Source organism: Paralichthys olivaceus, chromosome 7 (assembly GCF_024713975.1).
Source record: "Paralichthys olivaceus isolate ysfri-2021 chromosome 7, ASM2471397v2, whole genome shotgun sequence".
NCBI lineage: Eukaryota > Metazoa > Chordata > Actinopteri > Pleuronectiformes > Paralichthyidae > Paralichthys > Paralichthys olivaceus.
Window position 1 is genome coordinate 19,851,043 of NC_091099.1, and position 72,089 is coordinate 19,923,131.

Below are 72,089 nucleotides of genomic sequence, written 5' to 3' on the forward strand. Positions count from 1 at the left end.
AGCCTTTATAATGAGTGATCATTTAAGATCATTTTAGAATATTAGTGAATATTTTACAGTTTCATTAACATCTGTAACACTTCCTAACTATGTTGTTAATTACATTCAGTATTGTTATGTTCAAAACCTCATAACTGGAATAGAGAGAGAAACAGAATGGAGCTGCACCATTACATAATCTTTTAAACAAACAGAAATGTCGAACGATTAAAAAAAACCTTCAAGGCTTTTTCCTGGAAAGTCACTGTGACTGAAAGCTTATATAATATCTAATTGGTGTCAAAGAGATAAAATGGGAATGGGTTATGACATGAGGAGAGGAAAAATCTAGTTGTCTAATTCAAAATGAATAAAAAAAAGTTAATGTCAGTTCACTTATGGTCCCTATTTTATTAAATTATTGACAGCATCATAATTCAACTTCTCATATGAGCTGTTTTACAAAAAACATTTAACTTCAAATACTTGATGGTTATTGATTTTAATGTTTTCCAAGCTCTTGCTTTGTAAAACACATATTTCAATTCCTCCCAGTTAAAAGTCTCTGTTCTTGATCTCAGTTGAACATGGAGCGTTGATGCTGCTGCCTCCTCCGCTGAGCTGTTCTGCTCTGCCGCCCTCCAAGGCAACGACATTTCCTTCCCCGTGTAAATCGTTCTCTGACACAGAGACGAGGGGGGTCCGTGGGATAGACGGGGCAGCATGTTTGTTAAACCCCTCTACCTCGTCCTCTTCACCCTGACAGGGGAAATTATAACACTCGCTAAACAGAGCACCGGTTTGGCTATCAGAGGCACTTATAGATGGAATGAAGAGTCTTTCTTTGAGAGAGGATGCAAGAGACTGTGTGAGAGTATATTTCATGTCCTCACAGATGTTGTATAAAATGCGAACATAATAGACTATCCTGTTAGAACAGATTCTTTCAAGCATTCATCACTTTCTTCAGTATGTCATACCAACATCAAAGTCGCTCCCCCCACATCTCTGAGAGATTAAACCTGAGCAGCACTTGTTACCACAACAGGTGAGGACAAGAAGATACAAGACAGGGCACTTGACAGATGTTTTTCACTACAGATACAGTACAGCGCTTTTTTCCTTCCATCAAAAGAGACCCAACAGCAGCATTGAGGGCAGATCTGTTGATTTTTTAGCAGATGAAAGTGAATATGTAATTAACATGCTATAATTGCCGCCCGTCTCTCATTTTATTTCAAGATGAAATGATACGAGCTCTCTCCATAGCCAAGGTCAGAGGCCCAAGCCTATGCATTACATATTTAATTGAGAAAGACAGAATGTGAACATCATATGTGGCTGGATTTTGGGCTATACTGTTTTTTAAATATCGCCCACAGCTGATGTTGCTCATTTTGGCCTGTGAAATAAATTAGCCAGTCAAATAAATCACTGCATAGAATCTTAACACAGCATTATTTATCATTTTCAATGTCTCGTTAATACGTTTTTTTGTTTTTCTTCATTTCGCAGGGGTTGCTTCCTCCACTTCCAAAACACAATTCAGTAGCCACACCACACAGAACACAGTCTACTTAACGTGAAAGTAAAACGGGCTAACACTGCATGACTTGGTTTTGTGGCTCATGCTTTTCATTTATTTCTAGATCGTTTTCATTAAAGATATTCCGCCTTGCTCTATTAACGCTGCCCTGACGTCCATGACGCTGCCTACAAATGGCATCACAAGCACAAGCTCTTTATATATATATACTTCAAATTTATGAGAATGATTGAGCTTCATGAGCTGCCTCTAAGAATTCCGTAGGCTGAGACAAGACAGCATTGTTGGATGGTGAACACCCCCAAAAATACTGTGGTGAGAGATGGAGCTGGTTATGCGCGTCGCTGCCAATATATCAGATTAAGCAGAGCTTTCAGGGCCCGTCCGGTGCTGGCTACACAGATGACCTCATCCACTGCGGCTGTGGTGGTTTGGCAGTGAGGGACCGTGTATAAGCTGTGGCAGAGGAAGACAGAAAGCACAACCGAGACGTTTTCTGTAAAAAGAAGAAAAAGAGTGTTGGTGTCACCGTTTCAGTTTGATCCTTAGATGTTCAATTTGGTGAAATTAAGTCAACAAACAGAGAAATATGCAACTACTTAGTCACCTAATCACTTCACTATAGCGTGTCAATTATTACATTTTGACTTGTAAAAATTGATTTTGAATGATATATATGTTCCTTTATCTTTTCAGGTAATTTCCTACATTGTAAAATAATATTTATATTTGTCAAAATCAAAACTAATCAGTTATAAAAGGTTTCAAGAAATGTTGCTTTTTTTAATTAAACTCTAAATTGTGATAAATAAATAAAAAACCAAAAAAACTGAAGGCTACAGTGAACTGACTAAATAGGACATTTTTCCTCCAAAGAAGTGACAAAGTAAATGTCACTTAAATGAAAAACAGGAACTACAAGCACAACAAGCATCTGGCGGCTCCCTCAAGACATGACACGCACGTCACTGCACAGAGATGTCCCATCCACAAACATTTAGTGAGTATTTTCTTTCCCCATGTACATAAACAATGTCTCGGACAATTAGCCCCCCCTCCCAAGGGCGGAGGCCTGAATCCTGCTTTTCACCCTCTTCACATAATGAAGAGACAGAGGGTGTCATGTCTGGACTTGGCAATGTGCTACAGACATTAGAGTTAGAGTATTAAATGGACTAACTGCCAGCTTCATCGTCGAGGAACACCGGTGTCTGAGCCCAATGATTACCGCGGCCCCACACAAAAATGACATTTGTCTGACAATAAAATTGGATACTAACCTGTCTGAAAGCTGTCTCCATTTGCCTAGAACAAATGTTGGCGTCGCCGAACAGTTTGACACACTTTCCCCTTGAATACATAGAGAAGGCGAAGCCATCCTTTGGCTCACGGTAATGGCCCCTCATTGTTGGCCGCAAAGGATGTGGCGCTATTCATATTGATGATTGAAAAGAAAATTGAATCCCTTTTGATGTGATAAATGTGTCTATTACTGCATTTGCACACAAACTGTCGGTGGAAATTATAGTGGGGAGGCAGGGCTCAGAGGGGAAAATACATAGGGATGGCATATTTGCTATCCTTGATTTGAGCTGAAATATAAATATACTGTACCGGCAGATGAAATGAGTCCAACCTCCTGGATTTTTCCTCAGGAACTTTACAAATGAAAGGCCTTGAGAGCCCCAATTGTAAGACTATATAAAAAGGTTAAATGTCTGAATAGCTTTTTCTATCTTTTCTCTCCAAAGAGCTGTTTGATAAAGGACACCAGCAACTGTTTGCTTCGTAATAAAAGGGAATTTTCTCCTTTCAGAGACTTAAGTTGAAGATGTGTACAAATTTCTAAACACACTGGCATTTCATCTGCACACATTATTTTTATGTGGGGACAACACAGGTTCATACTTTGACTAATGACATGCACAAAAAGCAACCTTCTCCTTCAATACACACTTCCACTGTATTTTAATAACCATTATTCCATCAGAAAGAGTCTGTTTTGGTGTTAATAAACCTAACCTGCCCTTGAATAAGAGTTCAGATTTGTTAAAAACTTCTCAAGAAGTTTTCTCAAAGAATGTCTCGCAATAATTGACATTCACAACATTTTAATGTGACTGAATATTTACTCACAACTCCCCGACAGGATTACTTTTGTAATTAAAAGATCAAGGTCACCCATGCAAAATGCTTCTTTATAGGACACGACCAACATATTAACCAGTACAAGTCAGGTTCTGTGTGAAAATGTTTTAATCATATAATGCCCCTATTCCCTTTCTGTTTCACAATTCAAATCTTCAATTATATTTTCTATCATTCTAATTATCAGAGGTGCCACTATACATCTTTCCCAGCAGTTTTTAATATTTAGGTTATTTTAAAGATCTAAGTGTGTGGTCAAGACAGGGGTGTTGCAATAGGTAGGCAAAGAAGCCAATTACCTGGGACCCCAAGCTGAGAGGGACCCCAAACAATGGCAGTCCACAGCAACAACAATATTGTGAATTATCAGCTATCGGAGAGTGCAACAACACCATGATTGGAAAACCACCTAGCACAGCCCCACTATAGCTTTCTGAACAAGCTTTACATTTTAGAGATTTGATTGAAGCCTAGAATACACGTTTTCCAGTTAAATGGTGCGTGGGAATGAGTCAGGTGCATGGTGAAGAGTAGTTGTATAGTGTCTTCATTAGTCATGGGCGTGTTTTGTGTGTAACATGCAATAAACCAATCAGAGTGTCATCCCATTGGTGTGCACCTTGGTGGATTTCTGGATTTTTTTTACTTTTTGAACAAATGGTAAAAACCTGAAGACATTTACAGCAGCCTCAGCTCAACTTTGTGTTTAATGTTAGTTAGCAACCTTAGCATGCTAGCACACTGATGGAGGACATGGGGAACTTGTCATTCTTTGTCTCAGCATGTTAGCATTTACTTATTTTAAGCATGCTAACAGTAGCATTTAGCTGGCTCACACTGTTCATCATGAATTGATCTCTATTCAGCCCAAACCTCATAAATTATACTATTATGTAATTCTGCTTGTAGAGATCCTTTGGTGCCCAACCTTAAAAATAAAAACTGAAATAATTGGGTTCTAAACACAAAGACCATCCAGCTTTCACTTGGCTTTGCTTTTTTCCCTCACCTCCAATATGGAATGTCAACAGTTTTATCCTTTAGTAAGTTCAAAGTAAAAAAAACACAACATAAAAGTTTATGAAATTTTCATTTATTGGATCAATCATTTGTTTATCCAGAAATCATGGACAACAGTTTGTTTCCACATTAAGCAAAAGTGGGTGAATATAATATTTTACCAGCACCAACATATAAACTGCAAGTAATACAATCCTATTCTCTTCTCCTTCTAATCGTTTTATTTTTACATTTTGTTGAACAGATAAAGGTCATGATTCTTTTGCCTCATGACCCTTAGTCTAGGAAATGTTAAGAAGTCAGGAGAAAACTCCAGCAACATTAACTCATACTGGTAGCCTACTTTGTTGATCCTTTCATAAATGATTAATTTTCAAGGCCCAAAGGCTCAACGATAATGCCTGCATTCGCCATATTACAATGAGTGAGGAAATAGAAAAAGGAGAGAAGCCTCACATACAGACCACGAATTTGTCAGAGAAGTGTCATAACAGTATATAGCTATATCTGCATGCATGATATATTGTGTGTATGTGTGTTTGTCGTCTTCCTCTTGTTTAGATGTGCTTGAAAGTAAATACTGTAACAAGAACACTGACTCCACTATTTTATTCTGCTGCCTGCCCCTTACATTTTTAATCGAGACACTCATCTCTCTTTCAATACACAACATCTTTGATGATGAGATGCTCTTTGATGGAAAGTGAATTTCATTTGCGTCTAAAAGCTTGCAAAGCATTCAGTTCAAGTCGATCACCACATTCGTGACTTCTAGGCAATTATGCAAAATGGTAAACATTGGCCCAACTTCTAAATAATTGAACAACTGAAAACATGCTGCTCCAATGTTTATGAAATTCGTTTTGTGTTTACAGAGTGATCATGTTGAAATGTTCCATGGCATTGAGCGAGCGTAACAGGCCATGTTTGAATCAACTAATTGTATGATACTGAAATGGGTGCTCTGGATCACACGATGACTCAGGTCAGACAATAGACTCCACCCTGAGTCACTGCTGCTGCACACGAGCCAAATGTAATACATCTGCAAAGTATTTAGAGAAGTAAAAGTCGTTTTGTTGGCCTGATTTTGGCATAAACTGGCTTTTTAGCTTGAATTGAGTTAAATGAAGTAAACTGTAATCTAAATTCTGCATATGGCATGACACGCTGCAGAGATGTTTGCAGCATACTCAGTTTGTATGTCAGAACAGAGCGGTGGGGCTCGGCTAAAGTGACTTTAGAGAGAGTTCAGTTTTAGGAGAGAATATTAAGCTATCACACTTCAAACTGCTACTTGTTTGAATACATAACGAGAATCCAATAAAGAAAAGTTAATTAATTGCAGGTTATTTTGTTTGTGTGTGGCAGTTTAATGAACACTCAAGGATTTTTTTCGACCGATTTAATTTTGTTTTCAATGACTTCTTTACATCTTACAGTAAAATTTGGTCTTTATTTCATGTAGCACTGTGCCTCCATCGTTTCTAGGTTAACTGCACCTTGGAATGGCTTCGATGCAGCATGGTTGAGTAGTTAGGCAGGTAAATAAACGATCATGTTTCAGTGCAGAGCTTCAAACTCAACATTTGTGTCTATCAATTCACGTTGTCTGCTGCAGAGTAACCGGTGGTTAATATGTAAACTGAGCAGCAGTGGGGATGAAGAAGCCCATAGGAACATTGGCCCCTGATAAGCAAGCTGGGCTGCTGCTGGTCACTGGACATTCAAGTGGACAATTTCAGTGACTTGCAGACACAACTGTTGGCACTTGAATAGTTGTGTTGAAGTAGATGTTAGCGCTCTATTGTATATTTTCACTGATGTTTGGCTGATGTTTTGAGGAACTGATTAGACTGGAAATAACTCAGCTGGACATAGAACAGAGAAGGACTTTGGTCTGAAACTCTGCACCTCAAAATGTCTTTTTTGAAAATGGATGCTGGTGCTGGGAAGAGGCTCCTCCATGTGGACATCCGTATTGATGAGCATGAACCTTGGAGAGGAATCCTGGAGCTTCTCAGCAGACTCCGTCCTCGTTGGAAGGCACAGGACATTCAGATGAAGGTAGGTGAATGTTTCTCCAGATGTATGTGTAACCTGGCATTCTTTGAGCCTGTCAACATCAAGTTTGTATGCTTCTGTTTGTAAAATCTTCTCCAGTTGGTAGTTCAATCGTGAAGAACAACAGAACTTTATTCCTTGTGAAATAGTGTTTTATAGTGTTTATGTGTTTTATATTTCGATTTACATTTGCCGTGGGCTGATCGACCTTCACAATCTTACTACAGATATTTGTGTCAGCTTTAAGGGATCAAGTTTTGGGTGTTTTGATCAGATATTGACTCCAAGAACAGGAATGTTAAGGCCTCACTGGTGCTTCTTTCACACAGTGTCGGCAAGACAACTTGGGAGTGTACATACATGATCCCAAATGAACCTAAATGAAGTATTATTTTTTTTACCTCGGCCAAGGATGTTATGTTTTCATTGACTTTTTTCTGTTTGTCTGTCTGTCTGACAGCAGAATTACTCAAAAACTACTCAACTAATATCCATGACATTCTGTGGAGGAGTATGACCCAATAAGAGCCTATAAATGTGTTTTGGGTAAGGCTCTGTTTTTTTTTTTGATGGTTCTGGATAAACAGACGGGTCCTGGAATATTCTGTCATTTTCTATAATTTTCTATAATATAGCTAGATAGAACGTTAGCCTCAGCAGAGGTATGGGTTACGTTGAAGGATTAGTGGAATTGACTACTTTCATATTGATACTTTATCTAAGTGTGAAATAAACGTCAGCAGCCATTCTGCCTATAGTTTGTTGATGTGCATGCTGTTGTTGAGTCAGTCTCAATCACGAAGACACTGAATTAAAATTACAAGTCAAAAAGTCAGAGGCTGATGTGTATGTGTTTTTCTGAATGGGCTACTTATAATTAAAGTTGAAGAAATATGAAACACACCCTAAAACCTCCTAAAAATATTGAGGAGTCCAAATGTTTTTCTGTTTACTTTGTTTTACCTGATATCATAATCAGTGTAAGAATGTCAACTAATAACTTAGCATTTAAAACAGCGGAACACATGACATGACATTCGTCAAATCAATTTGACTGAAAAGATTGTTAGCTTTTGACCGTCCAAATAAGTCTATCTATATTATCTATCTATCTAGATTCAAGATGTTTATTGTCATGTACACAGCAGATAAACACAGTTTAAAGCATGTAATGAAATTCTTACTCTGTTTTTCAATCTCCCGGGATACAGACATCTATCTATCTATCTATCTATCTATCTATCTATCTATCTATCTATCTATAGATCTATCTATCTATCTCGCTCTCCCACTCTCATCCATCTCAATAAGCCACACTGGGTAGAATCTTTGATTGCAGTAAGCATGAACACTGTTAGTTAGTGGCTCATCAGTAAATATAGAGAAATCACCAGCTTTATCATTTACAATTTCAAGCTTTGGCCTTAGACTACAGATTGCTGGAATTGTCTTTAGAAAAAAATAAATAAATTAAAACGAGATAATACTGTAGATTTCTGTGGTGAATACTCCTAACATCTGATGTTTTTTGTTTAAATAAAATAAAATGTATCATTTAGTTTTAGCAATGGAAAACCTCTCTAATGAAATCTAATGTCTCATATCTTGTACAAAGGTTGCACTTAATAAAAAAGAACCTTTGAACACTGTACAAAAGCAGAAAACCCAAGGTAAGTTCTTTTTTCTTTTTTTTTTAAACCCTGGAAACAGATGTGTAGATGTTGTCAGAGCATCTGTTCAGAACAGAATAATCCCATTCTGGTCCCATGTGCAAACACAAGGTCCAATCTTTCAGAGAAATTGGGTTTATGTTTGTTAGGTGACAGAACATTGGACGGATGACCTCTCAATCTACACCAGGTCCAGTAATGTACACAAAGGAGTAGATGTTTCCCTTCAGCCCTCATGTCGCAGCAGCCTCTTTAATGATGTATTGTGTTCATCTGATTGGAATATGCAGGGGGAGGACAGGTCCTCCTGCTGTGTCCATGCTTTTAAATCTTAGTTCTTTCTTTCACATTACACTCTGTAATGGCTTGTATTCATATTTCAGGATCAGAGTCAGAATCAAATCACTTTATTGATCCCCGGGGGGGACATTGTGTGATATTAAGCGATGTTTTTCATGTGTTGCCATAACACACAATATATCAAACTCTAGGCAATGTAACTTTATAAATTTGAGTGTTTCGTACACTTTATTTGGCGACCTATTTAATACGTTCAAACATTTTAGAGAGAGATTAAAATAATATGATTTAAATTTGTGTTTAATTATTTGTAAATGCTAATAAATACAGAAAAATGAAATTACTTTTCATATAAGTATATTCAATATGTATAAATATACAAATCAAAACAAGACAAAAATTATTTTAATAAAATTGTCAAAGCTGGTGGAAAGGATCAAAATTGCCCGGCCTGTTTGTTCACTTCCATCAAGATGAAAACCTTTTGTCTGCAGGTCCCATCTGAGGCTCAGAAAATGCCTCTGAGACTGTGGCAGAGAATGAGAGACTTTGAGAAACCACTGAAAGACAACAAATGTGTGACAAGGCTTCGGCAGGCAAACAGTGGTCAATGTGGGATTGTTGTGTACACACACAGAGCAGTGTGCTGGAAGTGTGATCTTTAAAGACAAAAAACAAGTGGAGGCAGCAGCTGTGTATACATGTGCATATGCTTCTGTTTTTATGTGCGTCAGTTTAATCTGAATTTTATATATAACTGGTTGTTTTTTGCTTCAGGTTGGAGTAGTAGATCCTTTTCAATAATATAGGAGATTTAAATGTGTTTTAACATCTGTGTTATTCTGTGTAATTAATGTTGTTTTGTTCTGAAATTTTATGTAACATCTTAACTGTTCCAAATGAATCTGGGGTTTGGTTGATTTACTTTCTTGTTAAAACCACCTATCACCAATTGTTGTGTTAGAATTTACAGGGCTTATGGGGTTTCAATGAGTAACTAACTTCCCATCAAATACAATGCAAACTGCACAATACAAGCAGCAGCTTTATCATATACCAGTCCAACAGGTATTCTTGTGCTTTATTACACGGTGCAAGTCTGATTTGATGATAATATAATAATACTACCTTAATATTTCTTACACAGCTGCTAATCCCTCCCTCTCTGGTGGACATTGCATGGCACCTTGGTAAAATAGTTTAGGTAATGAGCCATGACAGTGATAAATGAGTGGTCTGTTAAATTATACTGTACAACAAGTTTTTAAATCAGAGTCCTGAAACTAAACATATGCCATTTGTTCACTTATTCATTTAAGATTCCAAGATTGTCATAGATAAACAGTAACTCAAACTGTGTTTTCAGGAAAGTGACTCATTAAACATTACAAAGTAATTACATTAACTGCCTGTCATATAAACTCCTTATTTGAACAATGATAAGATTTTATTGGCCACATGACAGTAATAATGTCAACGCTATCATAGTAAAGATCTCCCCCTGTTTTACAAGAGGTTGTATTTTCACTAAATTGTCATTATCTGTGAAAAAAACACATAAACACTTTACAATGTTTTCAATAAATCTGCATTGTTTTCAGTGTTCTGAATGCTTTGTTACATTTACAGCTTGGTGAATTGATGCCATATTATGACACAAGTGATTTGTTTGTTTTGTTCCAAGATATAAGATTTTCTTTTGTATTCTCTTTGACTTCCTTTAATTCCAGACCTTCACAGGGGGCATCACCAACCAGCTGATCGGCTGCCATGTGGGCTCTCTTCAGGAGCCCGGGTGTGTTCTGGTAAGACTGTATGGCAGAATGACGGAGCTCTATGTGAACCGGGACAAGGAGGTGGAGATGTTTCAGGTCCTCCACTCCCATGGATGTGGTCCGCAGATCTACTGCAGCTTCCAGAACGGCATCTGCTACGAGTTTGTCAGAGGAACGGTCCTGGATGATGAGCTGCTCCGACAACCCTCCATTTACAGGTCTCTGCCAGAACACCCTCAACATTTTATTTTGTTTGCAAAGTTGATTTGGTAAGAAACAACATGCTGAGATTGTATGTGCTCTTACAGGGGAACAGTCCCGCAGCATGTTCATGCAGCAGTATGATGACCATTGTCCAGGTTGATATTGAAAGGGAAAAAAAGGGTGAAATAAAACACTGACATAGAATATATTATTTATCCAGAATTCATTGTTCTCAAAAAGAAATCATTCTTATATTTAAGATTAAAGGTACAGTGTGTAGAACTTAGTCATATCGATACCTTCCAAACATGAAAAAGTTGTTTAGTTTGTCCAGTCTGGACTAATGTAAAAAAACATGGCGGCCTCCATAGAGAGGACCCCCTCAAACAAAATATAAAGGATATAAAGGGCCTTTTCTGGGGTAAAGAAAATTATAATTCATACAATTAAGATGGAATGAACTAGTGAAAACATCATCAGCATTATTCTACATTAAATTTCTGCCAATAGTTCCCTTTCACCTAAATCTTACACACTGGACCTTTAAGGGGAGTGAAAAGAAATGAAAAAAATATTTATCATGACTTTGAGAACAGAAAAGCACTCACATACACTACTACTCAAACTAATTGAATGAAATATACCACTTAAGAGGTTAAGAGGTATATTGGGTAAATAAAATATTGTCATATATTCTAACTTTAGTAGAAGATTATATTGCATCTATTATGTTTGTTGTGACTGACCTTTAGCCAAAAGTACCTAGAAGGAATTGTTATTACACCATTACATGAAACAAATCACTCAGTTCACAATCGAAACAAAAATGTATTTATATATCTAAACAGAGATACTTATTTGATGTTTCAATTTAAATATAATATGGCAGTAAATCACTTTCTCTGCACATAATGCATGTTGCAAACGCTATTATTTTCAGTTCTATTCAGTGGTCAAAGTCTATAATTGGTTTATTGCGAATGATGTGAAACATTGAACATTTGTTTTGTAAGAAAACAGCGAGAGGTTATTGTTGGAGGTATTGTGTGTGTGTGTGTGTGTGTGTGTGTGTGTGTGTGTGTGTGTGTTAGGCATTTCAATTGTGCTGATGCAGGTGTTTGTCTTGACTTATGTTTCATGTTGAGCAATGCTGTTTACCCATGGCCCCTGTTTCATTCATCATTCTGATGATAACAGGCCAGCATCATTATTCTCACCACAGGCCAGTAGGACACAACACAGTCTACCATGGCTGAACAGCCAGGGCCATGACAGACATCAATCACTTTGCGTTGCCTGATACCCTCTGTGGGGAATACCCAGAAAACTTGATGTCACCACTAAGATGCCTAGAGAATGAGCACTCAAGTGGTCAAAAGGTCACAAATTCAGCAAAGCCCATTTTTTGGGGGAAAAGAAGAACAAGATAAGAGTGCTAAATGGAAAGGGAGTTGTGTGTCTACTCTGATAATGATTGTTTGTGCAATAACAGCATCAGCCAGGCTCATCTGAGAAAATGTTTTCTCTCTGCAGATTGATAGCAGCGGAGATGGGGAGAATCCACTCTATCCGGCCAAAATGTGGTGTGTCTGTTGAACCTCTGCTCTGGACAAAAATGTCCCACTTTCTCACACTGGTGCAGAGCAGTATCAACAGCAGCCCAGCAGAGCAGTGCTGCACAAAAAGGTACAGATCATCACAACATTATCTCAATATATTTTTATTTTATAAATATACATTTAAGTCTGGATAATTGATTAGTTGTTAGTGATTTTGTTGGATTATATCAGCAATCTGTTATGATTTAATTGATATAAAATTGAAAATGACTCTGGAATGAACTAGTTTATTTTATCAGAAAGTGTTTATGATTAGCAGTGATGAAGCAAAAACCAAGAAGAGCACAGGCAACTGACCGTTTGCCAAACCTATTGAATGGCTATCACCCGATCTCGCCGTGGCAGCTAGAACCAAGCATGGCAGCTCTATCGGTCTGTCTCAAAACCGATGAATGTACAGAATTAGGCGACACATCTGGTCTCCAATCAGCCTAAGCGATCACATGTTGCTCCTGTAGTCATGAACCTCCACTGGCCCAAATCAAATGTTGCCCAATGAGTTAGCAAATGCTATTGAACAGTGGCGCCCCTCTCTTGAAAACTTTCTAAACACTTCTAATACCCTACCTTACCAAACTAGCACTTCTTAGCCTGGTCTTACACACTTTGTCATATTTAACATATTACGCATTCTGTGTTTGCCTCAAGTTATTTCTACTCTTTTTTGAAACATTCTTTTCTTCCACTTTGAAATGTCTCACTCTCCTCAAATATTAGCTCCAAGGACCACCGAGAAGAGAATCCTTTGCTCATATTGCTGGTGGAGGATTGTAGCTCAAATGACCTACGCACCTGTGCTGAGTTATTCATCTTTTGTCCCCTTCTGAAGAACACGTGTGAGGGGAGCTGTGCAGTAGAATGTTTAAATTCGAAAGCGTTTTTTGAAACAACTGTGTAAAGGTTACCACAGATGGGAAAAGAAAGAGGAAGGGAGGGGAAAGTAGGAGCAGTTGACTCACTTTCAACGGTTTGAGGGTTAAATCTTTCTTTAAAGGTTACAATACGGTTGAGGTCAGGGTTAGGCATTTAGTTGACATGGGTAAGTTTAGGGTAAGGGGCTAGGGAATGCACTTTGCCAGTATGTCTATGCCAGTGTGTGTGATTCTGTGTCCTTGACCTCCACATTGTATTAGGAGTATAAATATGTGAGGAAATTGTCACAAGCTTTTCACATTCTTCAAAGAAATTAAGCCAAGGCAATGAAGTTTCAGGTTGAAAAAGGTATCCTTGTAAAACTGGTTGTATTATTTATTATTTTAGTGCTAAGATACAGGTGAGTTTGGCCTGAGTAGCCTTAGGGTTGAACAAATACCTATTCAGGTAGTGTTGCAAGGCAACCTCAGTGGTATTTTTTAAATCATCACAATGATAGAAACCAGCCACATTTTCCACATTTTTATCTTTTAGGCGGCAGCACTTCTACTGATGAGTTATCATTTTCTCACAGGCTAAAGACACATTTCTCAAACTGGCCGACAGTGCTCCTCTCCACCCATTTATTGTCTTACAAGTAACTGGACAGTCTGTGCTCAAGTTGTTGTGTTGGCACATTCACCTCTCTCCCCATGTGGATGGAGGCTGTCTGCGAGCTGTCATTGGTCAGAGGGACGAGGCGGGGGAGTGGCCTTTGTGGCAATGACATTGCATTATCTCTGACAGGGGTCACGGGGTGAGAGGTGAGAGGGCCCTCCAGACACTACAAAGAAACAGACGCTGGGCCACAAGCTTCCTGCAGAGCTCTGCCTTATCGGTCAAACGTTCAACCTTGTTTATGTTTGCAGAGAAGAGGTCGGAAGTCGACCCAAACTGAAGCAGGAGTATCCGAGTTGCTCTTTTAAAGAACTGGTGTTTCTTCTTTGAATTTTAGCAAGTGGGTAAAGAAATTTGCTTCAGATTGAGTCATTCCTAAAGAGAGCCAATGTGGAGGAAATGACATGTTATGATAAGAAGTTGTTTTAGTTTCCTGGATTCAGAAAGACAAAAGCCCCACAAACATCTAAGAGAACACGAGACAAGAAACAGATATGTTAGCTCCGGCAATAAATTCTGCTGCATCTGCTTTTTCATCTGCCTCATTTTTCAGCACATGTATTTTTTACAAAAAAGCCTACTAAATGAAGAAACAGGAAATTCATTTGATTTACCATGTTTCTAATGTAAGTGCTCCTCAATATTTGTTGCTTATCGCATAGCAAAGGCAACAAGTGTGTTTATTATTCAGAGAAGTAGCGCAGGATAAATACTAAAATATTCATCTCCTGGAGCAAACTGCACCAGATTCATAGGCCCAATAGATGGTGCTATTCTGTGAGACATTTGTGTGACTCAGTGGGTTGACAGAGTCCGCTGCGGCTCAAACAGACGAGCAGAATAACTCAAACGATCTGGAAAATATTATCTATTCGGGTATGAATGATAGTAAAGAGCATTAGACAAGTATGATAAAGAGACGGAGGAATGCTACAGCAAGAGTTCTTTAGATTTTAGATGTCTGTTTATGGTTACAGTTTATATTGTATGTCTAAGATCTGTATATTTGCTTGCATATTTACTGGCCTCTTGAGTCTGCATTTTTTGTTACATGACCACACACACACTGAGGCACATTATAGAGGACATTACAGGAGTCCCTATGCTAACTTTAAGCGTAACTAATTAAACCTAACCCCTACCCCAAGTTACAGAGAGAGAGAGGGGGGGGGGAAAGAAGTACGGACAGAAAAGACCAAGAATGGGGGAAAACAAGCAAAAGGCTTTTTTAAACAGGCATCAGAGAAACTTTTGTACTCGAGCATGTGTGAGTGCTGCTATGAATGTGATCTTCAGAGGAAATGGTAAAAGAAAGGCTGAGAGAGAGCAGGAAGAGGCTGCACCTGCAGAGGAGGTCTTCAGCTCTTAAGCCACCCGCTGTGCTAAAAGAGAGAGACAGATAGAGAGAGGAAGAGAGAGACAGGGGAAAGATGGAACGAAAGAGGCTACAGCAGCTGCGAGGTTCGAAGGGAGAGAGAGAGAGCACAGTAGAAGTCAGAGATGGGAGAGAAAAGAAAGAAAAGCAATGGAAAGCAAGAGTGTAACCTCTTCTTCTTCTTCCAAAGGCCCCCTGCCATGTCTCCCGTTTACACTGCCATGAATCGTGTAAAACCACAAAAAGGAAAGAAAAATCAGCAGAGCTCGGCTGGTGTTTGAAATCATATGTAAATAAGGCACATTGATAATGAAGCGCCAGAGGAGGATATTCCACTAATTACCGTACAGAGACTTGACAGGGAGCAGGAGGCGAATGTACTTGATGCAGTATGCTCCATGAAAAGGACAGAAAAAGAGAGAGGAAAAGATCTGATGGCAAGACGACAGGTTTCCATTTAAAGTCAATGGAAGTCTTTCATTTAGCTTTCGTGGGCTTTTATGATAAAGTCAGATTTTTAAGTTAAAAAAACTGAATGGGTTGAAAAGGAATCAGAGTTATTCACCGTTTGACTGAGTGTTTTAATTCATATCAGAGAGGAGCCTGGTAAATTATGCATGACAGAGCGGGTCGCTTTCAGAATTTCATAGGTGAGTGGGTTTGAGGAAAAAAAAATCTGAAATTTGAAATGAAATCGTGTTATAATCATTCATTGGCTAATAGAGTAAAATAACAGTTACAGTAAATGTAACACAATCATTAAAAAGTGAGCAGGAACCATGATATGCTCGAGGAATATTTTTTAAATATATAAAAATTTACTTCAGTCAAATTTAGATCTCATTGTCTGGATCCCAACCTGATTTCATTTAATTAGTCTCCCCTCAATCTGTCTACCCACAGCAGGAAGAAAGGATGAAGAGGAGGAAGATGATATACATAAATGACTTGTTGCAGTTGTGTAGGAGGAGGAGGCTGCGTAGCCTCGGTGGCACGACTATAAACAAGACTCAGCTCCTCTGCTTTTATTGTGCATTCCTAACAGGCCTCACTAAATTACGTCTGCTAGTGTGTATAATACAGGACTGTCTCTTTGTTCCCATGTGAATAAATAGGTAGTGTTTAAATTACTCTACCCTCTTGTCGTGGCCTGATGACTGGAAAGAAAAACACGAAAATTAATTAGGAGTGGGATGCTTATGCAGTGTTTCTTCCGCATGCATTTTGAACTGACGTCCAAGGACATTAGTGCCTTCTTTGATACATCAAGTAATCAACAGAGTGAAAACAAGGCATAACCTCACAAGGCTCCTTGAACCGCTTCAGTTTACAAATATCTTCTTAGAAGATGCAAACTTACTCGCTCCCTCCACCAACTGTGCCATATGATTTACTTTCATTATACAGGTTATACAAATTTGGCATTTTGTCTGTTAGCCACTGTACTTACACACTTTCCTTGTGAAAAGATTAAATCCTTAACCCAATTTTTTTCCATTTTAAGTCTTTTCCCTCAAATAGATTTATTTTTAGGTTGGAACAGTTCCTACATATGATGAGTATTAGGGCCACTTAAAGGGTAAAAATATCAGAGATTTGGAGAATGAAGACATAATAATATGAGAATTAACGGTATGATAGTATGATAGCCTCACAGTCGACCGCTGCCAAACATTTTCTTCTCCACAAAAGCTGTAATTTCCTCCAGCTCTGTGTGGTTCTATCTTCAGAACAGGCTTAGTGTCTTACACAATCTTTTCATGTTATGATGATATAATATCATGGCTTTATGACATACATTTACATCTTCTTTTCTTGTAAATTTATGATTTTATTCTCAAAATCTCAGATATTGTTTTTCCCTTTTTGTGGCCTTAATGCTCACTTGTACCTAAATACAAGTGAGACACAGCATTTAAGTGGAAATTCTCACTTAGGGGGGAACTTTAAAGTGAAAACATAATAGCAGTAGTTCACAATGAGGCAGATAATTTTCAAAATGTTTTTCTAGTGATTTTTCTCTTTCAACAATTAATTTTTGTTTTGTTCTGTCTTTAGCTTACCTGACAATAAGATTGATAGAGAAGAAAACTATCTATGCCAATACAGAACTGTTTCTGTAAAACATGTAGGAACATGTATATTACTTCAGAGTTTCCATTCCGAGATAATATGTACTTCAGAAAATGTTGCACTTTTATTCAGAAGTATCTGTCAACCACACTTGATTAGTTTACTGATTACACTTTACTTATACCAATCAGCTCATGAAATAGGAAATTGTTACAGGTTAAATGATCCAACAGTACACAGTATAATGTTGACAAAATTAAAACAACACTGTAACACTGTAATATTCCTACTTAATATTACATTTTGATACTTACAATCGCCTACATTCCATTGGTAACACAATTTTGTAGTTTTACTTAATTTAACAATTTGGATCCAGGATTCTTACATGTTAAATTCTTTATTTGAAAGGGGACAGTGTGCATCAATCAAAATTCATACAAATGTGAATGTGAGTTAGCAAAAGGCTCTTTTTCATAAAATGTTGGGAGGCATCCCGATGTTCAGTAAAATATTTTCTTTTACCGCTATCCACAGTAAAATAAAGCACCAGAGTTGCAGAGACAAAAAGCTAGATACATAATTATGCAGGGATACATTTTTAGTTGTATATTTTTTTGCTTTATTTTTTTTTCCTTTATTGTAATGTTTCAAGAAAATCTAACAATACAGCTGCGTTTTGTTTTAGAAGTGAAGAATACTGACTGATTGTATTGGATACACTGTCTCAAATATGATATGAGATGAATAATATGGACAGATATTCCACTTAAACTACCTCTTTATTTAGTATCTGGTAATCATGAATGTGCTGTGTTCACTTCAGTGACTTTCAGGTGTTGAACCTGGGTGGCCAATCTTGCCCACTGCCTTTTACAGCTATGAATCAAAGACTCTCCTCTTTCATGAAACATTCTTCCACATGTTGTGGTGACAATCTTGTCTTCTCCATCATGCAAAAAAAAGAATTTCAGTGGTTTGACCTCTTACAGTTCTTTGGCTCCAGGAGAGATGCCCAGCTTTGAGACATTGTCAGCGGAGATGGAGTCATTGAAGAGACATCTCTTGCAGATCGACTCGCCAACTGTCCTCTGCCACAACGACCTTCTGACAAAAAACATAATATACAACAACAAAGAGGGTGAGGAACAGCTCCGCACATCAGCGACCGCGGAGAGGGTGGTGGATAGAATCCTGAAATGAAGTGCTTTGTGATGATATTTTGTGGACATGCAGCAGATATTCATCAATCAGAATCAAATTAGGTGAATACAGTCAAGAGTAAAAGACAGATATTAAAGTAAGTGAATGTATCTCTTTTCATTCCCTTTATTTTACACACAGAAGAAAAACCTTTGCACCACTGAAAATGTGCTCCCACTTTATCACCTCCCCCCATTTGTAGTTCCTATTTATTATGTTTTTATTTTCCTCTTTCATTTTCTCAAGAATGTCCATGGTGACTCCTTATTCCTTTGACTCCTGTACTTCCAATAAAAGGAGTCAGCTCTCTTGAGATGTGTTTGTCATGATGTCGTGGTAACAGCTGCTGATTTCCCTCTCCTCCTCCATCAGGAATGGTGAAATTCATCGACTACGAGTACGCAGATTACAACTACCAGGCCTTCGATATTGGCAATCACTTCAACGAATTTGCCGGTAGGTGTGTGTTGTGGTCGAGCAGTTCAATTTGCCTGGAATCATTTATCAGGGAACAGAACTTATAAGATTGGCTGATGTCCTGGATGCTGTGTATTCTGTATGATAATCATCGGTTAAACCATTATATCATTTTATCTTTATTTGTAGCATGAATCCTGTGCTACAAATATTCTTTTATTCTGTATGTATACCTGGTGATAATAAGGACTGAGACTGGTGTATAATGAAATTTTAGTTTTCATGCCAACGCTTGCCATCTTCAAACGATTGAATCTGAAGTCATATCTGAAAATAAGCCGTGCAGTAGGAACTTGGTGCAGCCTCTGAGAATGATGCATGATACTGACTGAGTTAACCCTCGTGTAAAAACATCTGTGGGTTTCGATAACTCCTGTGTCACAGTGAAGGAGAGTGTGCCTTGTAATTGAGAAAATATTATGAAACTGAACAGAAACATTTCTTTTGTTCAGGAACCGATATATAAACACATATTGTGAATGAATGTTGTTTGATTTTCAGCATATTTTAATCGTTATCCTTTGTCACATGCATTAGAAAATGATCGACATATTATCTCTGGAATATGAGTAATGTCATGAACACAAATATTCATAAGAGAAGACAAATATCTATTTTTAATTTCACTTTTTCCTAACGAAGGGAAAAAGCAGCTATAATTGTTTTACTACTAACGATTTCTTAAAATCTTATTGGTCTCACTAAGATTTCAACTGAAAGTGCACATGAGTCTTTATTCAAGGTAAAGTAGCAATAACAAATTGCAAAATTACTTTGTCCTGCATCATAACACTTTACAAAGTATTTATATTCAGTGCATGAACATTGTGTGAGTGTAATACATGATCAGTGTAATTGCTGTTGCAGTTGGTCAATGTTGAACTAATGTTGAACTAATTCAACCATAACACATACTGTTGAGTAGTTCTATCACAATGCATATTATATAAGCCTCATGTAAACTCTTAATTTTAAAGTAAATTGTTACTGTAGGAGAATAAAAAAAAAACTTACTGTAATAACAACACTAAATTACATTCAGCTTATTTTTCTAACATCAAAATTGGGAAAGTAATTTTTTACTATGTTCTAATATTTTCTTATAGAAGTCACTCATATGACAAAAGTATTGTGAAGGTATGATCAATAACTGTTAGTTCTTTGTACCAGAATGCACTGCGTCAATCTCTAGATTTACACTGTGTTATATAAATATTATAATGTAATATATTATATAAATCTATATTAACATAGACCATTTACCATGTGTTAGATATGCTCAGTTGATTTTTTTGTGTTTAGCAATGTGTGTGTTTAAAATAAAAGAATTGTTCTCTGAAAAGAGCACTTTTTCTGTTTTGTGTTGTTATTTTTTTTTTTTACATTGGCAAAAGTTATTTTATAATGTGCATGTGTGTTTGTTGAAGGTGTGAATGACGTTAACTACAGCCTGTACCCGAGATGGGAGCTGCAGAGGGACTGGCTGATGACCTATCTGGAGAGTTACAAGCACAGCACAGGGTGTGAGGTCACTGTTACCAAGGCAGAAGTCACAAAGCTTTACATTCATGTCTGCAAATTCTCATTGGTAAGTGTCTGCTCCCTCCGACTTTGTAGAAATGCTAATATGTGTCATCATGCAGCACCTCGGCAGTTTGTAAAAGACTTTGAATAATGACAAATCTCTAAACAGTTATTTCCTTTTTTTAAATTAATCTCTCGGAGGGCCTCAAATATCTCTGTATTATGAGATTGGAGTGCACATTTCAAAGATATCCATATGTGTGCAGACCTCTGTAATGGCCGAGCGGCAACATCTCGCCATCACATTTCAACAATTTACTTTTCCAGCAAAAAAAAGAAGGTTCCTCAAAGAAACCGATCCACAGCTGACACACCACTGCTCAAAGTCTGATGGGCTCCATCTGACGTGATTAGAAACTGCCGAAGGGAAAAGTGAAAGACAGCAGCCAAAACAATTTTTTCTCATTACCACAATTTTCATTCTTTGGTGGCTCAAGTGGTGCCAGGCTATCCGTCTAAAACGTGCTTCCATAACTCAACACAATATGTAGAATTGTCCGATCAATTTGGGGCTGGTGTGAATGTCTCTTGAAATAGCCCAGAAATGATGAGGAAGCATTTTACTTTTTAAAATAACTCGTGCCTCAGTCAAACAGAGAGGGAGAAGTGAGCGACGGAGGGGAAAGAAATATGGCCTGGAATGAAGTGAGAGAAGCGATAACATCACGCTGATTGAAGTCAGATTTTCTATGACAAACCGAGGAAGACCCAAGGGATGTTGGAGAAATTGATCACTGACGCTTTACAAGCCAAGTTTCCAGCTCCACTCGTTTTGAAGGGCCGTGTGTCAAAATGAGGGAAACTGAGCCTGTTAATTGAGAAAATCACAGGGTGTATTTTTTATGGTTTCAATGTGGAAATTTTCGGTTTAAAAAAAAATCATGTATAACTTCATTTTGCCCAATAAATTTGGTTTCTGTAAAATTGTATGTCCAGAGACAAAAGAAACAAAATATCCAAGGTCCCTTTTATTATTTCTCTTCTCATCTTAGGATAATGTGAAACATTATAATGACTTGAAAACAGTTTTTATAATCAATTAAATGTTTCTCTTTTTTAGATAAAATGCCAAAAATTCACTGGCTCCAGCCTCTCAAACTAAATATTTGGTTTTCTATGACGGTTAATTAAATGCCTGTAGGTTTTCAACAGTTTTCCCTATAAAAATAAAGCAATGTGAAGACGGCTCTTGGGAACTGATGAACATTTTTCACTCTTTTCTGACATTGACAAAGATCAAACAATGAATCAAGAGGATTTTCTGATTAATTTATTCTGAAAATAATTGTTATTGCAGCCCATATTCATTTTACACAGTGAAAGACATGTCCATGCAGTAATTGACAGTTAATTTTCTCCACATACAGATCTCACTAGATTTTTACATTTTTCTCATCACATTTTCTAAGAGCAGATTTAGTTCATTATGTTTATCCAGCTTTGATCATTTTTAAAACAGCCGTAATTATTAATTTCATCTGTTTCTTTTTTATGTTTTTATGTGTTTTTTCTGATCATTCTTTTAAGAATTTGATTAAATGTAATTTTATCCTTTTATATCACTTTGGTGTCACTTTGTAATTGCTCATAATAATCAAACTACATTGAATTCACGCGATAGTTGAGTCTCGGTAGATGATAACACACATGAATAGTAAAAACTGAGGAGCCATGAAACCAGTGAGCTCTGAGGGAAGCTGTGTGGCTCCGCTGTGCAGCATTGACAAAGCCTGGCCAGATGCCAAAACCTAAATCCTGGGCAAACTGTGCCAAGACACCGAGGGGTCTTTACCACTCATCCTGTCTTCCGCAGGGATCCCCTGTGATGTGGAAGCTATGGCCTAGGGCTCTGTGATGTCACACTCCCCACATGTCTCTCTTTCTCATTTTTCTCAATGGCTCCCTGTCACTGATGGCCTCTGCACAGTGTTAGACTAATGCTCTCTTAATGGAGAGCAGTTATTAATCATAATGGAAACAAGCTCAATCTCTCTCTCTAGCTAAAGACAGAGATTAGAGATGAAAATCTGCCAGGGAGGGGAAGAAAGCCAAGGGGAAACCACACATCGTTCTTCAAATATTTCATTCCACCCTTTATTTGATTATCAAATAAAAATGTGATTATATCACTGGGCCGCAGAACAGAGGCCTGTCTGGATCTTATTAGGACTTGCTATTAGTGGTCCTACCATGAAGATTTACAATAAGGGTGGAGAACAACAAAAATTTATGGAGGCATGGAAGTCCGCAAGCCTAAGTGAGCAAAGCCATTAAGGAGGGAACCATTCAATGCGGAGGTTTGTCATTCTGACGGAGAAGTACGCACTGAAGTGTAGCTTTACAGTTCTGGTCTACAGCACAGAGAAATGTACCAAAACATGACAGATATCAGTGAGCCCACACAGCACCTGTGATATTTACCCAAAAGAAAATGATGTACCACAAGCTTAATTTAAAAAAAGTGTGTGCCACAGCGTATACCACCAACGTAACCCAGATGTTACCACTTTAAACACATTCCAGTCCCATATTGCATGTACTTAATAATTCTGTCGTTTAATTAGATGGCTCCTGTTTAGTTTGTGTAAGCGAACACCTGCCCTGCTGAAGTGTTCTTGAGCAAGATGCAGACATGTGACCCTGCTGTGACCTCCCACAGGGGGTCAAGAAGAAGTGTGTTTTTTAAGCTTTTATCAGATGACAATTTCAACATCATTACGTTGTGAGGTTTTATGCAGTGGTGGGATGTTACAAAACGCAGTTCCTAAATCACTGTACTTTCCTCCATTTTCATCTGAACTAGTAGATTATTATTTTATTTTTTGATTTATTATATATATATATATATATATATATATATATCAGCAAATAGCTGTACATTCTACTCCACTACATTTTTACAATGCCATGTGTTACATGATTATATTGTTTTGTGACATTTTCAAAAGTAATTAATAACAAGCGGGAACCAGAGTGGGCAGGTAACATTAGACCTGCATGCTACAACAACTGCAATGTGTGCCTGCAGCAGCGGAGGCGACGGCACCAAGACTCAGCCATAATCATTGACATTGCATTAGGGAATACGATTCACTTCGAATACTATAAGTTAATTTAAATGCAACTACTTTATTACTTTTACTCTAGTCGAAAAGTTAATTTGGTACTTTCACTTTGAGTCAAGCAAAAACTGATAAAAACATAATAATCTTTTAATGGTGTGTAAATCAACACTATATTGCTAAATGCAACTTGTGTTAGGTAATGTGGCAGTTTCTGTAGTACTCTATGTAATTCTTTTCTTTCAAATCAAGTACCTTCATGTATTTTTCTGCAACTTTGACAGTGACAAAAGCAGACGAGAGGTTCGTCTGCTGCGGATTAAAGCAAGCACGTTTAGTTTATTCAAGAATTGTCTTTTTTATTGTCTAAGTGTTCGACACCAGCCACCTTGACAACATGCTGTCAGAGCCAGTCAGCAGTACTCATGTTTTCTATCTCCTCCTTCAGGCATCCAACTTCTTCTGGGGTCTCTGGGCCATCCTGCAGTCACACCACTCCTCTATTGACTTTGACTTCCAGAGGTTTGTACTCCTATCAACTGCTGGTCACAAACTGTCACTATACAAATCAAGATCCTCCGGACATGAAGCACCACCTTCACATGAACACCACCTCAACAACAGTTAAATGTAGGAACACATAAAACCACCATGAAAGTTAAAACCTCATAATCTCACTGGAAAAACTTATTGGAGAATACCTTTATCATACAGTACGTACTAACAAATAGAAATATGTGTGCTGCAGATGCTCTCAGGATTTGAATACAATGTTTAAGCAAACAGGAGCTTCTTTAGGATTGCCTGAAAAAGAATTTGTTGGCAGAGAAATTCCAATAACAGATTGAGAACTTGAGTCCAACTGAACTTAAGTGTGGATATATTTTTTTCCAGCCGTGTTTAAAGAATGTGTGTATCCAGAATTTGGCGTAAAACAGGCAGATTACACAGACGTCTTCTACACATCTTGTCACTACTACATGCAGACAAAATATTTACTCATGAAATTACCTCACTCTTAAACCACACATCATGGAAAGATTGAAGGCCAAGCTTTCACAAAAACTTTCAGAAAAAGGCAACTTCTTTTATTTCTAGTGTATCATGATGGTTATCTTTAAACAAGTCCAGGAGACATTCCTCACTACCAGCAACCAGACAATAAAGTTCAGGAGGGCAAAAAGTTTCCCCTCCACCCCTTCTTTTTCTCCCTTTCTCCCTTCTCTGTGCGCCCCACACCCGCCACAGTTGTGATGGTGATCATAATCACTATTGACATACGGCACCCTCCCCTCTGTGTGGCTTTCTCTGCCCACTTGTTAGATCAGCGACAGGGCCCCCGCCTCATTTCGATCTGGACCTCAGAGGAAATGTGATCCAGAGGGGTGCCGAGGCACAGAGGCACTATTGTTCCTGTGCCGCCGGTCCTCACTTACATATACGTCTCTCATCCCTGGCTGAGGCCACATTTGCTGCTAGACGTCTGCTCCCCTAAGCTGCTGGCTGAGGTTGTCCTAAAGTGCACGGTGAGGGTCAGGTTACGCTTCTTTAACTGGAGGGTTAAACTATGAAATGAGCTCTTAGAGCACCAGTACCGATGGGGAAACAGACCTAACTTTTGAAGGTAAAGCTAACCTTCCAACCTCCTTAATACAACACTCGTGCTTTGTGCCATTTAAACAACCCACCATCAAAGCAAAAAAAAACTGTTTCCATCTGCATCATTCTTTGCAGCATGTACGATCAGAAATCTGTTTCTTGATTGTTCACGTTGCAAATGATGACTTACCATAGCCGACAGATTCCAAAACATCTTGCTATTCTCGTTTAACTTCCTAAATGAAGAAATGTCTTTTGGTCAGCTGATTGTTGCTGGTGAGTTACTGAACATCGAATGCACAACTTTAAAGCCCCCTTACTGCCTGCTGCTGCTGCTGCGGCTGGAAATTACGTTGAGAGCATTAGGATTGAACTGTAAGACCAAAACAACAAGCTGAAGGTGGCTAAAAGGTTTGTGCAGAGTCAGGTAACAAGTATCTGTTGAAAGATCACTGCAGGAGGCCTCCTTCATTCATTTAATGTAATAAAAAAATAATGGCTTTCACCGCAGTTACTTGTGAGGACTACAAGCTCTAGCTGGGCTTATCCGTGTACTATTATTTCCCTTATCTGCTGGGGGGAAAAAAACACAACGCTGCTGCCTTATGCTTTTGTGATAAACAAGTTCTGTTGAGGAAAGAGATAAAAAGTTAGAGTCTGTTTGTGTGTGCATGTGTGTGTGTGTGTTTCTTCCCACTGTTATCCCCCTGAGCCAAATCTCCGCCGACTTCCCAACAAGTGACAGGCGTCGCCCAGACCTTGTGCTTTAACCAGGGCCAGATGTAGATGTGACAATAGGGAGCCACAAGGGGAATGCACAATCCGCCCTCCACCGTCTGTATTTACTTTCCTTGTATGATTTTATTCATGTGTTGAAAGTGTCTGCGAGTCAGCGGTTTAGATTTGTGGACGTGTTGGCAAGGCGAGCCGTTATTTGACAAAGACATTATTATGAGGAAATGAACGAGGAGGAGGCCCACTGTTTGGAATAGCCTGACTGCAAAATTGGGGGAAATCGTGCACAAAAGCACATTGTGAAACGGAGTACCTGTATCGGAGGGAGTTCATTTTCCCCTACTTCTGCTAAATAGAAAAACATCTCAGTTTCATCACTGATGATGATAAACGTTAAGCACGCCAGTTTTAGGTGTCGACCTCAATAAAAACACAGATGAATGGGATTGTATGTGAAGGCTGCTGTCCTTTTAAATGGGTATACTCAAGAATAGTTTCACTTAAGCAGGGTGTAGGTGTGACAGGTAATTAAATTAACAGAACAAAAGGCTATGACCAATGCGTTTTTACTTTTCTAGATAAGCTGACAACTCTTTTCACTTTACCCAAGTGAATGTCCATTTAATTTATTTTATATTTATCACGTGGCGTTTCATTGTTTTTCATCCTGCTAGTGTAAAAATGATTAGTCATTATGATTAATGTGAGAGAGGGCATGTGATTTTGTGTTTTGTTCAAAAGTAAAATATTTTTAACGCATTTCTTACAGAGGAGAGACAGAAACAGTTCATCACTTATTTTAAACATAAAAGCAAATTGTTAAGTTAAAGTGAATAGAATAATAGTGAATAGTGAATTTGTTTCACATCAGATTTCTCAATGAGACTCTGTATTTTGATGTCTCTCTGTAAACCAACATCTCAATAGAAAATAAATGTTCTGTCTGTTCTATATAGTATCTGCCACAAATCTAACACAGATTTTAATCCCATGTTTAAATCGGAAGAATTTACTGAGAAATCAAGTTTGAGAAAGTACAGAGATGAATTCCGGGACAAACCAGGCCATCTCTCAAAAATCCAAAACCTCAATGAGTGGTTTTGGCTCTTTTAACATTATGTTCATCCTAAATCTGATCCAATATTTATTTAAACGTTGATTCAATGTGTCTTGAACAATCAAATAAAAAAATGAACCCTACCAATTTGAAAAAAATCGTATCTATTCCCAAGTTTTTTTATCAAATTAGAGAATGCCCTGGTTTAAATTTTGATTGTGTTTAAATTATTAATAATGAATGAAAAAAGATATACTGGCCACTGGCTGAATATTTCGGAAACTGCTCTTTGATAATAAGAAAGAATTAGATACTGAGTCACTCACTGTTGTGATCAAATCATTTTCCACATTCACACACAAACTGCAGCAATCTGCTGTTGTAGAGGAGATCGCACTACAACAGCGGGAGGCTGATGTGGACCGAACACACACACACAGACAGGATCAGCATTTGATTGAGTTTATTTTAGTAGATACTGAGTCTTCCAGTCTTTTGACTAATATTCAAGAGACTGAAGATGGTCGTGGAGAAATGTGATGTTCTCAGCTGAACATCTGCCATGCACCCTCCTCAGCGACGGCCCAACAGGTGCTGCTTTTGTCCAGTCAGGACTCAGCTGTCAATCATCCACTGCTGCACAAGGTTTACTTAGAATCACGACTGTCCAGAGAAAACACGTATTTCAGTTTGCCAAGCCACAATGAGCGAGGTGAAAATTGCGTGCTGGTTCTGCACGGCTACCACCAGGGATTTTTACCCCTCTAGAATTTTCTCAACATGTGTAACTGAATAAAAACAAACTATTTCTTTGGGACTGGTTTGAAGAGAGTCACATACTGTATAGCATATATCTATAAACACGCTCGTGTGTATTCTACAACTAAACATGACACCGCAAGTGAAGAAAAGAAAGTACAAGAAAGAAACGACTCCTCAGAGAAACTGCATACAGCAGATAAGAGAAGCCAGACTCTGACACAATAATTAGAGAGCAGTTTTACCCAGAGACACAGGTGAGGAACAGAGTGATGGAATACAAGTAACTAAATGGCATGTGTTTGAATTATATTTTTGTCTCACTGCGCAATAAGTGAGAGAAAATGGATTCTGCATTGAGGAGTTCAATGAAAGCAATGATTAAAGGACAAACTCCTCTCTGTACCTCCATTTTCTGTGCTTTTGAAACTTCACTTAATTTCAAAGGGTAGAGTATAATAGCCAAGGGCAACAGCATCCTCAGACATCAGATTTATTGAAGCATTAATAATATGGTTAGGAAAAAAAATACAAAATCACTTTTTTTGCATTTAAGCTCTGAAATGCGCTTTGGCAGAGCTGTCAGACACACGCGTTTTATTTAAGAGGGAGTTGGTGCTGTTTTTTTTCAGGTTTTTGCAAACAACAAATACACTGGCACCTTGTGATGCATTTAATTCAATTCTTGAATGTTATTGCAATATTGTGTGGATTGCGTTTGATAATGGGCATTATTTTATATTCTGTATAAAATGTAACATAAAGGAATGTTTCTTGATACACATAATTCATACTTGCCATTTGGTACTCATATTTTGTTGTATAAAGTACAAGCTAGAAATTACTATAAGAGTGTAAAGTATATTAAATAATACACAAAATGGTGCCTTCTTTAAGATCAATTACTTCTGTGGATGTCACAATATTTACAAAGTGCAAATGTAGAGTATCATCATGTTCTCTCATCATGTTCTTCTGTCCTCTGCTGTCCTGCCAGATATGCCACGGCACGACTCAACTTCTACTTTGAGAAGAAAGAGGAATATTTTGGACTGACAACGAGCTAGGAACAGAAACCAGAGGCACCAGCATATATCAGCATTACCTTTTCTGTTAGTCCAAGAGGAGATTTCATTGATGCGAACCATGTCAATCTTTGATTCATTGTACAACCTCCAGTGCACAATGAAAGGCCCAGACTGAGTTTATAAAAGTGCTTCCCATTGTTTGTTGTTTCAGGCTGCAGCGTGACTTAATATGTTTTGCTATCATTGTGATTTTTAAAATATTTGTTTTACCACAGTCGGTATACCAATAAGGCTATTTGGCAAATTGAGATGAAGCTCACGCCAGAAACACATTAATTGTTCCCACATTTAGTTGGGTCGCACAAAGCCACACATACTGAGCCTGATCATAAAACCAGTGACAGGGATATTTCCTGCCTTGTTTCGTGCCTATAACAGTTCTGATAGAAAGCATGTTTCTATTGAATTAAATTTCTATTTTAGGTCCTTCTTTGTCCTAACAAATTGTTATGAAGCTGCTTTGTTGGTACCTCATGAGATGTTCATCAAGCACACAATAAATTGTACATTTTAAAATCTTTTACAAAGGTATCGACCATTATTCAAAAGGGTGTTTAAAAACAGTATTGGAATAGTTTAAGCTGGTGTGTATATAAATCATCTTCGCAGAATGTTCTAAATTTAATAAGGTGACTGGAGGCAGCCTAGCATGTCGTGTTTGTTATCTGTGGACTGTTAGTGGCTCCAACAGCAGCAACAGCTGGAGACACTTTGAGCCAAACTAAAAACTAACTGTTAAAACAATACAACAGCAGCCAAATCTATCTTTAACGTTTCTGTCTGACTGAACAGTTATTGATTCACGTTAGCTTGAGTTTATTGAGCTGGTTTTTTCCAAGTTAAATTAATTTACTAACTTTGATAAGAATACCTTGAATTAATTATTTCAGTTGAGTTAATTGAGAAACCAGATATAGAGGATTTACAGCACAGGAAGCCTTTTATGTGACAAATATTTGGACTTGGGGTTAGTACAGGATAGTACAGGTATCTTTTATAACATTAGGGATGGCAACATTTAGGTTAATTGAGGTTTTTTAAGAAGCAGCCATGTATACCTGGCCCCCAAACATCCAGCTCAGTGTTTAACTGAAAGGCATATACTAATAATTGAGTCATGTATATATAATGGCTGGAAAGGTTTAGCATGTTTAGATTCATGGCAGAGGAGGATCTCACATGTCAAAGCTCTGTTACACTCATTCATCTATTTACATTTCTCTTATCTGTGCAGTGTGCTAACATAGCATGAAAAATTAAAGAAAACGTCAGCTGCTCCAGGCAGTATATGGCTGACAGTAACTTCTGCGAAGTGAAAGCTGGAACAATATGTGTAGACTACACGAGACATCAACTCCATGTTACGACCTTAGACTTGAATACTGGTGGACTCAAATGCACGACTCAGAGCAAGTGATGAAATGAAACAAAAAGGTTTATTTCAGGACAAAAAAGTGTACAAACAAAAAGCGCTCTCGTGGAGGATCAAAAAAGTAACACAACAAAACACTGAGTCAAACAAAAGATCACAAACTTGAAAAGGCAAATAAACTTGAATTAGAAGCAACACTCTCATAACTCACATGGAATGACCAAGACAAACTGGCACCGGACAAAGGGAGACGAGGACTATTTATACAAGAGGAAGGGGAAAACAGGTGAAACCAATCAGGGGAAGACGATCACTAAGGGGGGAAAAACACACAAAGGGAGGAAGTCAGGGTCTGAAACGAGAAGGAAAAGGTGAGTACAAAATAAAACAGGAAGTGCACGACAAGACTAGACATGAGTGAAGTTTAACTTGACACATAGTGCTCAAAACACACAAGACTAGACATGAACTAAACACAAGCATGACATAACTTAAAACATGAACATAATTAAATTGAACATATTTGACGAGACATAACACTCCAAGGGGAAGTGTGAATGTGTTGATATTTGACTCAAGTATTAAACTAAGTGTGGTAAATAAACTGACGACTTAAATAGTGTCACAATAAATGCTTCTTATTTTTCGAATATAGAATTACAAAATATGACTTTTATGAATTCAAGTGCTCATGTGTAGATACAATGACAAAATGGACACTGCAGCAAACTTTCTTCTCTTCCTCAAACCTACATAAAAGCTTAATAAAAGGACATTAAAAGACAGAAATGAGCAGTGTAATTAATAAGTTTCACATATGTCAAATTTAACTTTTGACTTTGTGATCTAAAGCTATAATGTTCCTTACTCCTGTGTTTGGAAGGGGTTTACAACGATCAAAGGTGTTACAGTCATTTTCTCATGTGGTTAATGTGGCCTCTGCAACCTGTAATCTATAAGTTTTAATAATTTCATATGAGGCAGACATGCAGGGGACAGAAGCACAGGCAAAACATAAAATACAGGCAAAACATTAAATAACATTAAATTCTAATATGCTTTTTATATAGGTGCTTTGTGTATATTAAAAGTGACAGTTCCTCTCCCCATTAGAAAACACTAGTTCTGAAGCTCCTGAAACAATATGAAATAATATCAGCATCATCACAATGTCTTGTGACATCACAATCCCCTACATTTGCACATATAACAATTAGGAGCTAGTCTGACACCCCCCCTAACAAAGCCAGGTAAAGTGAGAGCGGAGGCAGACATTTCCTACATGCAGTGGAACAGGTTGACCAATCACAGCAGAGTGGGCAAAGCTGGCCAATCAGAGCAGACTGGGCTTCTACAGGAGGGGGGGTCTTAAAGAAACAGGAGCTAAAACAAAGCATTTCAGACAGAGGCTGAAAAGAGGAGCTCCAGCACGAGAGAGTATGAGGACAGTGATGTGTTTTCTGAACATTAGAGCCTGTAGACCTTTTCAAGTAATAACCCTAATTAAATTATGCATCCTAATACCATTTAAACGTTACAATTTTATCTAAAGCTCATATTCATAAATCAGGGCTTAACAATCTGGACATGGTGTGATAACCTCTCTGTTTAAACCTTGACAAGGGTGGGGAAAATCTACCGAAAAGAATAAACCCTTTACCGGAAAAAACACAGAAATCTCAAACAAGGGAGAGATCCCTCTCCCAGGATGGACAGAAGTGGAATAGTGTGCTTTTAACAGAGTAAATCAACAAAATATGAGCAATTTATGTTCTTTAACATAGTTGTCAAACCTGCTGTGCTGTATGGAGTTGGCATTAAAATCCTGTCAATGATGAATTATACTCGCACTTTTTTTCAGAATACATTTAGGGGGAAATGTAATGGCACCTGGATTATGTTGACTGATGATGGTTTTGCTCTTGTGCAGAGTGATGTTATGCTGTAGCGAAACTTTGTGGGGAGGAAGGCAGAGTGGATGCAGACAGTACAAAGCTCATTAGTTCCACAGTCTAATCCTTCAAATCACCGCTGACTTTTTCAATATTCTACCAAGACCATAACCTTTCTCTGCATTCAACAAAGTGCTTTGGTTGTCTAACCTTGTGATATATTTGTCATAACCACAATGTTTCCTGAACCTTAACCAAGTGCTTTCAGTTGCCTAAACATAATCACGAAGCCCTTAATCAGGCTTTAGTTGCCAACAGCGGATACTCTAAGGAAAACAAATGAAAAAGTTAGACAGTAAAACAGCGCATGAAAGTTCACCCTTGTCTTTGGAAAAAGAAGTTGACAAAAACTCACCACACAGTCCAAGGTTTAGTAGCTGTTCTAGAGTTTCTGATCATATCACATGACTTTCTTCAATAGAGGATGGAGTTTGCTTTTAGATGTCGACAACCTTATCACCAGGCATGAACAATAGTACTGAATATCTCGCTACTCAAATGATCATTAAAACCATTTACTTGTGTCTGTGTGCCTTTGGTTCACTGTCTCTTATACTTAGTCAGATCTTTGGGTTATAAAGTTACCTTTCAAAGGAGACTGAGATTCACTGAAAACAAAAAGGTTAAAGAACATTACATGTTTCAATTGATTCAAAGAGTACATTCAAATAGAACACTTTTAAAAATATGCAACTGATGTATCCCATCCTCTCACCCTCTTTTCAAAGTGTTGATTGATCTAGTCTGTGAGCTAGCAGAGCTGCATATTATACACAACCTACCACCACTTAATTTTCATTGTCCTTTTTAAAAACAACTTCTGTCTCAGAACAGCCATCCAAGAAACAAGGTCTCTGGCTTCTCAAGCAGTCAGAGTGCCACCGTTCAACTGCAGGAGTGGGGTCATATCGTGGAATACCCAGGGATGTGAGTAGAGGGTCAGAAAATGTGCCAACACCCAGCATTGACCTCCAGTCTGTTTTCACCATTTTCATTGAGCCTTTCTCACAGTCTGATGTTGCAGCTGCATATGTGTGAGTTGTCCACATGTTCACAATGGCTCAAAAAATTGGTGCCCAAACCTGAAAGGCCCGAAATGTTCTACCCAAATCCAAACCATGGCGACCCATCTAGAACCAAGCCAGGAGACACAGACCTGATTGGCACAGATTTCGAAATTTGCTTATTTTGGACCACGCTATTTGCATTGTCATTGAACTTTTGCATTCCAAGTATAATGCCTCTACATAATTGCTTCAGAAAGTAGCAGTGAAGGTTGAGGGGTTAAAAGCCTTGATATTGGTTAGAGAAAAGGATGAAATGACGCATACAGTTACTATAAACTGAAATTGTATCATGTGTAAATGTTGTTGTTGTCATGGGAGAGAGATTTGGGGTTGATGCATCAAACATAATCCAAGGTTGTTGAGATGTCTACAAACTGGAAGCCTGTAGGGCTTGGTACCATTTAGAATAATGAACAATAAGTTGATGTCTAGTCAATGAAATAAACACATTAGAGCATGCAAAATGAATGCAACATGCTCTGAAATGTCTGAGTTTCCTCCTCTGCATGACTGTGTCTAGTGTCTTCATCTGTGAGGAAAGCACAAAAGGATGACAGCAGGTCAAATGAGGGGTGCACTTGCAACAATGGCGTTCTTTACCTCTTCATGGTCGCACACAGTTCCACTCATCAAGGCTGCAGCCGTGTCTTTGAGTCAAACAATCCAGCTGCTTTCAAAGTGGCATTTTTCGTTAAACATATAATATTTAATTTGCGGACTAATGCACTTAAAATGACAAGGACTTTGCCTCAAAAAGGAAAAAATTGGCCTTTTGTCCGTTACCCATTTTCCTGAATAAGGGCTGTAGGTTTTTTTTTTCATTTCTAACTGCATTAAAAGAAGAACTATAGTCCTTTATGCAATGTTTCAAAGACTGGGAAACACAGACACAGCTAAAGCAACTCCTTTCAAAGAGATTTTTTTGAAAGACTTCTCTTTATTCAGGTGTTTCTTTTAGCTTTTTAGTAATTGTTGAAGGCCTCCCAAGGCTACTGACCCTAGGGATTTTCATAAACCCCCATCCCAATGTACAATCTTTGTCAATTTTCATTAGGTAAAAATGTTCCAAATTGTCCATTCAAGGGGAGGTTTTACATACAGCTAAATTATAGTGTTTCTTAAAATGAAAGTAATATGTTTATCAGTGCAAATATATAAGGAGAAACACTTTCTTTGGTCACACTGTTTAATTTAAGGGATACAATAACACATGTTTTAACCATCCCTTAATTATAACACTTAGCCTTCAGTGCTGCAGCCAGCTGACATTGGACAAGAAGCGTGTTACATCTCATTCAGGTTGCCAGTCGATAACATGGCTTCAGATAACCACCAATCACGACACATAAAGGCAGGTAGGTTTGAACACAGATAGCTACTAATAACTACACCATATTCCTGTAATGTTTTACATTGTTGTGCCATGTGCAATTCTACTACCTATATGAAGCAATACGTTAATGTAAGTATTTATCTTTAGAACTAGGGTTTGTAGTCCTTGAAAAGCAGCAAAAGCAGGCTGTACTCTAAAAATATGCAACTTATACATCCCACCCTCTCCCATCAGCCCTCTTGTCAAAGCTTACCCCCCAAAACACATGAACGTGCACTGACTGACAACTGCTAGAGGCCGACTCAAGGACAGAGTGCAAAGAAAAGCTGAACATCGACTACACAATAATTGTGCAATCCTACCTTTAAAGCGATGTCAATGTGTTTGACTGTCAGTCCGATGTGATCCATATCTCCATACCTATTAGATTTATAGCTGTGTATATATTTATTAAATTAACAGATCTTCATAGTCCCCAGAGGATACAAACTTTAGTGATTACCTGATCTATCCTCGAGCAACACCAGGGGGTGGACATTTACAGTTTTTATTGATAGATTGGCTAGATTACACTGAAGGATATTTTTAATTAATCAAAACTAAACTGTTTTGGATTTAGGATCTTTGCATTCATGTTCCTCCTTAGGTTGAATTGTATACTCACTTTTGTAATCCATTATCTACCGTATAGTCATTTTCCAGTAAAGACCCATTAGAGAACAGATGCTTATTAAGTAGTTGTGTTATGTATAATCATAGGAAAAAAATTGTCCTTGACCTCTACACCCAAACCTTTTTTTAAACTGTTTTGATTCCATGTATTAAAGCTTGCATTGTGTTGAAATCCATTTATCAAACCAATTAACCTAGATTTCAATAAATAAATGCAAACTTCTACTCTTTACCTGTAAAATCACACACAGTCCTCATCATGAAACATGATCAACTCAACGCAAGTGCCAGGGGTCAATTATTCCCTTTTTGAATCAAGAGCATTTGAATGATTAAGCATCGTCAGCTCTCAGCTCAAAGGGGATGACTGTGACCAGTCAGTGCGATTTAATGACTAGTGGAGCCTCCATGATCATAAACAGTGTGGCTTTGATGCCTCATAGATGGAGCCTCCCCAACACGTTTGAAGGGGGCTCCTCCCTTGTAATAGCAAATTTTGATTCTCTTGATCTAAAGGCCTGATGGCTAAGAAGAGAAAAGATTTTGTTCTCTTTACTCTTCAAGATGGTTTTTAGAAATAAAAAAGTTAATTTGCCTGGGGCTTCCATCTGAAACTGGGCTTTCATGAAGAAAGCATGTCATTATGCCTCATCATCTCCACACATGTCAGGAACCTGTGAGAAAAGAAAGGTAAAATCAAAGCCTTTGTAATTACTGCTCAATTGATCATGATTGTCAATGTCTTCCTCACTTGAGAAAAAACAATTAGCATGATAACAAGGCAAACCCTCTCTCTGCACTCAAATATCTAGTTTTAACCTTTTTCTTGTATTTGTTTGTCTGGTCTCAGAAACGATCTGCACAAGGCTGCACTCAAGTTGTTCACAGCCAACACCACATTTACCTTTGGCTGAGCTGCCAAAGGATCCAAGGATACTCGTAGGCAAGTCACTAAACCCTAATTTTCCCTGTGCCGCTAATGCTTGATGTGTGATAGAGAAAGTGAATAATGGTTCCAGCCTCATAAAATGGGTGTTATGCCCATGGTGAGGCTAAATGCAGAACACAGGTACAAGTGATTAATTCAAGATTTATTGAAGAGATGAGAGTTCTGGCAGGCGAAGGCTGAAAGCAAAACAGGAAAAGCGGTTTGCAAGACGGAACTAAAGAAAGCTGAGCTGTGAGTGGGACTGTATGATTGGCCAGACGGCAAGCGAACCAGCAGAGTCGAGACTCGAGCAGACAAACATGAGGTGACCCTCAAGCTGAAGGAAATAAATTTTACCTAAGCCACTTTCAAACACTGGACTCGGCAGATCCTCGGTATTTTCTCCAGAGGAGGTGCATGTGTGAAGGCAAATGTCTGAGTGAGATGCTCCATAGTTTCTGAAGACTTTATCGGCCAGACCTCTTAGTATAATGTCCGTGGGAAATACAGGAGAAGTAGATGTGTGAATCCAGCGGGGGGGATCCCATAGCCAATGGCTCTAGAGAAAGTTAAAAAAAAGCTGTGGACATTGGGTATTAATTCTGATTCTTATAAATAAATTAAAAATGAGACACAACCACAAGGCCTTGAGGCCAATATGTAGTCAAACAATATAAAAATAAAAAACATATTTTACGCCATCTGGCACCTGGAGATGTGGTTGCCCTTTCATCAGGTTAGAGCAACAGCCCCGTTTTAGTTCACCCGAAAATGAAAATTCACCCATAATCTACTCGACACTATGCTGATTGAGGAGTGGCTGAAGTGTGTCCTCAAAAACTTTTGGAGTTTCAGGGGTGAACTGCATTGAGAACTTGTGAGTATCGTGAGAACTTGTGAGTATCGTGAGAACTTGTGAGTATCGTAAGAACTTGTGAGTATTGAACTCCAGAAAGCTGCACAGAAACACTTGGATGACACCACAGAGCAGTATGGAGGCATTTTGTGGGGGTTTTTTCTGTTGTTTGTTAATGTTTGAAGAACAACATTTTGGCTGCATTTTGGGTGAACTATCCCTTAAAGATTTCTGTATAAAATGTCAGTAACTGCAGCTTCCCTATAAGTTTCATGGTTAATAAACAGCTACTGACCCAGTTACATGAAGTCTGATCCAATGATGATAATGACGGGATACCATCTTCTTTAAAGTTCTCAAAATGTTCTTGTTACATAGATGTTTGAACTTGACTGCAGAATTATTTATGTGCAGTTTGATTCATGAAGACATTCATCGGCTGAGGGGGGAATGTTTTTCTGTGCTCAGGTTCGAGTTAAATATGAAACTGACAAAAGAGGGATGTGGGAATTTGAAACCTGTTTATGTTAATTTTTTTAACGTGGGAAAATTGATAAATATTTGTTCCATTTTTTACAAGATAATGCCACTTTTTTTGTGGAAAATCTATGCTACAATTACTTTGATGATGTGTCAAAACAAATCTGAATGGAATGTTAACCAAAATGTGTTGAAGCCACAGTTATGATATTAGGTCAACTTGACCTTTCTGTTGTTCTGATAACTAATCTGCATGTAGCTACCAGAAGCTTAAACTACCGGAAAACTAAATGGATCAGTTTCTTTCAGAGATTAATGAAGTTTGTACATGCAGCACATACTGTATATACATGTATATGACTGTGAGTATCAAGCAATGAAAGCAGTACTGCTCTGCACTGAACTATATCCTTTGTTAAGGTGCTGAAAGCTTTAAATATGCTGACACAACCAAGCACACACAGAAACAATCTGTCAACTTGCAAACAGCTAAATGTTCATCCTGCAGTAAAGGGAAAGGGAAATGTAAATTATGATGACTTATTTAACGAGATTAACATTGCAACAGCACAAATATGATTTCAAACACCCCTCCCAAATAAAAGGAGTGTCTGACAAACTTGCAGGCGCCCCTCACAGGGTGACGCTACAGTTGATTTGGGAATTACAATTAGATTTATGATGTGGCTGCATATGGCTGAGCTCTCTGTTTCTCTCTCTGAAAACGCTGAGATTGGCTGCAGCGAGTGCAGGCGCCATGGCGTATACACCACAGCACAGTCAGAATGTGTGGCCTTACCTCACACACACACACACACACACACACACACACACACACACAATGGAACAATAGGCCACATTTACTGTAATGGGCCACCAAAATATAAAGACCAAATGGAACAGCTCAATTTTAAAAACAGAATCCTTGTGTTGGAAATGATTAGATCCCTGGAAAGTGAGGGCACTATCTAGAGTAATGGAAATAAGAATTCATGCAGAGTTACCTGAAACTTGTGCAAGGCGCTTTCACACAGAAAACACGAGCACTTCTCTGCAAATATTCGGTTTCACGACAAGTTCATTTCTTATCGTTGCACAAAAGTCAAAGAAGCACTTTGTAAGGAAAAATGTCGTCTTAACTTTTTATTTATTTATTATTATTTTTTTGATTGTCTTTCTCACCAAGTTTGTACTGACACTTTTTAGAGCCAAAGCTGGCTAATAAATACAATGAAATGTTAAAACGCACAATTGAATTTCAAATACAATACTCATCACAAAAAAAATAAAAATGTGTGTGTGACCAGAAAACGTGTTCTGCTTCCGCTGGTCACAACTGACAAGAGCATGAGGTTACCTGAAAGAGATCAGAGGTGATGCAACCACTTTAGGCAACAATGTTTGTTTAAATAAATGAAATGCTTCTAGAGAAAATGGCATTTTACTGGTGCCTGGCATATACAAGGCTTCCTCAAGAGAGACTTTTGACTGTTCTAATTTAGCATGTTGAAAATCAAACAACAACTTCACATTAGTCAATACTGGAAAAAAAAGAAAAAGAAAAAAAAACATACTATTTATATCCAGTGCTTAGGATGTGTATGACACTAACTGAAATCTATATGTATGAGACCTTTTCCCCATAATGCAAGCAAAAACCAATGTTTTGTCCCAGCTTGTGAGGCTTTTCCAAGTAAAATTGCCAGATATGGTCACAAAGAGATATGTGGAGTCAGAATACAGCTGAACACAGCACCCAGAAACCACCTGAGGTCACAGGTGTCCAAAATGGAAACGTGTCCAAATTGCAGAGAGCGTGGTGAAAATAGACAAAAGAAAAAAAAAAAGTGACGTTTGAGAGAAAGAATGTGACATCTGAGTAAAATAGAGGAAAAAATGGTGCACACCCAGCATGGTGCTGACCACTGGGCCTCACCAAGACGAAAGAGGAACATATCACTCCAGACTGTGGAAAAACTTGTGTGATCCGACCAAAGGTTGCGACTGAGAAGCTCAGAATAAATGATGCACCTTTTTTTCCTCCATTCTTCTCTTAATAATTTACTTGTCTTCAAAATATACATGCGATGTAGAAAAAGGTACCCTTCTCGAAATAACACACCTATTAGTACCATTTATTTGCAACTATATATAATTTTTTTAAACAATTTGGTGTATCTTTCCCACATGATGCAGAGAAGACATTTAAAAAATATTAACAAACTAATACAAATATTAACATTTTGCACATCTTTGTACCGATTGAAAACACAGTTAATAACTCTTATCCTACAGTATATGTTCTTCGTGGGGCTGCTTCTTCCCCTTCGTTATGTTGCTGAAGGTTCACTTTTAAGACTGAATTATTATTATATAAGTGTATATTAAGGTAGAAATTAAACCATAGCATGACTTGACAAATGATGAAAGTCGGGGTTCAGTACACCATACTGCGCTTCATTTGTTGCAGATCATGGTAAGTGTTTGGCCTCAAGGAACTATGGGCAATGTGGTTCTTGAAAGCACCAATACAATGGAATAGAGGAACAGACTCATACAATGCTACTCTTCTAAAAGCCGGAGGGTCTGCCACTGAGTGACACGAAATGTGTGCATGTGTGTGTTTGTGTGTGAATGACTGAAACAGTGCGATGAAAACAAATCTTCCCTGAGGAGGGAAGCCAGCAGGTACCAAGCAGGAACTCATCTCATCAGATACAGACAGCTGATTGTATAAGACTTTTTTGCAGCATTGGAAGTTAAGACTACGACATCCAGAGTGAATGTGAATGTAGGTTTGGCACATTTGAATTAAATCCATACAATGTCTGGGTACTAATAATAATAATAATAATAATAATAATAATAATGTTATATAAGGGATGTTGCTCCCCATATTTCATTGACAGTCTAAAAAGTCCTACCACTCTTTTTATATGAAAACAAACAAAACAAAAACACATTCACAAGCTGGCACATCATACCTGAGCTGGGATATTTAAAAAAAAAAAATCTAACAGTAATGTAATGTAAGCAGTTTGTCAGAAACAAGATGTCGATGCACTGTAAATGTAAGAAAAAAAAGTAAGACTATAAGATTACAAGAGCTAGGATTTATATTAAAACTTTTGAAATTTCAAGTTCTGACAGTCCAGAGTTTGTACAGGCAGTGACCTGTCAGAAAAAAGTCTATTGAACAAAAACAAAAAGAAACAAAACAGAAAACACAAAGATGTAAATACATAATGATAAAAACTAATTCACTCCTTAAACATTTAAGACCAAATAGCGTTTGAAGACCAATTCCTGATACTTCAGAATCCATGCATGCTCTTTACAAACCACACAGCAATGTGTTTGTCGTCCATTTGTTCTGTGTCCCATTCTCTCTTACTCTCTTTCTCCTAGCTCTTGTTCACTCCTGTTAAGATTGTCGGCGTGTAGGAAACTGAAGTTCGTCGTCAGCTGAAAGTCTGAGTGTCTCTTCGGGTCGTGTTCTCGCGTCACATTCTCCAGCACTCTTCTTCAACTGGACATCCCTCAATAAACTGTCCATAACCTTCTGAGCATGTCCGCTGAGTGTATGTCCTGTCTGGGCACGCTCAGCGCATGATGCAGCATGTCCTTAAAGTTTGTTAGAAGGTCTCTGTAATAAACTATGTTTTTTAAAAAGTGTTTCTGAGTATTACGGGAGTTTTTAATTTTTCTCTTTTTACAACTCACACCCTGAGCACACTCAGTTGGCACTGATGGCCTCCCGCGTCTCATGGTCACTGCTATAGTCTGACTTTGGCTCATCATCAAAGTCTTCGTACATGTCCATGTCGTCGTCTCCGTTGGCAGGATCGCTGGGCAGATCCAAGGCTCTGACTCGGCCGCCATTGCTGCCTCCACCTGGCTCGGACTTTACCCCGTATGTGCTCTGAATGACGGGGATGGCGGGTTCAGGGCTGGCTGAGTTGCTGGAGCAGTCTGAGGTCAGGTGTGGGGATGGCGTGGCTGTCGTCGCCATGGTTATGGCACCTGGGTAAACTCCTACCCCACCCGGGCTGTTGCCAAGAGGAATTGGTGGCTGAGGCCTGGTTAACAAGGGAAGTGAGAAAAGGAAGGATGTAAGAAAAAGATGAAGGTATTAGACAAAAATAATTTTAATTTGATTTAAAAATAAAGATATACACAAATGATATGGTATATTCCCCACACAGGGGAACATGAATTTCTGTATATAATTTCATTTCAATCCATCTGATCCATCAAGTTCTTTCAAATAAATTCAACATTTCTTAAGTTGTAATTTTTCCGGTGCATACAGAAACTGTGAAAATAATAAAAAAACATCAGGTCATAGTAACAGTTAACAGATCAGTTGCTAACGGTGCGACAAAGCTGACAGCTTTTGACTGATCAGGCTGTGATTCATGAGTCTTTTTTAACCTTTGAGCAAATCTCTTTGAACAAAATATTAATTCTGAGACCACTTAAGTTAACAGCGACACTTCTCATCTGGTCGGGCATGTCCTGACACAGAGCTCTTTCTGCCAGCTCACAGCAGCAAGGAGCTAAATAACCTGTTAAGATACGGACGGAATGAGGGAGAACGTACATCACTCAAACAGGCCCTCTGGCTGCTCAAATGAGACACATAAAGCAGGAAGATTGCTGTCACTTTTCTCACCTCACACTTCTCCCTCCTCTGTCTCCTGAAACAATTACCGCCGCACGGCCTGACAGACTCATTTGCACATTAAAACAACACTGCATTACTTGTATGGAATGTGCCAGAAACTTGCTGTGTACTGGCTCCTAGACACTGTGTGATTTAACTTTGATTGAAAGTCCAGGCCTGAAGAATCATAAGCCCAGTTTTTCTTGCATTTACTTGACCACACACAGTAAATGTGGCATTTAGCTTGTGACGTCTGCCTCACTCTTGTTCCCTCTCAAACATCTGCTTACATTTCATATTCCACTATGTCTGTCTGTGTCCAATTTCACTGCCCGCAAGCGCCCGGCATTGTCCTAATTTAATAAATGACAAGCTATTAAAAATCGCTCTTATTCAAAGCCGTGGCCTCTGGTAAATCCATCTGAAACACAGGCCACTGTGATGGCTTTAAACACATCCATGGCTGGTTCCCATTAAGACAATGCCACTGTTATTCCCCTCGCTGTGCTCGCTACACTCGAAAAAATCTAAAGCTCTTCAGAAAACGTTTAAAGGGTTTTGCAGATAGAACCACAGGAGGCTCAGAGAAAACCTTTCATAAAGGCTCCATGAACCCTGATAGTCAGTCCACAAACCTCCAACAAATATATAAGTTAGAAATTGTTAAGAAACAATAAAACAAATAAAAAGAAGCAAAATATCTGAATTATGCATTGTTTACATATTGGTGCTTTATATTTTATCAAAGCAATTATTTCTTTTTTTCTGAATACCCATATTCAGGCCAAGGAGGCTGACAGAAAGGTCTGTTTATTAAAGAGAAGGGCGAACTGAGAGGTCACAGGTGCAGTAAGAGAGTCATGGTCTTCTTGAGCAACACACAAAGCCCGTCTGTGGTCCAAGGCTCGTGTCTGTCAATGCACAATGGTCTGTGAAATGTGCACATTTCTTCTGCATATACTGCAGTAATGGACAACGTGTGTTGGACAAGCCACGTCTGAGAAAATATAGCTTGCATCAAAAACACTGATGTAAAACAGAGAATTCCCTTGTTAACAGGATACTGTGCTTTAATTCTGTTTTATAGTAAAACAAATCAGTCACCAGGAGGGAACAAATATTCTCAATGAGCGGCTACTTATTTCTTGGATTTAAATTAAATTAAATTAAAAGAACAAAAATGATTACACTTAACTGCCATTTAAAGGTCCCAACCATGTAAATTAGCCTCATTTAAAATTACATTTTAAAACCACATAACAGAAAAAAACTGCAGCTTCTTTTCAAACTAGTGTGAGCACTTACATAAAAAGCTACCTGATGTTCAGGGACAGAGTCTCACACTGCTACTCACCCCACAAAGAACTGCCTCATCTCCTGACGTCGTGACCTCATCATCTGCTTGTACTCTCCGATGCGCAGCTTCTTGCCGTCGATGATGCAGGTTCTCTTGGGCCGCGGCTTGTATTTGTAGTTGGGATATTTCTCCAAGTGGATCTTGCTCAGACGGGCCTGCTCCTCATAGTACGGCTGTTTCTCCTGGTTGGTCATGGATTTCCAGCGAGAGCCTGGAGCAAGGGATCGAAATTTTAGTTTTGTGTTTGTTTTAGGTTCTGGTGTTGTTTAACTTTTAATAGCTATGTCATAAAACATGCTATATATGTGTGTTAATACACTTTATGCACATTATGAACAAAAAAATAATCTTGGTGAGTTGAAAGGGACTTAAGGAAGTTATAACTGTATATTATCTGCACATTAGTCACAATTAATTATTGCACTGCTTAATCTATTTTATACAATTCTGGTTTGCTCTACAATTGTACACTGCAGTTCATATCCTATCTACCCTGTGCCTTTTTGACTGCATATTAATTAATTGCATCACATATGTGTTGTATACTTATATGTCTACTAAAATGTTTACACTGGGTGTATCCATGTCCTGTCCATATGGCAAAATTGACAAAAAACTTGACTTTGACTTTTGAGTGTTGAAAAAGGTTTTGACAAGCTTTTGTAAACAGTTTCTATGGATGTGAGTTTGCGGTAAAATAGGTGAAATGGGCCCTGAAACAGTGATCCAGCAGTACTAACATACTGTCATTTCAACTGCCTATTACTTCAATCATTCAACAGAAGCCCTGGTGAAGACACAAAAGGCAGCGTTTCTCCTAGTTTATTAAGGATGAAAATGATCATGTGAACAGACACAACTGACTCTTGAACCAAGGAGGCTGTTTAAAGTCAGGAGTGGATTACACTCTGCTCCCTCTTTGCTCAAGAAGAATGATTCATTGTGTGCTTATTATTTTCCTTGGTGAGAGCACCTTCTGAACAAGTGGACAGGGCCATTACTGCAGGAATGTAGGACATCTGCGAGGCACTCTGGCAACTCATTATACACGCTGCCTCGCTCCTCTGTTTATCAAGGTTTATCAAAAAATGCTCTTGTACTTTTCTGACACAGGAAACAGGGAGGTGTTTTTTTGAAGCCACCCACTCCCGGACATCCAGCTGTGTTATTATGTTGGAAAGACATTGAGCACACACATGCAGCGATGTTCAAGTACACAATTGTGCACTTTGAGTTCTACTTTTTGTTCCGGTGTTGCCACAGAATCTTGATGAATATCTAGAAAATGATCTGTGTTTCATAGCAGCAGGAGCTCCTTGTTCATACTTGACTGTAATCACGGCTATTAAACAAATCATTTCACTAAAGAAGGAGTTGAAATATCCCATTTGAATTTGAATCCTGTCACTGATGTCCTTGGATTTGCAACCTATAAATTAGAAAAAGCATTTTTTTTGCAGAACACAAACCTTCCCTTTATCAGAGCCCATTCGGAGCTGTAAGTCAGTACGACAGCCCCACCTAAGAAAAAGCACTTTGTTAACGTTGCTCAGGAGGAGCATTTACATTCAGCAACCCTCAAGTTCACTGGAGCCCTGCACCGGACAGTGGAAGTCTTAGGAGCGTTTCATGAAGAACCGTTACGCTCAGCACCGTGTGAATGGCTATCTGTGTCGAGGAGGTTAGTATCAACACGGCTGCTTTTTAACTAAATGCATCCATCACACTAGTCAGGCCGACACAGTGGAGCTCTGTGTGTGGAGTGTTCCAGGTCGAAAAACACTGGCGCTTCTTATAGTGCACAGAATATTGGTGAGAAACCCTGTGAACTGTAGGAAATAGTGGCAGCGTGAGCTAATGAGCAGAGAGGTCGACCTTGAAAAAAATTCACAGATTTGAGGGACATCAGCGGCCAGAGGCACTGTCATTGAACAAGATAATGGAAGGATGCAGAAGCACTTCTGTAGCCACGGTGATTTTTTGTTATTAAGGGTTTGTGAGAGTGCATCTGTAAGGTGTGCAGCGGATGAGAACATTGTTCTTGTTTGTATCCCAAAACAGAAGTGTTTGAATTTGTCTGGCATCATTCATTTACATTCGCAAATGGATCTATCTTGATAGTGGATTCGACAGACCTCTCCACATCAGGCTGCCATCTTGGGTGTTAATAAAAAATGCTTCAGCTCCGCTCCCTTTGGAGCAGCACAGAAAATTCATGTTGGAGCAAAAAGGGGAGGATAATAAAATGGGGTGTTGATTTTGTCCCTCTGTTCTTCTTGTAAATAAAAAACTAATTATCAAATTACCGATGTAATTACTTTTATTAACCAAAAGAACACTTTAAGTTCAAAGCAAAAATACTTCACCCAATGTACAAATGAGTTAGATGCTCTGAGAGCACAAACCTCCACCAAGGCTAATCCCCTATCCCGTGTCAAAGCAGTGTTTCCCATTAATTATCTAGACTGTGGCAGCCCACCATGTTCTAATTTGTCCTGCCACAGTTTCATAATGAACCAAAACAATTTTGACACTTCTCATTATAACGTAAGAGATCTCTAACTTGGTGCTTTGCACTGCTGCTACATTGTTAAGCTGTGTGCCTCTTTATTCGCTGTGTGTTCTGTCACGCTATCATCTTAAAAGGTGTGTGTATCACCCAGAATATGTTTTGTGTGAAAGCATTTGCACGTGCACCCCCATAGATTAAAATAATTCCGTGGAACCGCTGCAGAGAAAGTTTCTGATGAAGCTCTTTCTAAGATATGAAATCTCACCGAGGATCTTGCTGATGTTAGAGTTGTGCATGTCGGGGAAAGTCTGCAGGATCTTCCTCCTCTCGTCTTTGGCCCAAACCATGAAGGCGTTCATGGGCCGCTTGATGTGGGGCTCGGTGGTGTTCCTGCCTCGCGCCTCCCTGAATACTCGGGCCTCCGTGACATTATTCCCTGTGTGACACAAAGAAATGTCATTTTCTACATAAGTTTGTCATCGTCACATACATTCACACTTTAAATGTTCAATACAGCAGTGATAAGGAGGAGCTCTTCCTGTTTGTTTCTTGCCTCCTGAGGCCTCTTTCTGCCTCCTTGTAGGAGGATGTATAATAAAAGTCTGATGGGGGTCTTGTCGGAATGCCCTCAACATGTTTGCACAAACAGACGGTATCTCAATGCCTATGCTCCATATTTACTTGTCTGACTCTAAACTAAACCACGATGAGCACTCCTCAACCCTGTAAACAGTGGTGCTTTATGAGAAACAGATGGGTTGAGGAAAAAAGTCAGTGTCCTTACACCACATTCAGTGAAATGACATAGTTCTTATTTGCACTAAACTCTCTTGACCATTAACAGACACGCTGCCTGTCTTCACCTGCTTTTGTTTGCATACTTGTACCGGGTGGGATCTTGTGTCACAAACACTAACTGTGGAGAAAAGGAGGAGAATTCAACCTCTTGTGTACTCGAAGGAATAATAACAGTGTAAAAGAAAATGTCAAGAGCGTAAAATGTTGACATTGAGCACTCTGTTTAGCTGTGGCGGGTGTCCTTCACCCTCCGGTCTCTCCTAGCTTCCTGAGGAGCACAATAAATATTTGTATTTGCAAAATACCTGTATGTTCAAGCTCTTCGACGTCATCAAAGCTCCGAGATACAAAGTCACTAGAAGTAGGGCCTCTTCTCTAAGGGGCCCACTGAGTTAAGGGTCACTGGTATTAATTTAGTCTGAACAGGATGCGACTGCTTCTAACTAGGCTCCCCAATACTCCAGCAACTTGTTTCCCTTGAGGCTTCCATTATCTGTGCTGCTTTTTAGATTTCTAAATTACAGAGATTGTAATGAACAAAAATTCAAGAGACAGACAAATGTCCACACCAAAACAAAACCTTATGAGGATAAAATGGAAGGGCAATAAAAACAGTGATAGGCAGCAGAAGTGCTCACCATCCAGATCTTCTGGTCTCGTCAGGTCGATGACCCGGTGGACCATCTTCCCAGCATCCTCTCCGAGCTTCCCCAGGTGCTGGCTCAGCGTCTCATAGTGCAGCCGCTCCTGCAATGCATGAAGAGGTTTTAGGTGTTACCGCAAGTAAGCTGAGAATCTGAAGTGAGTGGTTGATACATGTCCCCCATAAATACATCATATGAAGTTTTCATTTTCGGTGTCTGGATCAAGATGTCTGGCATCTGTTCATCTGGGTTACTCTGGACGACTTCAATCGTGATGACAATAAAACTAATTGCTGGTTTGAATTGGCATAGAGGACATTTTTTGTTACTGTATCTAAGCTAAATGAGTAATGATGTTGGTTATGCCATTAGCTAATAGAGAAGTCATAGCTGCTTCAAAGCTGTGCTAATCATCAGCGTCTTCCCAAACCTCTCTGTGTCCTCGTCTTCTTGCCTGTCACTTCGCTTCTGAGACAAATAACTTCTACCAGCAGCCTGCCTCAGGGCCTTCCAGCTAAAATTACCCCACCACACTCCCAAACTGTGGTGGAAAACATCGAACCCTCCGCACAGCTACCGCACATCCACGCTCCTCCTCTGTTCTCCTCTCCCCTCGTCTTCTCCTCTGCCCTCCCTCCCTCCCCCTTAGCTCTCCTCCTTTTTCTGGTGACAGAGGCATTTTGTTTGACGCAAGGAATGGTTGCCGGATGAAGTCATGCCACGGTAGCCGCTGGCAGAGTTGGTGGAACTTAAGGGCTGGTGTGTATGTGCATGTGTGTGTGCGCATGTGTGTGTCTGTGTTTATAGATGAGGAGTCGGCGCGGGCCAATGTCAGCACTACGGCAGGGCTGTAATCAGGCCCACCACAGAACATGTGCCTGGGCAGTGCCATGCTCACCGCAGGAAGCAACCGCCTAACAAAGGACTAAAGAAACGAGAGAAAGAGGGAATGACAGAATGAGATGGATAGAGCTGAGCAAAAGAAAAAAGAAAGAGGAGTGGAATGGAAAACTATAGTCCAGAGACAAGAATATGGTTCAGAGTCGAAAAAGAAGTCCCTTAAAAGCTAGTGTTGCTAAACAATAGCTTGGGGAAAGAGATTCTCCTCATGATGATGCTGTAAGACTTCTGTAAATGAGTCTAGCTTTGGTTCTTTCTCTTAAATTCGATTATAAATTAGTTTAGCTGTCAAAAATGATCCTTACCAAAATTGCCAAACTGTGCTATAGTCTCTCTGTAGCATTACAGAACATCTTTTTTTAAACATCATACGTTTTGAGACTGTTGCTGGTAAATGGGAGGAGGCCGATGGAAAACAAATGCAGAGTATAAAGTTAGGATTTTTGGAAAAATGGACCCGGACAGCTTCAATGGAGGTGGACCGATCCAAACTGCAGATTAACAGCAGACCTGGGTCAAAGTTTGTAATTATTCCCTGCGGTTGGTCGACTTTGGTCTATTTGAAAGTCCTTGCGGCAAATGAATAAGGAATTGTCTTTGCTTTGTTCAGGCAAGATTGGAAAAGGTCTGGCTCGTGTTGCCTGCTGGTTTGATACTGGACAGTTGCCTTTTGGACCAACATTACAGAGCACTTTTTTAAACTCCATTTGTATTGTCTGCACTATTGAGTAAGGCTCCAGTTCTTTAACACTGCTTACAGGGGAAACTTTTACCTGGCACCACGTTGGCTTTGGCACAGTTAAACTCATCCATTGCAGGTTTGATATTCCATTATTATTTAAGCCAGGTCTGAATTAGAGATCACTGAAATTGGAAGCTGACTAACCAAGGACATAATTAATTAAACACAATGAAGGACATGAGCAAGAGCAGAGATGAATGAAAAAGGAGAAGACAAATTTAAAAAACATGAAGTTAAATTAAAAAACAAAATTAAAAAGGAGCATTCACTTTAATCAGAACAAACAAGTACTGCAGGAACAAATCACATCTGTGCTACTCGAGTATTTTTAAACACACTATTCCTTTCATTGGGTCCGGAGCTTAATATTGCTGCTGAATGTATATTTCTAAATTTAAGAGACACTCGACTCTTTTTGTTCCGCTTGGTCTCTCCTCGTTTTGGCATTTGCTTCTCTACTGTTGCTAGGGCAACGCTCTAAACTTCACTGTATTTTTTTTAATCCACAACGTATTGAGCTCATTACCACAGTTACAACTTGCCTACCGCCAGCACGGCCTGCCTCCAACTGACCCGCAACCGTTTACTGTCTCCTCCCGGACCAATCAAGTTTGGCAACCTTGTCTGTACCCCCCCTCCCTGCTCCCAGCTTTCCCTCTCTCCTCTCATTTTCTTCATCTTTCTTTCTCTATTTCCTTCTCCAGACTTCGCTGTGTGTCGATAGAGCTGTCAGTCAGCCCCTGCCTGTTTTTCTCCCCTCCTTCTACTTTTCACCATTGCTCTTATTCATAGCCCTTAACACCCCAACACCAACCCTCCACCCTTTGAGGCTCCAGTAGACACTCAACAGTCTATTTGCAGGTGCCAGACTCAGCTTTGTAGTGTACATATATCATTCAGCCCTCAAATACAGCAACATTACGTCGACCTTTAATCAAGACTTGGAACCGTCTGAGCTGTCGGGTTCACAAGCTCGCTTCCTACAAAGACCAAACCTGCCAGCGCAGCCAATATAAACGTCTATACTACCATTTCCTCCCTCCCCTCCTCCTTCCAGACGTCTTCCGCTATTCCAACAGAAACCAAGCGTGCTGACCAACCTCATTCAACAGGCTACGGACAAAAGACACGGGACACAAAGACAAATACATTGTAGAGATCTGGTAAAGCTCAAAACTTAAGAAGAAAATCTTCCTTGTAGTAAACTTATTTGAAGTTACTTAAAAGTTAATTGATGAATAAATAAGTGAATTTTATTAAAAAATAGATACTTAAAGAAGGGTGGGACATATAAGGTTTAATGATAAGATGTTATGTTGTATGTTTTATTTTTTAAATTTCATGTTTCACATTTCAGACTGTCAAACTTCAACCTCATCTCTGCAGCTGATGAAATTTTTGCACATGGATTCTTTGGTCAACGTAAGTTATGAGAACAATGTGTTTGTCCCCATCATACTGTACTTACAATTTACAATCTGTTGAGTGATTGAGTGCAGGACTGGCCACATTGGGGAAAGAACTAAACAAAAAACCTTATCCTTCTGTGGCCTGTAGATTGACCTAAACTCAGTCTGCTATAAGCCCCAATGTTCAACTCATAGAAGCAGGAATACTAGTCCCTCCTGATTCAAAGCAGCATATAATTCTATTGCAATAAACCCTACACTATCACATTATAATCTGAGATAGATTATATTCTATTATTAAGAATTTCCCATGGACACATGGCACATTTTGGTGTTTTTTCCAGACATGAAATGTGAATTTTGTGCCAACCTCTCCAAAACTTAATGTTTTCCTTCAAGTGGTCTTCAGGAGTGTTTTGTGGGTGTTTAGAAAAAAGTCCATGGTCTTTTGCACACACACATGAAGACCAGAACAGACAAAAACATACATGCACACACCCACACAGTTATACACAGTGGCTATTTCAGTGAGCTTTGGCAGCCGCAGGCCAGCTGGAAGCAACGTAAGCGTAAGGTGATACTCAACAATGCCACTAACTGGCCAGGCCTCTTGTGTGTACACCGGCTATAATGACATTAACATGGCCAAGGCCAGTACAGAGCCAGAATGCACACACACCCACACCCACACACAAGGGAGTCCAGGTTCTGTTTCAGCTCTCAGAGAAATGTCTATGTCGTCTATGTCGTCTATGCCTGAAATGAATGCTGTGGGACAAAAATACACAAACAGAAAGCGAAATAAACACATACACACGACACAGCGACGACTCTCTTTGAGTCAAATCAGCGCAGGCAATAAATAGCTCAATGTTCTCAAAGATACTGTTTACAGCAGTTGTCCCATTCCAAAGAACCTGAATATGCTGTGTTAGTACAACTAGAAGACCTGGGCACAGCTTTAAAGTTTCAAAGGGGAAGATGTGAGTAACAAATATATGCAATGAGCAGAAAACAACACACAAATCCAAGGTAAAGAGAAAGCGCTGGTCTCGCTGCCTCCCGAGGTGGAACGGGTGAGTCACACTCTCAGTATCCAGCAAGTTCCATCCATGAATTGTTTAAGACAGAGCAAAGCCTTTGAGAGCTTCAGAAAAAAAAGACACACGTGCAAAAAAGAACTTCTCCATCCCAAAGACAAATTTATGTATTTAGAGCTGAAAGAAAGAGTCTTTGAGCTGCTGTTGTTAGGGAACGAATAACAAACTGACAACAAACACAGAGGCCTGCTGTCATCTTCGAACCGGAAACAATTACTTTGAGACTTTCCAAATGAGCTTTTTATTAGGAGGCATGGAGCTATAAACCAAATTACTGCATTGCTTTGGTTTTGTTCCTATAGTTGGAAAATATAGAGCTTCAGAAGAGTGTCGGGCTCTCCCTGCATACACTCACCTTAATCTGTGATCATTTCAGAATCAACTTTTTGGAAAAAAGCTCTTTTAAGCTCAAACTTGTTTAGAAACATTGCTCTGATTTTTTTGCCGGACCTGCAGCAGACAACTCACATGAAATTTTAATAAACAAATTATTATTATAGGCAGTTGTATAATTTATATTTATGAGCTTCTCAGTATGACTTGTAAAAAATCAACTTGGGACTGAGGATAAGTGCAGCAGAGATATATTTTTCCCATATTTTTGGATGTTTTCCTCCTGAAGATGCAAGGCAAACAAGTCCAAAAAAATTCAAAAACAGCCTATCCTTGGAGTGCACCAGTCATGACCTACTTGGGGTTGGTGGGTTCAAAGACTCCACCCCTAAAATATTCATGAGTTCCTCTCCTCCTCCGTCTACTCATCCTCACAAGTAACGTGGGATCAATTGGGCAGGAAAGCCCGTCTAATCATGTTCCCCGTTTTACTGAAATTCTGATCCCTCGAATGTGTGATTGGCCGATCAGACTGATTGAAGATGTTTTGGAATATGGATTTCCCTCTGGATATGAGATCCTGGTACAAAGGCCCTGTCTCCTTCAGCCCAAGGGGGGAAGATGGGGACGATGAGGTGAATGTGGAGGGGAGAGGTCCTTTCCCTAAGAAAGGCCCTTTAATTGGGCTAAAACCCTGAGGCCGGGATCCCCCCCTTCCAGGACAAGAGAAGAGAGCCGGACTCTATTATACACGCACGCACGCAAACACACACGCAAACACACACACACACCGAAAAAACACCCACTTGGTCTCAGTCAAGGCAGACACACAAACATGCTCACACGCCAAAACCATCACTTGTCATTGGCCCAGCTGCTCCCTCTTCAAAGCTGTTAGCTTCTGGGTGGCCGCAGAGATGAGAGGAGAAAAGAGAAGTTCTCGAAAACTGCAGCTCGAGCCAAACGATACCAAATCTTATCCATGAATATTCTTAAGATTTGTGCAGGAACTGAGAAGAAACATTGAGCAGCCAGCAAATTAAATACTGGACAAAATGTGACACATGCAGGAGCAAGGAGATCTACTGAGGTGTGCGTGTGTGCATGTATGATAGTACATGGACATTTGTGCTATATATGGATAAAAATGCAAGTCCCTCTCTCCACACCACATTGGTCTGCATGCTCTGATGAAGTGTTCAAATGTTTTACTGAGGGAGAAGTTGTTATACCACATTGTAAAAATACTTGTTTACTAGTAGAGGCCATAATCAGTGCAATCAAAAAATAAGTAGAGTGTAAGAGTATAAGCCAAATAGTATTTGGGACTAAATGTGAGTAATATCAACTTCATTAGACAAAATAAACGTTTTGAATGTTAAACCTAAGTGTTCAATTTGGTTCAAGTTGAATAAAGCTTCTATCTCAGCCCTGTCTGAAAAAGTATGACATTAAGAGTTCTTAATCATTATTAGAGATATTAATATGTAAAACAGCATTTTGCAATTGTATCTCATAATGCAAAGATGGTTTACATTACTAGCTCAAGCACTTCACTAGTGGATGTGACTGCATTGCTTTCTGTCCACTGCTGTAATTATTTGTGTCATTGTTTTTTTCTATGTCCTGTGTAGTTCTATTTTATTCTATTCTATTTTTATTCTACTCCAAATTTCACAAAAATGGGCATGAACAATAAACCTGGCAAATTTTACAACTCATCGTTTTCCAAAGGTTAAAGGAAGTAATCTATCATATAAAATGGTAGAATAGATAGATTTTGTGGAGCAGCGCGGCATAAAATCTCTTTTCCAAATGATGGGCTGTATTGTTGTAGTTAGAAGTCTCAACAGTCCCTCCTAATGCGGCAGATTACTTCTAGTTGGTTTGCCTTTTTTCACAAATTTACAAATTGAAGTTTGAGACTTCTTGAGATACTTAAAAAGGATAATCAGCTCACGACTACTTTCAAATGTTTTGTTTTGTCTATTTCACAAAGAAATGGTTGAGAGGCTGAGTCACATTCAAAGAGGACTATGAATATAAACACAATATCTCCCAATAAACATAAAGATTTATTTTTGTTAACAAGAATAGTCAAAGATGAAAAAGCCATTTCTTCCACGCTGTAGGTAAATATATCTTTATCGTATTTATCTTATCTCACAAACGGTCCATATAGAGATACTTTTAAAGGTACAGTGTGTAGAATTTGTGATATCTAGTGTTGAAATTGCATGTTGCAGCTGAATACCCCTCACCTCACCCTCCCCTTCCAAACGTGTAAGAGAACCTGTGAAAGCTTCAGTTGTCATAAAAACTTAAAAGGTTTTTAGTTTGTCCAGTCTGCACTTCTGTAAAAAACATGGCAGCCTCTGTAGAGAGGGTCCCCTTGATGTAAATATAAAGTATTTAAATATAAAGGGCCTTTTCTGGGGTAAAGAAAACTACAATTCATACAATTTAGATTAAACTATATCGTGAAAACATCATAAGGATTATTCTACATTAAATTCCTGCCAATAGTTTAATGCAGCTTATTTTCAAGCGAGTCTACTGTACATTGTGTAAATTATTGGATAGCCTTTATGTTGTGTATGTGTCAGTGAGCATGCAGCAAATTCTTTCCTCTCATAAAGAAAATACACGCCTGTAACAAGTGCATTGAGATCGCGTGATTCTTATATTCTTATCAGTGTGTCCTCTGCCATTGTCACATGTGACCTGACTGTCTGTGTCACTAACCTTGTTGCCGTTGTTGAGGGTCATGCTGCTGAGGGCAGACAGTTTGGCCTCCAGACTCTGGTGTCCTGAATGCTGCTGCTGCTGGTGGAGCTGCTCCCGCTGGATCTGCTCCCTCATGTTCCTCGCCTCTTGGATGGCCTTCATCACTGCGTCCTGGTCCCCAAACAGCGCTGTGGGGTTGAGGCTGGACAGGATGTCTAAGGTAGGGGAGGACAGGATAGGAGAGAGGAGAAACTGTGTGTCAGTTTGTCTGGCATGACAATAAAGTCAGAATATGGTTTTGTCAGGTTTGACTGGCGGCAGAAGCAACGACTTTTTCAATTCTAACCCTCACCCATCACTTGTTTTTTCTGAAAAGAGGAAATCACAAATTGGGGGATCTTGTATGTGACATAATCAAACTTTTTCATGTCTTGGAAGAAAATTCTTTATTCATGTTGGACAATAAAGTTCACAATGCACAGCCCCCTTTCCACTAGTCAAAAAACCCATCAACCCCAACTATCTGGCTTTTGTCTGCAATGTGAATTACACAATCAGCATTGACTCCTGGGCCAAATGACTCTGCAGTAGTTTTATTCAGCTCCGGCTGTGATCGGCAGTGATGGAAACATGACACCTGGGTGAGCGCCTCATTTGACATAATGATTACGACGTCAGACATGATGCTTCAAGGGAAAAAAAGAGGAAACTCCTTCACAGGCAATGAGAAAGGAGTCAATCGCCTTTTTACAGGGGTTATCCACATTTTAAAAAACCTCTGTATACTGTGCATACCTGTTAATGTTTGTTTAAACGAGTACACCTCTTTTTTGGGGGCTTTTCAGGATCTTGACAAAGCAGTTTTAAAAGTGAAGAAAGTCATATTATGTAATGTCTTGTCATTTTGAATATATATGCAGTTTCTAAAAACATGAATCAGAATGTTGTTCTTCAGATTTTACACAATATGGCACAATGATAAAATAGTTTGGTATTTGAATTATGCTTTCATTCTCCAGCATCTTTTTATTTTATTTATCTGCTTCAATAAACCAGGGTTTTTTGACTTTGAACCCAGTTACGTGCATGTCTGGGATTTCATGCCCCTTCATATAGGTTACACAAGCTTTAAAGACAAAGTTCTGAAAACCAAAAGCCTCACCATGGTAATGCACATTTCCTGTTGTACGTCTAAAAGAAATTAATGAAAATGAAAAGGCGCAAATGTTGCTAAAGTTGATTTCCAGTCCACTTGTGTCTAGAATCTCTTCCCTTTGTTTATGTGTTTCACACTTGTTTTTTAAGCTGGTGTACATTTGAAGAAGAAAAAAAAAGAAGAAATAAAAGGATGCAAAGTTTCCGTTGCCCTCCTCGTTTAATTAGCACACAAGTAGGAAGCACTGCATGCTTGGGTGGCCGTTAAAATGGGCAAAAAATAACTTTGCAGGGAACACAAGCGACGCGTCCTCAAAGCCACTCCAGAGGAGCTGGTGAAATTGTTTTCTGGAGGGATATAATGAGAGGGTTTAGATTGGCCTTAATAACAGATAGCAGAGGTAGGGGCATAAAAGGTCTAGCGCAGGCAGACAATGATGTGAGGAAGCTCTTAAAAACCAAATAACGTGTGCTGGGTTTCACTGCTTCCGCTGCTGGGGTTTTCATTGGGGCTAAATACAGGGCTATGGACTCCTGTAAAACACAAACACTCACACACACAAACACTCACACACAGGTCTCCTCATGAAGCTGAGGTGTCTGCAGCCTATCAGCCGCATGCAGTGTTTCTTGGTTTGTCTGTGTGTGGCAGGGAGGAGGGAGGCGTTTGGGTGGCTGATGTTTTTGTTTTTCCGGTTGAGGGGGACGATCACGTTTTACACTGGAGCGAGGACCTATTTTTTCCGAATGCATGTACAGTTCAGACGCGAAACTATACACTGGTGCGTGAAAGTGTAGGAGGGTTTGTTTGTGTGTCAGACATCATGTATGTGTACAGTCTACAGGCAAAGCATCGTCAACACCCTGTGATCTTATTGAACGTGTGCTATTGTACTTCTTCTAGGCAGAGGAGCGATGGTCTGGGTGGCCCATGCCGTCCACCCTAGTGGTAAAGGAAACATTGGTGTTAAAGTGCACATACGTGTCTGTTACCTACCAAGAGAGTTCCTGCCCATGATGGGGGTGGGACTGGGGATGCGGCCCTTGCCCATGCCTGTAGGGCTGGTCTTGTTTCCAGAGAACAGACCTTGTGTTGGGGACGTCGAGGAGCGGAGAGCCTCAGCTGTCTTAGGTCTGGCTGAGAGGTTCAATGGCTGCGTGGATCCTTCCTCCTATTAGTGGAACAGATGCAACAGTCTGATTGGTATAGTGATGAAAATGGGACTCTTGGGTTAATGTATTGATTTCTTCCTTGTCTTCTTTTTTATTATGAAAGTCTACATGTTGCCGCTGCACTTTCTCTGCATGACGTGATGATGCTCATTGAATATGACTGACAAGAGGAAAAACTTCTTTGATTGGCAATGGGAAAGGAGTCAATCGCCTTTTTTTTTTTGAAGATTTACCCAAAATAATATAAAAAAATCTAATTTTGGTGTAAAATAAGTGTTAGTGAAATAAGCCTTTTCAACAACTCAATGCATTTTTCATGGTTGGCATTATTATGTAATGATGTTTACGAGTCACTCAGAACTATACCCTGTAGATTTGGCCCCTGGTGGCGTGGTTTCAAGAATCGTACATACGTGAGCATTGTATGTGAATAATACACAGTCATATTAAGAGTTTGACGCTGCTCATGCAGTGGTAGGGATGTGCCAAGAAATGTAGCGGTGCAGCAACAACTGGGAACACTTTCTGTAAAGATTATCACGGTTGTGATACAGTTATTGTGTACAAATTAATATTTTAACAACACTATGTGTCTGCTGTGAAAATGTGTTACTAGTAAAAGTTTAACTGTCAGAATTCAAGTTGACCACAACCCCTGAATTTAATTATTTTCCAAAAAATGAAGAACTGTCAGTACTTTGTGATCAGTCATCCCTATCGGGTTTCTGCCCTAGGACAAATGAATTACACAGCTTTACTTCTGTGAACTTGACAAGAGAAAAAACACTGTAACCTACCTTCTTCTCTAAACAATGGCACATTTGTTTCTGTGAGACCTCTATTTCTAATCAAAGGTTCATGACCACACTGATGTAAGTACGGAAACCTTGAAAAGAAGTTTACTCCTGCACATCAACACAGCCTGTCTGGGGCTCCTCCGCTGACGGCAAACGCTCAATGAACGTGGAGCTAGTTTGTGCTGAGGGAGGTGTTGAGGAGTTCAGAACGGGCTTGGTAGAAGGAGGCAAGAGGGGTTAGGCTGCGGGTGGCATGCAGAATTGGGGTGGGGGGGCTGAACATGTGTGTGAGGAGGGTTAGCGAAGGGGTGGGGGGGCTGGGGGTTGGAGGGCCCAGCACTACTGTTTGAGTGTGGTGAGCTCTGACGCCGGTCTATTGTGACGCCGGTTGCAGCTGTGCCCCACGCACACATATGGCTTCCATTACTGCCTCATCGTCGAGCAAAGACGAGGCGTGTGCTCTCAGTGAGGGGATCTGGGCTCCTGCCAAACAGCAGCCAGCGCCAGTGTCAGTTTGTGTATTTGCATGTGTGTGTGTGTGTGTGTGTGTGTATCAGTGTTTGACTTTTAAATAAGCAGTTTTCTAATCAACGGTGAGGAGTGCATGGCCATGCACAGATTGATGTTTCAAAGAGAACATTTCCAACCTCTCTCTTCTACTTGCACTAATCATTGTCATCTTCATCATTCTCATGTGTTTTTTTATTATTCTGAACTCTTTCCTTTGTCCTATCATTTTGTCTCATTTCATACACCAGGACGCAATGTGGTGCCATATTGCGTCACTTAACCATTGTAACTTATTACATGCAGAGAAGTAAGGAGAAACCCTGAAAAGCATAACTTGGACACTTTAATTCTGTGACTACACAATAATATTAAACAATAATATGCTTACCTTAATCTGAGTGATAGGACTGGACGCTCGCCTCTCACTCTTCAGTGCAGAGGGGGAGAGGGGACCGGAGGAGTTGGGAGCTTGCGGGAGGGGAGCCATCTTGGCTCCTGGGGAGATCTGCATGCTTGCCAGCTGGGCTGCATACAGCTGCTGCAAAAAGGGAAGAAACCAGCAAAACCGACAGACTATTAACATTGCTCGCCAGCAGCTAGTCAGTGGCTTTCCTCTTTCATTCTCTCTCCTCTTTTCTTCTATGGGTGTGTGTCTGAGCCAAACACACACAGATCTCCTATGGAAACAGATGTGCGTGCGCGCACACACACCTCGATCTGAATTTGACAGGATTGTCCCACACAAATGGAAGATTTGTTTGAGGGGGCGAGGATTTATCAGAGTGGCATTCCAGCAAAACATTTTCATTTTAAATGATCTACAATCCATCTCTGACAGTTATTTTTTCAACAGATGCTGGGAGCAGCTTGTACATCCATTTCCATCTAAGAAATAAATCCAAATAATAGCTCCTGAATACTTTGCTTGTATCTTTTTTAAGTTTGATGTTCACTATTGAAAAAAATCTATGACTCAGGTCTGCACAAATTGGCAATTTAGTAAAGTTTGGCTTTTGAGCAAAGCCGTTATTTTAAATTGTGAAAGCCAAATTAAATTTAGATTTAAAACAATACACAAATGCTTTGTCCTATTTATAACTTAGAAAATGGAGTTTCTTCATTATCCAAAACACAGACAATATGTGCAACCATTTTAAGTAGGTGAAGTCAAATTACAATTACATCTCGGGCACATGAGTCAGTTGAAACACATTTGAAAAGAGTATAAAATAACAAAAAAACTAAACTAAATTAAATGACATGGAAAGTATAAGCCAACAGCCTTCAGGGTTGAGACGAGAACATTAAATGTAGCAAAAAAACTGTAGGCCTACCGATTTTCCATCCAAGGTACTTAACAAAAATCAAAGAGTCAAATACTCGGCCCACAGTCCAGGGTCTTCTAAATCAAAGCTAGCTGGCCAGACAAACCGCTGCCTGAAACCACTGTCAACCCCTGTCTAAATGCATTGGAGTGTGAGTACTGGAGAATCAAAGAGCCTGTCCTCAGGAAAACCACCCAGACGTGGCTGGCCTTCACTTCAGTCTCTCTCTTCTTCTTTTCTGCTTTCCTACTTTCCTAACATTTTTCATTCCTCTCACCTCATCTATACTCTCTCCCTCCTTCTACATTTCTGTCTTTCTTTTGTCCCCTCCTCTTTTGATCTCCCTCTGACTCTCTTCCTCTTTCTCCCGTGCCTCAGTTTTGTTCCAAAACCATTCTTCACATCTTTTCCCTCATCTCCGTTTCCATCTCTGGTTCTTTCTGTCTCTGTTTTTACTCTCTCTGGCCCCTCCACCTAAAAGGCCCCCAGTGTTGTGAGATCTGATTTCCCTGTAGTCAAAACTGCAGGGCCTCCTGGGACTGGAGATCTTACAGCAAAGTGAGTGCAACAGAGAAAAAGAAAGCGAGGGATGGGGAGTGCTGCGCTGCAGACACACAAGACCACCGTCGCTCCACCGCCGAAGCACCAGGCTCAGCGGTCGGGGCCGGAGAAATTGGCTGGCCCTCTTTCCACTTCTCTCGGAGCGATATTAAACACAAACAGAAGGGGCTGCGTCGCTGAAACAAAGCCCTGATGTCACGCCGCTTATTTTCCTTGGAAGGCAGGAGGAGTGCTCGGGCCAACCCCTGGCGATATGAGATCCCTGTAAGAATGTGCCTTGAATGGCTGGTGGTGAGGCCTCTCGCGTCAATCAAGCCGACCGCAGAGTTACTTCTGGTGATGCCTGATATTCTTACGGCTCTAAGGGGAGCAGGAGCTCGGGCAAACACATGGGTCTTTGAGGTAAAACACACGGTTAAGATCTCACACCCGCATGCACACGCACACACACACACACACACACACACACACACACACACATTCAGCTATTGTGCTGTTAGCAGCGATTCTGCTGGCAATTCCAAATAAGAAAAAGGAACTGTTGAACAAACAAAAGGTTGAAAATAAGAGCTCTTACCTATTTTTTTTATCTGTTTCTTGAAGACACCCTGAGATTGATTGGTGACTGGGGAGGCCAATGTGCAGCGTAAACAACCACAACTACAGCTCTCACCATTCAGTCAAACCCCAAGGGAAGACAATGCCGCAATTTCCTAAATTACAAATTGACAAAGAGGGTCTTGAACTGTGCCTCAGCTGTCTGGATTATCTGACTGGCCTCTGGATGTTAGTGCTAATTTGACTAAAATCCAAATGATTAGTCCATCATTTTTTATCCTCCTCATTGCCAGCAGTTTTCTGTTAAATAGCCTTGGCCACTTTAGCGTAATCTTTAAGAAAGCAAAGAGAAGGTGATGTTGTTGTGGTTGGGGTGTGGGCAGCACCTCCTCTGTGCCTGTCCCATTAAGACTGAGTGGAGAAACCCTTCAGCTGGCCTCTATTAGTGTTGAGCTGCTATCGATCTCAAGTACAAAACAAATGAGGTTTTGTCTTTTTCAGCAGGTTTGCAGGGGGAGGAGGACGAGGAAGTGGGTGAAATAGATCGACTGCCCCTGAGCACAGGCGGAGGATGGGGAGTAAATGTTGCTCAGGGAGGGGCAGCTGTGTCCAAGACAGTGAAAAAGACACACAGAAAGAGGCAGGCTGCATAAAAGTCATCTCATTTACAGTTTTCTGTCGTGGAGCAAATCCTTTATTTTCCCATTGTAAAAAAATCTGATTGCAGTCAAAGAAGTCTCTTTTTGTGGCGGAAAATGACGTCCTGGCAATGAGGGCAGAAACACTGACTCCGGGGCACAAAGAATTGCTGCTCACCTTTGTCTCCGGGCCATGGACACAGAAAAAGAAATACTCTGAACATAGTAACAGACAGCGAACGATGTCTTATGATTTCAACAAGAATGTCTGCTAAGCAACTGTATTTCCCTCGCATTAGCTGCGCACAAAGGGGGCCTTTCTTCAGCAGGAATCCACTGTTTGTGAAAGGGTCTATGCCGAGGCTCTGGAAACAATTGGCCTGATCAAGTTCCCACGCCGATAGCACGGCATTTGTTCTATCAAAATTGTAAGGTCGGGTCACGATGGGTCCTCCGCAATGGGGCAGCTTTTACCAAATATCTCTGTTATTTTTTATCAGATTTCATTTTGTCAATTCATTTAGGGCATAAAAACAAAACAAAAGATCGATTCTGGCAATTAATATCCCAACCCTTTTCCTAACATCCAGTAATTTCGAGTAACGCAGGTTCATTTTCGCTGCTTGAGAATATATGCCCTCTCTATATGCCAGTTTATGCCTGTGTGAACATTGGTGCCAGCCAGCTGTCGAACAGAGTCCTACAGGGCTTAGCTTTAAAACATCTGGAGCAGTCTGGCCGCAGCATCTGTCCACTCTGTACCGAGCAGAGGTCTGGCAATAAAAAGTTTGATATCAGCTGGAGTGTACTTAACAACAGTATGTAGCAGAGGAGACTGCTAATGTAGAACTAACACGGTGTAATGTGAATTTACAATGCTTTTTTATAGACGCACAGTCTATCCCACACTGCAGTTAAGGTCATTGTGAAGTGAAGCGCATTACTGAGACTAATAAGTTAAAATCACTTTAAAACAGACAAGATCTCAGTCTGTGCACTGAACCGTGTTTAAATCCTAATTGACTGACTTACCAAGACACCTATTTACTAAATGGCCCCAGTCAATTGATTACAAATAATGATTAATTACAATTTAATCAAATACCTATATTCATGTTAAACTCACCCCATAATGCACTTTCCATATTGTGTAAGTATTCAACGAGTTCAACAGGGCTGTCATACATCTCCAACATAACAAGCAACAAACAGCACAAGGACAGAGACAGTATTCATGCAAGATAAAGAAGTGATGAGTAAAGACACAAGAAGTTAGTGTTAGTGATGTGTTAGTGTTAGTGATGCTCTGGGTGTATATATATATATATACACTCACAATTATTGCAAAAAAACAGGTTTTCAATGCTGTCAATTGTCCCTCACCTCCCAAAGGCAGAGCCCATTGAGAAAGCAGAGCCAGAGCTGAGAAAGAGAGAGGAAGTCCACTGTGGCACTACAGCGTAACCGCATTGGCTACATGCAGGCCAAAGGGCTTTAAGATAGTGCAGAATGGTTTCATCAGTTCATCATTAGTTCAGATTTGTGGAAATAAAGACCTGTGCTGATATGATGAAACTCCAATAAACATCACAAAGCAGAGTCAGATGTCCGTGATGAGTTAGGCTGTTGTTTGGACGTTCAGATTGTACATTTACTGTATGATAATCAATCGAAACAATATGCTCCAGTGTTGAAAAGATATTTTTGTCATTCATCAGTTCCTTTCATTATCTATTCCGCTTATCCTTTAAGGGTCATGAAGGGAGCTGAAGCCAGATTGGTGCAGTGATTTTCACCTCACAGCAACAAGGTTCACTGTTCAAATCTCGGTACAGGGGGTCTTTCTTTGTGGAATTTGCATGTTCTCCCATGTTTGCATTGATTTTCTCTGGGTACACTGGCTTCCTCCCACAGTCTAAAGACATGTAGATTGGAGTTAGGGATTAATTGGAGTCTCAAATTGGGCGTAGGTGTGAATATAAAAGGTTGTTTGTTGGCCCTGTGATACACTGGTAATCTCTTGACAATGTACCCCTCCTCTTGCCCTATGTCAGCAGAATTTGGTGCCAGCTTCCCCACGACCCTTAAAGGATAAGCAAATGGTTCAATTATCAACACATTTCCTGGGGGAAAACCTGTAACTGTCAGGTTCTTCCATATACAAACAAGCAGCTTTCAAAGAGATGCAGGTAATAAGAGCGGTCAGGGGGGACATGTTGATTCACTCCAAGGTGTTGGACTGGATTTCAGAACACTATTTAGTTGTTTTAACTGTGTCTGTACAATTTGAATTCTGTTTCTTGCAATACTACAAGCGCAACTACACCATATAAAATGAATGCTCAACATAAGTACATAAATCCCATCATGATTGCGTCTGACAAAAATTCCTCAGATGATCGTCCTTTCTTCTCTCCTAAACACTTCCCCACACTCTCTGTCTTCCTCCGTTCCCCAATCTCCTACTCCATTTCAGCCGCCGCCGCGATGAGGAGCTTCCTCTTTCATTCAGGTTCCTCTCTGCCTCTCATTATTCCACGTCTCAGGCAGTGTTTAGAAGTGAATGAGTTTGCATCTCCGACATTATTCATCCTCTTACCTCTCACTCACCGTACGGCTCTTTTGATAATTTCAAAGCCTGGAGTGGAGATAGGCAGCGCCAAGACTCTGATCCCCTCAGCGCAGCACGGCGCCTTGCTAAGTCAATAGAGGCTAATGAGGGCATCAATAAGCGAAAACCACAATACGAAGTGAATAAAGTGAGATAAGGATTCTTATAACATCCAAAAGCTATGCTATGGTAACGGCTGACATGATGAGGCAACATTGTTTGCAAGTGAAAAAGCTTTTGAGGGCTTTTGTTCTTTCCTCTAATAGTAGGTACAGCGGGAGGTGTGACGGGCTCCTGTTGTGAAATTCCAAACCGCCTTCACCGAGCGAAGATTTCATTTTTCTTTTCTTTTATTTCGTTTTGCATCTTTTTCTTTGCAAATATGCTCAATGATAACCATTATGGATAAGTGATATTCTCAAACCACAGGTGTCAAGCAGCAATGAAATATTTGATGAATTGCCGGGGCCAGGTGTTGTGCTGGTGGGGCGGAATTCCTCTGTGATTCATCATGAGAGCTTTTGTTTAACACAGCTGACAGGCAGCAGATAAGCAGGCTAGCATGTTAGCGTCGGCCTGTACGGCTTCATCTTTAACCAACGTGTCATGCTGTTTTATTGGGAAAAGTTAACACCATTAAAATTCATTAAGAAGAAAGCCTGTGATCTGAGCTTGTTAATGCATGCTGGGACTCCACCAGCTTCCATTTGTATTTCCCATCCATTTAACTCCTATACAGAGGTGTTTTGAGGAATTTACGAAGTCTTGCTGCAACATGGAGCAGCTGACAATACTGCTTGATTTAATAATAATAATGATGATAATAGAACTTTATTTCAATAGCGTCTTTCAAAACCAGTGTTTCAAGGTGTTCACAAAACAAAATATTAAAAATGTGCAAAATTAGCAAATCATAGAAAAGGCAGATAACACTGGCAATGCAATAAAACAAAATAGATTTTAAAAGAGGAATTACAATAAAAGAACAAGATTAAAATTGGTAAATAAAGAAATTAATTAAAAACTATTAGAATACCATTTTTTCACTGCTTTTTAAACTAAGGCACAAAGAAGCACAAATGTGAAGAACTTAACAATGCCAGCAGACTAAGCAGGATTTTTGCTCTTTTTTCCGTGGTATCATTGTCACTGAGTATCTGCACCTTCAAGAGGTCACCTCACAATGACACATCAAGTTCCTCTTTTGTTGGAGTTATCCCTGTCCCTACTAGCTTATTTAACTGTGCCGTCATGATGTCTGTCACTTCTTATGAATGATACCTTTTTTTTAATTGCAACTGAGTTTTTTTGCAAGGTAACATCAGCCAGACATGCCTCATAACAGCCTTGGGCTCTAGATCTACGCCTACTCTACCATTACTGACAATAACTCCTTCAAATTAATTTGTCATTGCTGCTCCCTTCATCTCTATCAGACATTTTCTTATGTACAAATACTTTAATGTTACAAACTGTTTCTTCTTGTCAGTGTTGTAAATACTGTTATTTTGCTGATGATCTCAGCTACAAACAGCATCTATTGCACTTCTGTCCGTCCTGGGAATGGGATCCCTCACGTGTGGCTGCCTCGGAGGTTTCTATGTTTTTTCTCCCAGTTCATAGGTGTTTTTGGTAGTTTTTTTCTTACTCATATTGAGGGTTGAGGACAGAGGATGTCCCACCTTGTTAAGCCCTGTGAGACAAACTGTGATTTGTGAATATTGGCTATACAAATGAAATTAGATGATGATGATGATCTCACAGGCAAAACATAAAAGGTTGCATGCACCAGGATTTTGATTTAATTTTTATTTTATGAAAATGTTGCAGGTTTTTTCCTACTTGAACTCAGTCCTTATCTCGCCTGTCCTTTCTGTTTATCTTCCCACTTCTGCACAATTGTCTTGGGCTCTTGCGCGCTGGTTACACCCTCAGGATTAGAGTCATATGTACTCTGTCAGTGTACAAACCCTCACCCTTAAAGCTTTGTCTTTGTTCTCACTGCTGTTCTGAAACTCCATTTCTGCTGCAGCTGTTTGTTTGGTTGTGAAACCCTCACTCGAGTCATCATTGTAGATATTGAAGAGGCACTTCTTTTGTTTGCTTTGCTGGCCTTTACTCTGACACTGTGTGGCCGCAGCGCAACAGCATAAAGTGGAGGAAGAAAGCATTTTGGCTTGCGTGGGAGTTTTGTCTTTGACAAAAAGAACAAGTTGTGCCTTTGGTCATGGCTCAATGTGAGAATAAATACAAGTATAAACTGAGATGAGAAGTGAATCAAAGTGAAATTGATGCATATATCCAACATTATAGACACATGTCATTAACTTCTAGCCCTCACTTTCTTACCACTTTATTGTATCCAATTACATTTCAATAGTCAGTTCACCACACTGACTTGATTCCTCTCTCTGTCCAGGCAAAGAATTGTGCTACTTTTTTCGCTACTTTGGTGATTTTGATGAACTTTCATGAGACCAGGTGTTTCAGTCTTACCTGTAGTTGTAACGGGCTCAGTCCAGATGCTGCTGCAGCTGCCATTGTCGATGGAATGAACTGCATGGGGTAATTATCACCTGCTGAGCAACGACAACAACACATATTGCAAAGTTAGGTGGCGGCAGATTGCACAAGAACTAACCTGCTTCTTAGTTTCAACCAGCGCCTGTCTGTCTGCTGTCTGTCTCTCTCCCTCTGTCTCTGTCTGTCTCACTCTTTGTTTCCTTCCTTGTTCCTCTCATGTTTTTATTCATGTAAAATGAAACACCGAGGGTCACAAGTGTTTTATTCAAAGGTTAGTAGCGCTCATTGTCGGTACATGCGGGTACTTGAGACCAGGGTGAGCAGAGTTCAAATGCAGAGCTCCCTCATTGAGATGCACTCATATATTCATAGAGCAGTTCTGTGTATCACCCCTACTGTTTGTCCCTAAAAGGCTTTCCATGTCCGAGCTTTTGTTGAAAACAGGCTAAAGTCAGTCCAAGGAGTGTGCACAATAATGGCTTTTTAATCCTCTCCTTCGTTTTTCTTTACACCCTCATGGGAGTTTATGCTCACGCAGTTGGAATAAACATGGATTATTCTGTATGAAGTATGGAGGGTCAGTGCTGTGCAATACCAGGCGTGCACCTGGAGGAATGCATGGAAGACAGGAATGTGTGAGGGCCGATGAGAGAGGAGGAAAGCAGGTGGTGCAGAAGATCCTTGTGGATTGCTGAAACATCCAACATTCACGCTTTTCTTTGTGTTTTGTTTGTGGTTCTGTGAAAGTTTGTGATTTGACTGTCTGCACTTATGTATGCATTGTTGGGGAGGTCTAGCAGGAGAACATGCTTGAGAGTGTATGTGTGTTTGTCTGTGAGAAAGTGTGACATTCCATGTTGCAGATGTGTTGGGCAACAGACATGTTTTCATCACGCCATAAAATAGACATTCCAGCCCGAGCTGTGTCCAATGTATTGTTGCTGACTTGAACAAGCAGAGCTTATAAATCTCTCCGCTCATTTCCAGAACATTCCTCACCTGACACACCTCATTAACATAGACTGGGATTCCAGTGTTTGTGTGCATGTGTGTGTCTAAGAGGGAGACATAGAAAGAGCATGTGTGTGTGTTTGTGTGTGTGTGTGTGTGTGTGTGTGTGTGTGTGTGTGTGTGTGTGTGTGTGTGTGTGTGTGTGTGTGTGAGAGTGTGTGTGTGAGAGTGTGTGTGTGTGTGTGTGTGTGAGAGTGTGTACCTGGCTTGTAGGACATGCCCGGTGGGAAGAGGAAGCCTTGCTGTGCAGCAGCGGCTGCAGCCAAGGACCGCTGGTCATGAGGAAACACTGGGATCATCAGCGGAGGCATGTGACCCTGGACCTGAGAGAGGGGGGGGGGGGCATTTTTGCAGTCTTAATGTATAGCATTTGATTGAAAATGTAAAATTTAAATTACACACAACCCCTCATAACATACACACAGAAACAACATAAAAACAATATTAACACACCAAAGATGAAAAAGAAAAATGCGGTGTGAAAAACAGTAAGGGTGGAGGGGAAGAAATTGAAGACTGTTGTTAAGACAAATGACAGACGATGAAAAGAGAACAAAAGACTTTAACGGAAGTTAAAAAAGTCAAAAGGAGAGAGGAAGAAAAGAGAAAATGTTCATTGAAAATTTGTCAATGAATAGAAAGTAAAGAGGAAGTAGTGAAAAGGAAGAATGAAAACAAAGAAGAATGAAACAAAGAAAAGAATTGCATAAAAAAAGATCAGAAAGAATGTAAGAAATATGGCAAGGAGATAAATGAGAGACCATGAAGACAGAAATAGAAAAAAAATACTAAAGAATACACACACACATAAACACACATAGATGAGTCTAAGAATGAAATAATCAGCGGAGAAGTTAAACAACAAATGAAGTCGTGGATTCTTGAGGGACAAGTGAAGAAATGTGAAGCAAAAAGTCTTTAAAACAACACAGAGGCTAACAGCTGCCTTTCATGTCGGCTTGAAAGACTCATAAAAACTGTGGGTTTGACTGAGTTAAGGCGCTGTGGGCTCCAACTGAAGAGAACATATCAAAGATGAGCCTGCGGGAGTCTGTTAACGCTGCCTGTCTTAACCGCCGGACTGCCCCACTCTCTTCCCTTCCATCTCTCCCTTTATCTCATCCTCTTCTCTTTTTAGTTTTTTCCATGCTGTAAAATTGTTTGTCTCTTACGTCTGCCTTTCTTGTCCTTTGCTCTGTCTATCTCTCGTGTGCGCTCTGCTTGTTTTTTCTTTCCCTCTTACTTGTTATATTCCTTTAGTTAGTTTGGCAGATATCTCAGATTTTCAAGAAAATTGTATATGTTCAAATCAGGTGCTTCAGTCATTTGGGTTTAAAAAAGGACGCATCGTCAGTTATATATGCATTACAAATGTGTGACACTACAGCTGTCTATCACTTTATCTCATTCTGAAATATTTTCATGTTTTTATTAGCCTCCTGTTTTCTCCTTTCTCATCTAGTGACTTTTCATTTTTTACTTCACTTTAAAATGTTTCACTTTTTCCTCAAGTCTTATTTTTACTCTCCTTTCTCTTTTCATTCATGTCTAATTCATCCTCTTCTCTTTTAATCCTTGATCCTATACTCTCTATCTTGGATTTCATCTGTCCTTTCTCATGTCCCTCTTTGAGATGAACTCTCGTCGACACCTCCTTCCGTCTCTTTTTTTTTTCCTTCTTCCGTTCAATGCTGTCCACCTCCATTCATCTCCTTTACTACCAATTCATTACCACACGGCCCCCTCCCACTGTCCTCCTGGGACAGTTCATCATTAGTGGCCAAATTTACGCAATCAGCATGTTGTTGTTTGGTTACAGTATTTCTCTGCATTTGTACTGCATGTGTTACGTTGCTGAGTTAGTTAAATAAGATGACCGTCCTCATGGGATGTTTATGGTGTGTGTGTGTGTGTGTGTGTGTGTGTGTGTGTGAGAGAGAGAGAGAGAGAGAGGCACTGTCAAAGGATTTGTAGTAGAGGTTTAAAGAGCATAACTAAATACAGCAAGAGAGAGATGAACAGGGCCGTCCTTGACTTATGTGTGTTTACTAAAATAATTAGTCGATCAACAAGAACAGAAACAGAAAATTAATTAGCAACAGTTTTGACAAATGTTACAAAAAGCAGATTCTGACTTCTCGAATGTCATTATTAATGTTTTGTCATTGAATTTCAGTTTACAAAGAATATAGTAATATAGTTTTAGTAAAAATTAAGTTATAGGTAAATTAAAATGCTTACAATATTTAAATGCCAAGTTCTTCCTTATATTTATTTTATTTATATAGCATCCTCTGTACCTATATTTTAAAAAGTATTCAAATATACTGTGCATGTTGAGACTTTAAATGGTTTGCAAATGCTCATGCAATGCCACAACCTCTATGTTCTTCTTTTTTATGCACTACTGTAAAACGAAGTATGCACATTGTAAATTTGACACTTACTGAACATAAATCATGCAACTACAAACTCCTGTATTTGTGTCTTCATGTTCTGTCCAGAGAGGTGTTTTTTTACTTTGCAGGTTTTTTTAAAACTAGATTGTAATTTTAAAAAAATCCCTCAAAAGAAAAGAACAATATGTGTGTCTGTAGTATTGTCCTGTATGTCTATCTTTATGAGGACAAGTCAGAGTTTCTGACTGTAAAAGTCAAGATGCTTGTGGACATTCTTGAAAAATTGGTTGGTCTTCATTTCATCAAAGAGCTGTTTGAGGCTTAGGTTTGGTTTTAGGGTCAATGTCAAAATGAGATTGTGTCTTTATCTCATGCTGATGTCTCTGCCACAATGCTTCAAACATCTGTATTATCCACAGTTTCTTTTCTTGGTGTGTGCAGCTATACGGGTCCATCACCTGACCAGCTATTCAGACAACATTGTTTAAGTGATACTACAAGAAACCCAGATAGACCTGGAGGTCCTCATCTCACATACATACACACAAACACACAAACAAACTGGAAGTTCAGGGTACTTTCGGGGCATTCCCACACACACAAACACACACACACACACACACACACACACACACACACACAAAATGTCCCGACGTCTTGTGACATACAGAAAAGAAAGGAAGAAGAAGAAGAGAGAAGTGGGGGAGGGGGGTTATAGAGTGGGACAAAATGCTCCCATTCATTGTATTCCTCTGGGAACACTGGGACTGACTGGGGCTGCTTCACTAGCACAAACACACAAAGATCTCCTTTTACCAAAGGGAGGGGGGGGTGGATGAATGGACTGGTGAAGGTGGTGCTGCAGGGGCCCCCGCTCTGCACAGCCCCTAAGAAAACACAAGGCCCCCTTCCTCTAACTGCCCACCAGACACAGCGATGTACACACCTAGGCACAAGGAACATGTGTATACACGCAGACACACAGTCAGAATTAATGGTCCTCTTGTGTATGGGCAGCAGGGTTAGGGGCCAATGAGTATGTGTGTGGTGTGTCTGTATGTTGATGTGTTTGAGAGAGAAAGAGATGTCTGGTTGTGCAGTCGGCAGGTAAATGCACACATGTGGATGTGGATGAGTGCCTCCCTTGATTTCATCCATCACTTCTCTTGAGGGAACAAACTGCTCGCTCACACAGGTAAATAATGATTTGTTTTTCACTCTGCAGCCAACTGAAGAAAAAATCATCACATCCAGAAATGTGATATTCTAATGGCCTATTGTGCCTTTTAGAGAGGAGCAGAAATAATAATAAAATAATACAACAATAAAAAAGAATGAAGCACCTAGCACATGACTCATTCCAGTTAGAATCAGGACAAAAACATTATGGTACCGGTTACTCTTTGGAGAAATGTCACAATGTTGACGACTTGGTGCCAAAGATGCCAACATCAGACTGGTTCTTCAACGGCCTTTACCTGCCTGACACTTAGGAATATTTCTTCCATCTACTGACTCACTTCACTTTATAAAAGGTAAATCATTTATGTGTCTCCGTGCTGTGTTAAATCGCATTAGCCTGACTGATGTAAAACTATTTCAAGTTCAACCCCCCCGGGGGAAAGTCAATGTAATAAGCTAATGATCCATTTAATGTTTGGTCACAGAACTCAGTATAACATGACAGGGACAATAGCATTGGATCACAACTGGTGATGACAGTTGGATTAACCGCTATGACCCCATAGACCCTGCTGCAGTCTTCAAGATTTGAGGAGGTGCGTCAGATTAAGAGTGTGGCCGCGAGTCTGCTTGTTGTTTTCTTTGACATTTGCAGGGCTGTGCTCATGAGGAAAATTAGGAAAGGATCTGAATTTTAGCACAATCACAATCTGGCCAATTTACTCTCATTCTCCAAACTTTTTGATGACTTTCTTAATGGTATCAAGGCTGAAGTTTTTTGTATTTGTTTACTTTTTCTCTCTCATCTAGTGGCCAGAATGTGCTTAATGCTTAATTTAAGAAAAACAATATACCTTCAAATAATTACTCTTCTTACACTCCATCTTGCTTCACCCATGTGAACACAAAGACATTAAAGTGATTTCAACTG

At 39.6% G+C, this 72,089-nt stretch overlaps 2 protein-coding genes across 8 annotated transcripts in view; one reads left to right on the forward strand and one right to left on the reverse strand.

Annotated features, from left to right (window-relative positions):
• The first annotated feature begins 6,281 nt into the window (after positions 1 to 6,281).
• Positions 6,282 to 29,387, forward strand: LOC109624124 (ethanolamine kinase 1). Its single transcript, XM_069528851.1, has 8 exons — positions 6,282 to 6,760; positions 10,458 to 10,720; positions 12,240 to 12,392; positions 18,296 to 18,444; positions 18,879 to 18,962; positions 20,411 to 20,571; positions 24,078 to 24,151; positions 28,777 to 29,387. Exons 1-8 carry the CDS (start codon positions 6,614 to 6,616, stop codon positions 28,844 to 28,846), a joined length of 1,101 nt encoding a protein of 366 aa, XP_069384952.1. The 5' UTR covers positions 6,282 to 6,613; the 3' UTR covers positions 28,847 to 29,387.
• Positions 29,388 to 38,657: 9,270 nt separating this feature from the next.
• Positions 38,658 to 72,089, reverse strand: part of LOC109623493 (transcription factor SOX-6-like) — a 103,820-nt gene continuing 70,388 nt past the window's right edge. For 2 of the 7 annotated variants that reach the window (XM_020077992.2, XM_069529066.1), the window contains 9 exons: positions 67,780 to 67,900; positions 66,540 to 66,622; positions 58,739 to 58,888; positions 56,868 to 57,042; positions 54,734 to 54,930; positions 47,499 to 47,607; positions 46,328 to 46,498; positions 43,548 to 43,761; positions 40,522 to 41,606 (listed from right to left, as the gene is read on the reverse strand). In XM_020077992.2, the coding sequence (XP_019933551.1) occupies positions 41,264 to 41,606; positions 43,548 to 43,761; positions 46,328 to 46,498; positions 47,499 to 47,607; positions 54,734 to 54,930; positions 56,868 to 57,042; positions 58,739 to 58,888; positions 66,540 to 66,622; positions 67,780 to 67,900 (1,563 nt within the window). In that variant the 3' untranslated portion in view covers positions 40,522 to 41,263. Of the gene's footprint in view, positions 41,607 to 43,547; positions 43,762 to 46,327; positions 46,499 to 47,498; positions 47,608 to 54,733; positions 54,931 to 56,867; positions 57,043 to 58,738; positions 58,889 to 66,539; positions 66,623 to 67,779; positions 67,901 to 72,089 lie in introns of all 7 variants that reach the window. The other 5 variants (XM_069529064.1, XM_069529069.1, XM_069529070.1 and 2 more) reach the window with 5 other exon arrangements.

Coding starts and splice junctions, on each gene's coding strand:
- LOC109624124 (XM_069528851.1), top strand. CDS start 6,614: ATGTCTTTTTTGAAAATGGATGCTGGTGCTGGGAAGAGGCTCCTCCAT. Junction 10,721..12,239: donor CGACAACCCTCCATTTACAG/GTCTCTGCCAGA, acceptor TTCTCTCTGCAG/ATTGATAGCAGCGGAGATGG. Junction 18,445..18,878: donor AATATACAACAACAAAGAGG/GTGAGGAACAGC, acceptor CTCCTCCATCAG/GAATGGTGAAATTCATCGAC.